We start from the raw sequence: 72089 nt of genomic DNA, 5'->3' as shown, positions 1-72089 counted from the left end.
TAGGTTCTGTCTACCATGTTCCGCACATTGTTTAAACAATGAAAATAAGCTGTCAATGGAAATAAGTTGTCAACTATTTTGAAATGAACAATATAAATTAGTTAATAACTATGTTTGAGAAACTCACATAGTGGTAGAATTGGAAGCGTATCAACAAGGACCCAAATGTCCATATTGTCTTGGTCGATGTTAGGATCATCAAGATCCATAGTGACAAGCATACCCTCATAAAAACCATACATCTTGCAAAGTGATTCCCAAATTTTGCAACCAAAATGGGTTACTCTCTCAGAATTATACAGATTTACTTCAAAATCCACATCATGATGGGTCCTTAGGTGAACTTTCTTTGTTTCGAAATTTTCATGGTCTTCAAAACCCATCCTCTCCAAGACATAGCGTCTTGCATGGCATGGGATAAGCTACTCAAATTGTAAAAGATGAAAATTACACGTTGAAATAGTTGAAGTCATGCTTAATTATGAAAAAACACTTTTCGTCGTTGTGTACCATTTCAACATCAAAGGTCTCCTGGAGCTTAATGCTGAAGCGCCGATCTTCGTCCAGGTGAGGCCTGTCGCACAGACCTCGGTCGTCGTTGCACCAGCTGCACTCCCCCGGGAGACTTTCATCGCCCGATGACGACATTTCCTACGTTCATAATTCAAAGATTAAACTTGTACAATTCAATATATGTACTATAAAAAATAAATTAGATCATTATTATTCATCACGGGTTGACTATCGGTTTGCCGAGTCTATATGGTGGAGACTCTCCCTCACTGATTCCTCCCTGACATTTGCGACCGTCGGTGATGGTCGTTACTCCTCATTTCCCTAGTGCATAACAAAGGTCTAGCACAAGGAAAAGAAGGAGAAACGACCCCCACGACAACAGTAGGGCTTCTTCGTCCTCTCTCATATATGGTGGATATACTCCCTCACTGATTTTTCGACCTTCGGTGATGGAGCCTCGACAGACTTAAAGTCAACCCGAAATGTCGTTTAATTATTTTTCGAGAAAATCCAGGCCACTTGATATTTCCTACATATTCTAGCACAAGTCATGCCAGAATTCACGGAAAAATCCGGCATGACCTTTGAAAAAGGACATATCGAGCGCCTCAAATTTGCCGGAACGGAAATTAATCAACACTCTGGCAAAACATAGGCCACTATAGGAGGTGTAACCTGCAAACATGGCCGGCCACTTGGGCAAGCACATACTATTTTAGCAACACAAGATATACATGTTTATATCTACATCATATGAGCATTCAATAAGCATTCAAGATATACACCTAAATTCTATTAACTATACCTAATTAAAAACCTACATTTTAAACATGCTTCGATCATAACTAGGGTTCATACTATGTTATTCTAAGATTAAACACCTAAAATACCTAAATTAAATTAACAACATGGGGTTTCTGGTCTCACCTCGATCGAGGTGGGAGGGGGTCGGTGACGGGGACGGCGGCGGGGATGATGCAGGGGCTCCTTGATCTCTGCAAAAACAAAATATAAACAAAAACATTATTATCGTCATCTTAGGACTTAGTGAAACTCCATAAGCTACATTGAATTATTCTATTCAAATTTACTTATAATTTCCTATTCTTTTCAAATTTTCTTATTCAAATTTACTTATAATTTCCTATTCTTTTCAAATTTACATATTCAAATTTTCTAAAAATTCCCTAGTCTATTCAAAAGATCTACATTTACCTATTTTTTTCAATTTCATATTTTATTCTATTCAAAATTACTTATTCAAATTTCTAAAAATTTCCTATTCTATTCCAAAGACCTACATTTACTAAAAAAAAATAATTTCATATTTTATTATATTCAAATTACTTATTCAGATTTTCTAAAACAGAATATACTAAAACCCTACATTTACTTAAAAAATCTAAAAATTCTAAAAACTTCCTATTCTATTTACAGAAAGGGGGAGGTGGAGGTGGGAGAAGGTGGAGGAGGAAGGAGGAGGAGGGAGGAGGTGGAGGAGGAGAGAGCAGGAGGGGAAGGAGGAGGAGGGGCCTGCCGAAGAGGGAGGAGGGGGCCGCCGGAGAGGGAGGAGGAGGAGGGGGCCGCCGGGGAAGAGGGAGGAGGAGGAGGGGGCCGCCGAGGGAGAGGGAGGAGGAGGGAGGCACCTTGGGGTGGAGGAGGATGACGACGACGGAGGAGGAGGGATGATGGCGACGGCGACGGAGCGACGTACGATGTGAGTGTGAGGGGGGAGTGAGGGGACGCGCGCGCGGGCGGTTTTGGATAAGGGCTTTAGTGGTAGCGCTTGTTTCTAACAAGCGCTACTGCTACGATCAATAGCAGTAGTGCTTTTTCTTAACCAGCGCTACAACTAAGGCTATGATCGTTAAGGCATCAAATTAAAAAATGCATTGGTCATCATCGATCTTTTTGTGTAGAATCTGAATTGTCAATAGGAATCCTCGCCAGTTTAAGAACCGGCGAAGATTCCTATTGCAGCCACAGATCCAACACATAGAGTTTGATAAAGACCAAGTGGTTGTGATGGTTTGAGAAGCACCATATTTAAGGTGGTAAAAATTCTGTTCACGGAGCGAGGTAGGACTAAACTTTGGTCTAGGAGGGGGCTAAATTTAGCAGTAGCGTTGGTCAGAGGAAAGCGCTACTGCTACGTACAATAGCAGTAGCGCTTTTTGCACACCAGCGCTACTAGTATACCTAGCCTGCTGGCAAACGGTTTGGCAATTATAGTAGTAGCGTGTTTTGTAACTACAGCGCTACCGGTAAACGCATAGTAGCAGCGCTTTCTGCGGCCAAGCGCTACTAATAATTAGTAGCAGCGTTACCTTTCAAAAATCGCTACTAATAAGCCCCTGTCTATAAGGTTTTCCCTAGTAGTGAAGGGGCAAATCCTTCTAGTGTTTGTCGCTCCCTTCCCTAATTGGCTCAGGGCCCAAACAACTCACTCTCTTATACATCCTTCAGCTGAATCCATTTCGACTTCGGTCCTTCAAGTGTGTCACCTTGTAGGTTCATGCTACTTTGTACATAACCCGAGTACTACGACTCCATCACTAGTTGGTAGTGGACTCTAGCAAGACATGCCAACTACAAGACGTGAGTAAAGATCATATCGGATGACCCTACACAATGTTGCATACATGATATTCTTCCCTTTGTCTCATGATATTGGTCAAGCTCATGCTCGACCGCTCTTTCTCAATTAAGTGACTCGGAATTCTTTACTAGGTTAACTATTTAACCTTAAGTAGCACGGTCATGCATTTGTAGATCTGCTGACTTGAGTACCCAAGAGATATCTCTCGTTTTAGAGAGGGGCAAATCCCATCTCGATTGATCATGTCGTGTAGCATGCTTCATCAGAAATAAGTAACCAGCCTTTATAACTATCCAGGTACGAAGTAGCATTTGGCAACCCCTAAGTAAGTCACTACAAATCTCAAGTACATACAATAATCTCAGGTCTAAGAACATAACATACACATTATAAGAGACAATCAAAAGCAACCCTGCTATGTGTCAAGTTTAGCGTGTCCAACCCCATGTACCTAACATGCATAGGCCACGTTACTCGTTCGACGTCTCCATGTCCATGCTCCGTGAAACATGGTCATCGACCAATACATGTGCTAGTCTAATATTAATATGCATATGTGTCCTCACATGAATTCCGACTATGGGCTACTTTCGAATAATCATTCAAACATACTTCCTTCGTTTTAAAATAGATGACTCAACTTTGTACTAATTTTAACAAACAAGCACTAGTGCAGGATGCTGCTAAGGCGACACATGAATCAAAGACCCTTCAACGAAACTATGTGCGATGCATGAATCGCAAACGGAGTCGTAATAAAACCGTCCCAATAAGACAAACCATGTGCGATGGCGGAGCCATAAAATACGATCCAGAAAAGAGTCGCATGTGTGATATGTGGCATACAGTTGATACATACGTGTTGTTTGCGATGAGACAAAACAACAGAAACTGTTAGATAGATCAAGGTATGTGCGATAGACGGCATACGGGTCACTCGGATGAATTGTTTGCGATGAACGAAAAAGAACACAAACGATTGCCCAGGACAAGATGTGTGTGATATACGGCATACAGGTCACCCGGATGAATTGTTTGCGAGAAGCGAAAACAACACAAATGATTACCCAGGACAAGATGTGTGCGATAGATGGCATACAGGTCACTCGGACGAACTAATTGCGATGATCCAGAAGAACACAAACGATTCAGCTTAACAAGATGTGTGTGATACCCAGCAAACATGTGAGTAATAAGAATTGTGTGGGAAGACCGATAATAACAAAGACAATTCCTCCTAATAAGTTGTGTGTGTTGTGGGTAGACGTTTGCTGGTAAAGAATTGTCAGTGATTGAAGAAATCATCACCAACAGTCAAAGACCTTTGACCGGACGAAAACGACGCGTAGGGGTATTTTCATAAGGGCACCAGACGAAAGAGGGGCAAATTTACTATTTTTTAGGGGTAAAAATGAGAGTTGACACAAATTAGGGGGGAAATTTGTCCCATAAGATTAATACTTCCTCCACTACTGGTTGGGAATGATAACTAATTGGATACTTCCACGGATTTTGCTAAACGATCATATATCTCTTGCAGGCCATTAGTAACGTTCACACTTGGGACTAAAATCTATTTTAACACTTAGAACTCATTTTTTAGGTAACTTAGAACTCATATTAGTTCCTTAGTTGCTTGTCATTCTATATCAAAATCCACTTAGGGTTTTAGAGCATCTTCAACACCGATCCTCAAAATGGAAAAATATATGTCTGTGTAATGTTTGGACTCGTCTTTGGATCTGGATACAGGAGTAGGTCATCCCTATATTTTTAAAGTCCGCAACACTTAAAAAATTAACATATCAAATCTTAGGTGACTAAAATTTTGAAATGCGAAGATAGTTCAAATATAAATATTACAATTATGATTAACAGATTTTTTCCCGAGACCCGATTTCATTTCAGTAATTGAGAATGTCTTGGAGCTCAACGTCATCATCCCAACTTCACAAGTCCTAGGCACCAGCCTCCAGTTCGAGGTATGCAACATAAGGAAAATTAACTAAATTACGATTACAACATATTCAGCTAGCTTAAAACCTTATGCCTAGATTATTTTTTTGGAAATAGAGGCGTATCCTCGGCCTCTGCATCATAATGATGCATGCAGCCATCTTATTAAAAAAGCCATGAAGTATCATAAAGTCATAAAAGTATTACAGCTCGCAAGCGGAGCGAAGCGAAATAATAAAAGGAAAATACATGCTGACAATCACAACCGGTACGGCAATATGAAGGATAAACTTCCTAGACTCCTATCATGTTATGCGACCGTCATACGAACCAGTTGAATATAGCCCGTGATACCATCTCCCACTGGTTGCACCCAGTAACCAAAGGCTCCCTGGAGTCCATAGGAGTGAGTAAGGACCACGTACGGATCCATGCGGTAGCTCTGAAGATGACCTGCAAGAAGTTAAAGTGTATTGTCTGTTAAAAATCAAATCATTCCTACAGTTCCATATAGCCCACAGAAGCGCACATATTCCAATCCGAATACGAGCCGCAGTAGTATGTTCAACCCCAGCTAACCACGTTCCAAACAACGACTCAATGTCAACTGGAGGATTGATGTTGAAGTCTATATGAATCGTTCTCCAAAGCAATTTGGCGAGTGGGCTGATACGTCTCCAACGTATCTATAATTTTTGATTGCTCCATGCTATAGTATCTACTGTTTTGGGCAATATTGGGCTTTATTATCCACTTTTATATTATTTTTGGTACTAACCTATTAACCGGAGGCCCAGCCCAGATTTGCTGTTTTATGCCTATTTCAGTGTTTTGAAAAAAAAGGAATATCAGATGGAGTCGAAACGGAACGAAATCAACTGGAGAAGTTATTTTTGGAAGGAAACACACCTGATGGACTTCGACCCCACGTCAGAAGATACGGGAGCTTCCCACGAGGGTGGGGGCGCGCCCACCCCCCTAGGGCGCGCCCCCTGCCTCGTGGGGCCCCCGTGGCTCCCCTGACGTGCTTCTTCTGCCTATATAACTCCATATACCCTAAAACTTCCAGAACAGAGATTAGATCGGGAGTTCCGCCGCCAGAAGCCTCCGTAGCCACCGAAAACCAATCTAGACTCGTTCTGGCACCCTGCCGGAGGGGGCAATCCTTCTTCGGTGGCCATCTTCATCATCCCTGTGCTCTCCATGATGAGGAGGGAGTAGTTCTCCCTAGGGGCTGAGGGTATGTTCCAGTAGCTATGTGTTTGATCTCTCTCTCTCTCTCTCGTGTTCTTGATTTGGCACGATCTTGATATATCGCGAGCTTTGCTATTATAGTTGGATCTTATGTTTCTCCTCCCCCTCTACTCTCTTGTAATGAATTGAGTTTCCCCTTGAAGTTATCTTATCGGATTGAGTCTTTAAAGATTTGAGAACACTTAATGTATGTCTTGCCGTGTATATCTGTGGTGACAATGGGATACCACATGCCACTTGATGTATGTTAAGGTGATCAACTTGCGGGTTTCGTGACATTGGGAACCTATGCATAGGGGTTGGCACATGTTTTCGTCGTGATTCTCCGGTAGAAACTTTGGGGTACTCTTTGAGGTCCTTTGTGTTGGTTGAATAGATGAATCTGAGATTGTGTGATGCATATCGTATAATCATACCCATGGATACTTGAGGTGACATTGGAGTATCTAGGTGACATTAGGGTTTTGATTGATTTTTGTCTTAAGGTGTTATTCTAGTACGAACTCTAGGGCTGTTTGTGACACTTATAGGAATAGCCCAACGGATTGATTGGAAAGAATAACTTTGAGGTGGTTTCATACCCTACCATAATCTCTTCGTTCGTTCTCCGCTATTAGTGACTTTGGAGTGACTCTTTGTTGCATGTTGAGGGATAGTTATGTGATCCAATTATGTTAGTATTGTTGAGGGAATTTACACTAGCGAAAGTATGAACCCTCGGACTTGTTTCCACGCATTGCAATACCGTTTACGCTCACTTTTATCACTTGCTACCTTGCTGTTTTATAATTTCAGATTACAGATACCTTTATCTACTATCCATATACCACTTGTTTCACCATCTCTTCGCCGAACTAGTGCACCTATACAATTTACCATTGTATTGGGTGTGTTGGGGACACAAGAGACTCTTTGTCATTTGGTTGCAGGGTTGCTTGACAGAGACCATCTTCATCCTACGCCTCCTACGGATTGATAAACCTTAGGTCATCCACTTGAGGGAAATTTGCTACTGTCCTACAAACCTCTGCACTTGGAGGCCCAACAACGTCTACAAGAAGAAGGTTGTGTAGTAGACATCAAGCTCTTTTCTGGCGTCGTTGCCGGGGAGGTGAGTGCTTGAAGGTATATCTTTAGATCTTGCAATCGAGTCTTTTAGTTTCTTGTTTTAGCACTAGTTTAGTTCATAAAAGAAAACTACAAAAAATGGAATTGAGTTTGTCTCATACGCTTCATCTTTTTAATATCTTTCGTGAGTATGATGGAAAGGATAATTGTGCTCAAGTGCTAGAAGAAGAAATCTATAAAATGTTTGGCACTAAATATTTGAATGATGAGCATGATTGCAATGTTGTTAGTATGAATTCCTTGAATATCCATGATGCCAATGATATGCAAAGCCACAAGTTTGGGGAAGCTATGTTTGATGAAGATGATATTTTTTGTCCCCCAAGTTTTGATGAGCAAATTTACTATGATGAAAGCATGCCTCCTATCTATGATGATTATTGTGATGACACGTATACTTTAAAGAATAATAATAACTATGAAACTTGTCATCTTGATCTTAATTCTCAATCACATGATAGTTATTTTGTTGAGTTTTCTCCCACTATTATTCATGAAAAGAATGCTTTAGATGCTGGTTATATTGTTGAATTCATTCCTGATGCTACTGAAAATTATTATGAGGGAGGAACATATGCTTGTATGGATTACAATAATATCAAGTTTTCTCTCTATGTGCTTAAAATCTTGAAGTTATGCTTGTTTTGCCTTCCTATGCTAGTTGATTATTGCCCTCATAAGTTGTTTGCTCACAAAATCCCTATGCATAGGAAGTATGTTAAACTTAAATGTGCTAGTCATATTCTTCATGATGCTCTTTTTATGTTACAATTTTTATCTTTTATGTGAGCATCATTGAAATCATCATGCCTAGCTAGGGGCATTAAAAGATAGCGCTTGTTGGGAGGCAACCCAACTTTATTTTTGTTCCTTGCTTTTTGTTCCTGTTTAATAATAAATAATTCATCTAGCCTCTATTTAGATGTGGTTTTATGCTTTTAATTAGTTTTTGTGCCAAGTAGAACCTTTGGGAAGACTTGGGAAGAGTCTTGTTGATCATACTGTAAAAAACAGAAACTTTAGCGCTCACGAGAATTGCTGCAATTTTTATTTAGAGAGTGCTATTTAGTTAATTATTTTTGAAGATGATTAATACATAAATTCCTCAGGTCCAGAAATTTATTTGAGAATTTTATGAGTTTCAGAAGTTTACGTTTGATTCAGATTACTACAGACTGTTCTGTTTTTGACAGATTCTATTTTCCATGTGTTGTTTACTTATTTTGATGAATCTATGGCTAGTAAAATAGTTTATAAACCATAGAGAAGTTGGAATACATTAGGTTTAACACCAATATAAATAAATAATGAGTTCATTACAGTACCTTGAAGTAGTGTTTTGTTTTCTTTCGCTAACGGAGCTTACGAGTTTTCTGTTAAGTTTTGTGTTGTGAAGTTTTCAAGTTTTGGGTAAGGATTCGATGGACTATGAAATAAGGAGTGGAAAGAGCCTAAGCTTGGGGATGCCCAAGGCACCCCAAGGTAATATTCAAGGACAGCCAAGAGCCTAAGCTTGGGGATGCCCCGGAAGGCATCCCCTCTTTCGTCTTCGTTCATCGGTAACTTTACTTGGAGCTATATTCTTATTCGCCACATGATATGTGTTTTGCTTGGAGCGTCAATTTATTTTGTTAGAATTTGCTTGCTGTTATTTATAATAATGTTTTGCATCTTTTATTTCAATAAAAGTGGCATTGATAGCCTTTACTATGCCTATGTTACAAGTATACATGTTGCTGTTTGAAAACAGAAAGTTTACCGTTGTTGCAATAATTCCCTAGAAAAGTCAGAATGTGATAAAATGTTGAAACCTTTTGCATATTAAGCTCTGATAAATTTACTACAGTGGGAATTTTATTTCATAATTTTTGGAGCTAGGGAAGTATGGATGTTGCAGCATTCTTTACAGACTATCCTGTTTAGGCAGATTGCTATTATGTTTGCATTGTTTGCATATGTTTGCTTCTTTAATGATTCTATTTGAGGATAGGACTATTAAATATGCAGAGGCATTTAGTATGCAATGTTGAATAATAATTTTAGTGATTTGCTACAGTAGAGTATGATAAGGTTTTTGCAATGGTTTATACTAACTTATCTCACGAGTCCTTGTTGAGTTTTGTGTGGATAAATCTTTTGAGATTTAGGGAGACCGTGATATCAGAGGAATTAAGGAGACACAAAAGCTCAAGCTTTGGGATGCCCAAGGCACCCCAAGATAATATTTCAAGAAGTCTCAAGCATCTACGCTTGGGGATGCCCCGGTTGGCATCCCACCTTTCTTCTTCAACAACTATCGGTCAGTATCGGTTGATCCTAAGTTATTGCTTCTTCGCATGATGTTTGCTATTCTTAGAATGTCATTTTATTTCGCTTTGCTTGCTGTTTGAATAAAATACCAATATCTGAAATTATTAAATGTTAGAGAGTCTTCACATAGTTGCATAATTATTCAACTACTCATTGATCTTCACTTATATCTTTCGGAGTAGTTTGTCATTTGCTCTAGTGCTTCACTTATACCTTTTAGAGCATGGTGGTGGTTTTATTTTGAGGAAATAGATGAACTCTCATGCTTCACTTATATTATTTTCAGAGTCTTAATAGCATGGTAATTTGCTTAAAATCCTAATATGCTAGGTATTCAAGAATAATAAAATTCTCTTATGAGTGTGTTGGATACTATGAGAAGTTTGATGCTTGATGATTGTTTTGAGATATGGAGATGGTGATATTAGAGTCATGCTAGTTGAGTAGTTGTGAATTTGAGAAATACTTGTGTTGAGGTTTGTGATTCCCGTAGCATGCACGTATGGTGAACCGTTATGTGATGAAGTCGGAGCATGATTTATTTATAGATTGTCTTCCTTATGAGTGGCGGTCGGGGACGAGCGATGGTCTTTTCCTACCAATCTATCCCCCTAGGAGCATGCGCATAGTACTTTGTTTTGATAACTAATAGATTTTTGCAATAAGTATGTGAGTTCTTTATGACTAATGTTGAGTCCATGGATTATACGCACTCTCACCCTTCCACCATTTCTAGCCTCTCTAGTACCGCGCAACTTTCGCCGGTACCATAAACCCACCATATATCTTCCTCAAAACAGCCACCATACCTACCTATTATGGCATTTCCATAGCCATTCCGAGATATATTGCCATGCAACTTTCCACCGTTCCATTATTATGACACACTCCATCATTGTCATATTGCTTGCATGATCATGTAGTTGACATCGTATTTGTGGCAAAGCCACCATTCATAATTCTTCCATACATGTCACTCATGCATCATTGCACATCCCGGTACATCGTCGGAGGCATTCATATAGAATCATATCTTGTTCTAAGTATCGAGTTGTAATTCTTGAGTTGTAAGTAAATAAAAGTGTGATGATCATCATTATTAGAGCATTGTCCCAGTGAGGAAAGAATGATGGAGACTATGATTCCCCCACAAGTCGGGATGAGACTCCGGACGAAAAAAAAGAAAAAGAGAAATGCCATAAAAAAAGAGAAGGCCCAAAAAAAGAGAAAGGCCATAAAAAAGAGAAGGCCCAAAACAAATGAGAGAAAAAGAGAGAAGGGACAATGTTACTATCCATTTACCACACTTGTGCTTCAAAGTAGCACCATGATCTTCATGATAGAGAGTCTCCTATGTTGTCACTTTCATATACTAGTGGGAATCTTTCATTATAGAACTTGGCTTGTATATTCCAATGATGGGCTTCCCCAAATTGCCCTAGGTCTTCATGAGCAAGCAAGTTGGATGCACACTCACTTAGTTTCTTTTTGAGCTTTCATATACTTATAGCTCTAGTGCATCCGTTGCATGGCAATCCCTACTCACTCACATTGATATCTATTGATGGGCATCTCCATAGCCCGTTGATACGCCTAGTTGATGTGAGACTATCTTCTCCCTTTTTGTCTTCTCCACAATCACCATTCTATTCCACCTATAGTGCTATGTCCATGGCTCACGCTCATGTATTGCGTGCAGATTGAAAAAGTTTGAGAACATCAAAAGTATGAAACAAATTGCTTGGCTTGTCATCGGGGTTGTGCATGATTTAAATATTTTGTGTGGTGAAGATAGAGCATAACCAGACTATATGATTTTGTAGGGATAACTTTCTTTGGCCATGTTATTTTGAGAAGACATGATTGCTTTGTTCGTATGCTTGAAGTATTATTATTTTTATGTCAATATGAACTTTTGTCTTGAATCTTTCGGATCTGAATATTCATATCACAAGTAAGAAGAATTACATTGAAATTATGCCAACTAGCATTCCACATCAAAAATTATCTTTTTCATCGTTTACCTACTCGAGGACGAGCAGGAATTAAGCTTGGGGATGCTTGATACGTCTCCAACGTATCTATAATTTTTGATTGCTCCATGCTATATTATCTACTGTTTTGGGCAATATTGGGCTTTATTATCCACTTTTATATTATTTTTGGGACTAACCTATTAACCGGAGGCCCAGCCCAGATTTGCTGTTTTATGCCTATTTCAGTGTTTTGAAGAAAAGGAATATCAGACGGAGTCGAAACGGAACGAAATCAACTGGAGAAGTTATTTTTGGAAGGAAACACACCTAATGGACTTGGACCCCACGTCAGAAGATACGGGAGCTGCCCACGAGGGTGGGGGGCGCGCCCACCCCCCTAGGGCGCGCCCCCCTACCTCGTGGGGCCTCCGTGGCTCCCCTGACGTGCTTCTTCTGCCTATATAACTCCATATACCCTAAAACTTCCAGAACAGAGATTAGATCGGGAGTTCCGCCGCCAGAAGCCTCCGTAGCCACCGAAAACCAATCTAGACCCGTTCTGGCACCCTGCCGGAGGGGGCAATCCTTCTCCGGTGGCCATCTTCATCATCTCGGTGCTCTCCATAACGAGGAGGGAGTAGTTTTCCCTCGGGGCTGAGGGTATGTACCAGTAGCTATGTGTTTGATCTCTCTCTCTCTCTCGTGTTCTTGATTTGGCATGATCTTGATGTATCGTGAGCTTTGCTATTATAGTTGGATCTTATGTTTCTCCTCCCCCTCTACTCTCTTGTAATGAATTGAGTTTCCCCTTTGAAGTTATCTTATCGGATTGAGTCTTTAAAGATTTGAGAACACTTGATGTATGTCTTGTCGTGGATATCTGTGGTGATAATGGGATATCACGTGCCACTTGATGTATATTAAGGTGATCAACTTGCGGGTTTCGTGACATTGGGAACCTATGCATAGGGGTTGGCACACGTTTTCGTCGTGATTCTCCGGTAGAAACTTTGGGGCACTCTTTGAGGTCCTTTGTGTTGGTTGAATAGATGAATCTGAGATTGTGTGATGCATATCGTATAATCATACCCACGGATACTTGAGGTGACATTGGAGTATCTAGGTGACATTAGGGTTTTGATTGATTTGTGTCTTAAGGTGTTACGAACTCTAGGGCTGTTTGTGACACTTATAGGAATAGCCCAACGGATTGATTGGAAAGAATAACTTTGAGGTGGTTTCGTACCCTACCATAAGCTCTTCGTTCGTTCTCCGCTATTAGTGACTTTGGAGTGACTCTTTGTTGCATGTTGAGGGATAGTTATGTGATCAAATTATGTTAGTATTGTTGAGGGAACTTACACTACCGAAAGTATGAACCCTAGGCCTTGTTTCCACGCATTGCAATACTGTTTACGCTCACTTTTATCACTTGCTACCTTGCTGTTTTTATAATTTCAGATTACAGATACCTTTATCTACTATCCATATACCACTTGTTTCACCATCTCTTCGCCAAACTAGTGCACCTATACAATTTACCATTGTATTGGGTGTGTTGGGGACACAAGAGACTCTTTGTTATTTGGTTGCAGGGTTTCTTGAGAGAGACCATCTTCATCCTACGCCTCCTACGGATTGAAAAACCTTAGGTCATCCACTTGAGGGAAAATTTCTACTGTCCTACAAACCTCTGCACTTGGAGGCCCAACAACGTCTACAAGAAGAAGGTTGTGTAGTAGACATCATGTGCATTTAAGAAATAAATGTTGTATTGTTTCATCATGATCACAAAAACAAAACCGTGAACTACCTACCCATCGCCTCTTGATTAAGTTGTCCTTAGTGAGTATTACTTGTTTGTGGACAAACCACATAAAAAAATTAATACGCAAAGGAACCATAATTTTCCAAATATGCAACGATCTTGAGACTGGGCCAGAATTAATCAAATCCATATAAAGATTTCACCGTAAAAACCCATTTTTAGCTAATTTCAATTGCATCAAATCCTGCTGGTCAGAGAGTTGAACATATATCAATCTCCGAACCAAGTGCATCCAGGCAGTCCATCTCTCACCAACTAACGCGCGTCTGAATTGAATATTCAACGGAATCGTTTGGAAAACTGTGCCTACGTAATCCTCCTTTGCATAATGTTATAAAGGGTTGGATATGTACAGCCAGGGGCGTCTCTCCTAACCATGCATCCTCCCAAAATCTTGTTGACATCCCATTGCCAACCAAGAATTTGACCCTATGAAAGAACAAGTCCTTCGTTCTCATAAGCCCTTTCCAGAATGGCGAGTCAGTTGGTCTCATGGTAATCTGGGCAAGCGTTTTCGACTGCAAATATTTATTGCGCAAAATCTATACCACATGCCCTCCGGCTCTGTCTCTAACTTGTAGAGCCATTTGCTCATAAGGCACTTATTCTTGATTTCTAAGTTCTCAATACCGAGACCCCCCTGGTCTTTTGTTTAGCAAAGGATATCCCATCACGCGAGTCGGTATTTCCTCTTGGACTCATCTGACTACTAGAAGAACCGAGATATGAAGAAATCAAGTCGCTTTCGTACCCCTTTCGGAATTTCAAAGAACGATAATAGGAACATCGGCATACTAGTCAGTACCGAATTAATCAGCACTAGCCGAGCTCCATAAGACATAAGCTTGCCCTTCCAACAGCTCAGCTTTTTCTCAATTCGATCTTCTATACAGTTCCATTCTTTATTAGATAACTTACAGTGATGAATCGGTATGCCCAAATAACTAAATGGTAAAGAACCTAATTCACACCCGAACAATTGTCTATATGTGTCTTTCTCGTCTTTGGCCTTCCCAAAGCAGAACAACTCACACTTGTCAAATTTTATCTTTAAACCAGACAGTTGTTCGAAGAGACATAATATAAGTTTCATATTTCGCGCTTTTGCAATGTCATGTTCCATGAATAAGATAGTGTCGTCAGCGTACTGTAAGATGGATACTCCTCCATCAACCAGATGAGAAACTAATCCCTCCACTTGACCATGCTGCTTGGCTCTGCCAATAAGAATGGCCAACATATCGGTCACTATATTAAACAAGAGAGGAGACATGGAATCTCCTTGTCTCAAACCCTTGTGTGTGTCTGAAAGTAATGACCGATGTCATCGTTAACCTTGATTCCGACACTACCCTTTTGGACTTGAGAACCCACTTGGTTCCGCCAAGTCTCACTAAATCCTTTCATGCGCATGGCCTGCTGAAGGAAAGGCCACTTAACTTTATCATATGCCTTCTCAAAATCCACTTTGAAGATAACCCCATCTAGCTTCTTCGAATGGATTTCATGTAGCATTTCATGCAAGACGACCACCCCTTCAAGTATGTGTCGCCCTGGCATGAACGCTGTCTGCCTCGGTTGTACCACTGAATGAGCAATATGTGTCAATCTATTGGTACCCACCTTTGTGAAAATTTTGAAACTCACATTAAGAAGACATATGGGCCTGAATTGTTCGATCCGAACTACTTCTTCTTTCTTTGGCAATAGCGTAATCATGCCAAAGTTAAGATGAAATAGCTCTAGATGACTGTTAAAGAAATCATGAAACATAGGCATAAGATCATCTTTAATAAAACAGCTACGCTAAATACCAGTCGACTAATTTTTTACGAAGTCTCAGTCGATAACAATCCGTGTGTACGTGTACGTTGGCTCAAACCAACTCTTTTCTTTCTCTCTACACGGGCCGGTGGAGATGAGAGAGCCTTTCTTTTATTTTTCTTCTGGGTTTTGTTCCCTTTGTTGTGCAGCCCAAGTTTCCCGAGTGTGTTTTTTTAGTTATTTTTGTCAGCCTACAAGAAAAGTACTTTGTTTTGTTTCTTTTTCTCGCCCTACACAAGTGAGTTTTGCCTGTAGGAGAGGAAGTCACGATGGCTTCTCTTTTTCCCAAAAGAAATTTTCTTTTTTCTTTTTTTCTTTACCTTTTTCTTCTTTTTATTGTTTTACTTTTCATTTAATTTATATAAGTCTTTAACTTTCCTTTTATTTATTTTTACTTATTATTTGCTTATCCATTTTCATTTTTTTCGTTTTTATTTAATTTAATTTTTCCTTTTGTCCTTGCTTTTTGATGTTGTGTTTTATTCTATTTGATTTTGGCATATTTTCTAAATTTCTAGCAGCCCTATTTTAGCAACGAAATTTCCTACCAATTTTTTGTTAATCATTTTCAGTTGCACATCCATCAGATGCTTTGTAAGTAAATGTTGGTTGCGATAGTTGAAATTTTATTACCTGGATTGCTAAAATTTAGTTGATTGAGTTTAACTGAAGTCCCGATACACATATATGGCTGTTAGATCACTGTTTCCGTAAGATTCACGCAACACTGCTTGTCTAGTGTTACCCCGATCCCGCAACTGCATGTCCCCCAACATGGTTGCAACTCGACTTTTGTTTTGCCGGATGGGGTGCCGGGAGAGGGGGCGGGCCAGTTGCAAGCCCGACAACAGCACCGCAACTGCAAGTGCCGCACCCGAGCGCAACTACATGTCCCCCAACATGGTTGCAACTCTACTTTTGTTTTGTCAGAGGGGGCACCGGGAAAGGGGCGGGCCAGTTGCAAGCTTGACAACAGCCCCGCAACTGCATGTCCCCCAACATGGTTGCAACTCGATTTTTGTTTTGTCAGAGGGGGCGCCGGGAGAGGGGCCGGCCACTTGCACGCCCGACAACAGCCCCGCAACTGCAAGTGTTGCACCCGACCGGAACTGCATGTCCCCCAACATGGTTGCAACTCGACTTTTGCTTTGTCGGAGGGGGCGCCGGGAGATGGGGTGGGCCAGTTGCAAGCCCGACAACAGCCCCACAACTGTAAGTGCCGCATTCGACCGCAACTGCATGTCTTTTAACCCGACCGCAATTGGACTTTTTTGTTCTATTAGAGGGGATGCCGGGAGAGGGGGCATGTTAGTTGCAAGCTTGACAAGAACCCCGCAGCTGCAAGCGCCGCACCCGACCGCAACTGCATGTCCCTGAAAGGATCGAGAAGAGGTGTCTAGAGGGGGGTGATTAGACACTAAGTGCCAAAAGTTGCAGTTTTTAATATTCTTAAGTTTAAGTGGAGTTTAAGCATAAGTTTAACAAACACAATACATATCAAGCAAGCATGCAATGAGTATATGAGCAGCGGAAAGTAAAGCATGCAACTTGCAAGAATGTAAAGAGAAGGGTTTGGAGTATTCAAACGCAATTGGAGACACGGATGTTTTTGTCGTGGTTCCGATAGGTGGTGCTATCGTACATCCACGTTGATGGAGACTTCAACCCACGGAGGGTAACGGTTGCGCGAGTCCACGGAGGGCTCCACCCATGAAGGGTCCACGAAGAAGCAACCTTGTCTATTCCATCACGGCCGTCGCCCACGAAGGACTTGCCTCACTAGCGGTAGATCTTCACGAAGTAGGCGATCTCCTTGCCCTTACAAACTCCTTGGTTCAACTCCACAATCTTGTTGGAGGCTCCCAAGTGACACCTAGCCAATCTAGGAGACACCACTCTCCAAGAAGTAACAAATGGTGTGTTGATGATGAACTCCTTGCTCTTGTGCTTCAAATGATAGTCTCCCCAACACTCAACTCTCTCTCACAGGATTTGGATTTGGTGGAAAGAAGATTTGAGTGGAAATCAACTTGGGAAAGGCTAGAGATCAAGATTCATATGGTTGGAATGGAATATCTTGACCTCAACACAAGTGTAGGTGGTTCTCTCTCAGAAAATGTGTATCGGAAGTGTAGGTATGTTCTGATGGCTCTCTCCACGAATGAAGAGTGTGTGGAGGGGTATATATAGCCTCCACACAAAATCTAACCGTTACACACAATTTGCCAAACTCGGTGGGGCCGAATGGTTAAACTCGGTCGGACCGATTCAGCAAACCTAGTGACCGTTAGGATTTTCGGTGGGACTGAGATGCAACTCGGTAGGACCGATATGGTTAGGGTTAGGGCATAACGTAATCTCGGTGTGACCGATTACACAAACTCGGTGGGACCGATTTTGGTAATAAGCTAACCAGAGAGTTGGTCAGGTAAACTCGGTGAGACCGATTACACAAACTTGGTGGGACCGATTTTGGTAATAAGCTAACCAGAGGGTTTGCATTGTAATCTCGGTAGTACCGATTGCTCAAACTCGGTGAGACCGATTTTGGTAATGGACATACACAGAGAGATTACAATCCCATCTCGTTGAGACCGAGATCCCTATCGGTGAAACCGATTTGCTAGGGTTTGTGGCAGTGGCTATGACATCTGAAACTCGGTGGCGCCGGATAGATAGAATCGGTGGGGCCGAGTTTGACTTTTGGTTTAGGTCATATGTGGATGTGGGAAGGTAGTTGAGGGTTTTGGAGCATATCACTAAGCACTTTGAGCAAGCAAGCCATTAAGCAACACCTCATCCCCTCTTGAGAGTATTGGCTTTTCCTATAGACTCAATGTGATCTTGGATCATTAAAATAGAAAATGTAGAGTCTTGATCTTGAAGCTTGAGCCAATCCTTTGTCCTTAGCATCTTGAATGGGTTCCACATCCTCTAGTCCATGTCACTCCATTGTTGAACTTATCTGAAACATACTAGGTAAAAGTGTTAGTCCAACAAGAGATATGTTGACATTAATTACCAAAACCACCCAAGGAGCACTTGTGCTTTCAGTTCCCCAACATGGTTGCAACTGGACCTTTGTTTTGTAAGAGGGTCGGCGGGAGAGGGAGTGGGCCAGTTGTATGTCTGACACTAGGATGCCTGCTGATTAAGACTTATTTAAATCCCAATCGACTGGACCGTATCCACACCCCATTATTTACTTTGTTTTTCTTATTTAATATTTTTTTAATTTTTTTGTTTCTCTAAAAAGAGGTGTTTTTATTTTTTTTAAACGTGACACACCAATCCAGTTGCACCTCTGCAGCGCATGTGTAACTGAATATGATTGGCTCTCTTATTTTGTTAGTATTACCATTGTCAATTTGTGGATGATAGCAAAATTACAAATAGATGAGACCCAATCTAAGAAAAAATGCAAGGTAAAACCATCATTAAATAATGCTAAACATTTTTCTAATTTCATGATGAATATTTTTAAACAATATTGTACATTATCTAATGGCACTCTAATTTTTTTAAATACATGATTAATATTTGTAAAAAATGAACATATTTCTTAAATAAATATCACAACTAATGCTTACATTTTCTAGAAACAAAAATAGTATAAATAAGAATGGAAGGAGAAAAATGAAAAGTAAAACCGGACAAAATTGATACTTACCGCATGTTAATTTTTTTCACGAACAACAAACTAATACATTCGGCCGGTGCACCACACGTAGTCAATGGAGCAGCAGAACGGAACAAAAATACTGCCCAATCTCTGGCCCAACTCAGCTGAAAAACACACAAAGCAAAGACAAATGGGGCAGCCCAAAAAGCAACCAGAGATGACATAGTATGGGCTGGACAATAAAGCAAAAAGGCCAAAAAAAAGGTGACGTCAGCCGACTAAGACTTCGTGAAGTCTCGGTCGACTGAGACCTAAACAAACCCTGAATAATATGCCAACATTTCTTATAGAATTTAGCTAGAAACCCATCTGGTCCCGGTGCTTTATTCGGTTTCATTTGTGAGATTGCATCCAAGACCTTCTTCTCCGTAAACGGTGCAGCTAGAATATCATTCTCCTCTACCTGAAGCTGAGGGATATCTCCACAAACAGATTCATCTAGGACCACCGTGCTTGTTGGGGAACGCAGTAATTTCAAAAAAATTCCTACGCACACGCAAGATCATGGTGATGCATAGCAACGAGAGGGGAGAGTGTGATCTACGTACCCTTGTAGACCGACAGCGGAAGCGTTAGCACAACGCGGTTGATGTAGTCGTACGTCTTCACGGCCCGGCCGATCAAGCATCGAAACTACGGCACCTCCGAGTTCTAGCACACGTTCAGCTCGATGACGATCCCCGGACTCCGATCCAGCAAAGTGTCAGGGAAGAGTTCCGTCAGCACGACGGCGTGGTGACGATCTTGATGTACTACCGTCGCAGGGCTTTGCCTAAGCACCGCTACAATATTATCGAGGATTATGGTGGAAGGGGGCACCGCACACGGCTAAGAATATGATCACGTGGATCAACTTGTGTGTGTAGGGGTGCCCCCTGCCCCCGTATATAAAGGATCAAGGGGGGGTGCGGCCGGCCAGGAGGAGGGCGCGCCAGGAGGAGTCCTACTCCCACCGGGAGTAGGATTCCTCCCCTTTCCTAGTTGGAATAGGATTCGGGAGGGGGAAAGAGGAGAGAGAGAAGGAAGGGGGGGCGCCGCCCCCCTCTCCTTGTCCTATTCGGACTAGGGGGGAGGGGTGCGCGGCCCAGCCCTGGCCACCTCTCCTCTCTTCCACTAAAGCCCACTAAGGCCCATATACCTCCCGGGGGGTTCCGGTAACCTCCCGGTACTCCGGTAAAATCCCGATTTCACCCGGAACACTTCCGATATCCAAATATAGGCTTCCAATATATCAATCTTTATGTCTCGACCATTTCGAAACTCTTCGTCATGTCCGTGATCACATCCGGGACTCTGAACAAGCTTCGGTACATCAAAATGCATAAACTCATAATATAACTGTCATTGAAACCTTAAGCGTGCGGACCCTACGGGTTCGAGAACAATGTAGACATGACCGGGACACGTCTCCGGTCAATAACCAATAGCGGAACCTGGATGCTCATATTGGCTCCTACATATTTACGAAGATCTTTATCGGTCAGACCGCATAACAACATACGTTGTTCCCTTTGTCATCGGTATGTTACTTGCCCGAGATTCAATCGTCGGTATCTCAATACCTAGTTCAATCTCATTACCGGCAAGTCTCTTTACTCGTTTCATAATACATCATCTCGCAACTAACTCATTAGTTGCAATGCTTGCAAGGCTTATGTGATGTGCATTACCGAGAGGGCCCAGAGATACCTCTCCGACAATCGGAGTGACAAATCCTAATCTCGAAATACGCCAACCCAACATGTACCTTTGGAGACACCTGTATAGCTCCTTTATAATCACCCAGTTACGTTGTGACATTTGGCAGCACACAAAGTGTTCCTCCGGCAAACGGGAGTTGCATAATCTCATAGTCATAGGAACATGTATAAGTCATGAAGAAAGCAATAGCAACATACTAAACGATCGGGTGCTAAGCTAATGTAATGGGTCATGTCAATCACATCATTCTTCTAATGATGTGATCCTGTTAATCAAATAACAACTCTTTTGTTCATGGTTAGGAAACATAACCATCTTTGATTAACGAGCTAGTCAAGTAGAGGCATACTAGTGACACTCTGTTTGTCTATGTATTCACACATGTATTATGTTTCCGGTTAATACAATACTAACATGAATAATAAACATTTATCATGATATAAGGAAATAAATAATAACTTTATTATTGCCTCTAGGGCATATTTCCTTCAGTCTCCCACTTGCACTAGAGTCAATAATCTAGTTCACATCGCCATGTGATCTAACATCAATAGTTCACATCTTTATGTGGTTAACACCCATAGTTCACATCGATATGTGACCAACACCCAAAGGGTTTACTAGAGTCAGTAATCTAGTTCACATTGCTATGTGATTAACACCCAAAGAGTACTAAGGTGTGATCATGTTTTGCCTGTGAGAGAAGTTTAGTCAACGGGTCTGCCATATTCATATCCGTAAGTATTTTGCAATTTTCTATGTCTACAATGCTCTGCACGGAGCTACTTTAGCTAATTGCTCCCACTTTCAATATGTATCCAGATGAAGACTAAGAGTCATCCGGATCAGTGCCAAAACTTGTATCGACGTAACCCTTTTACGACGAACCTTTTGTCACCTCCATAATCGAGAAACATATCCTTATTCCACTAAGGATAATTTTGACCGCTGTCCAGTGATCTACTCCTAGATCACTATTGTACTCCCTTGCCAAAATTAGTGTAGGGTATACAATAGGTCTAGTACACAGCATGGCATACTTTATAGAACCTATGGCCAAGGCATAGGGAATGACTTTCATTCTCATTCTATTTTCTGCCATGGTCGGGCTTTGAGTCTTACTCAATTTCACACCTTGTAACACAGGCAAGAATTCTTTCTTTGACTGTTCCATTTTGAACTACTTCAAAATCTTGTCAAGGTATGTACTCATTGAAAAAAAACTTATCAAGCGTATTGATCTATCTCTATAGATCTTGATGCTCAATATGTAAGCAGCTTCACCGAGGTTTTCTTTGAAAAAATCCTTTAAACACTCCTTTATGCTTTGCAGAATAATTCTACATTATTTCCGATTAACAATATGTCATACACATATACTTATCAGAAATGCTATAGTGCTCCCACTCACTTTCTTGTAAATACAGGCTTCACCGCAAGTCTGTATAAAACTATATGCTTTGATCAACTTATCAAAGCGTATATTCCAACTCCGAGATGCTTGCACCGGTCCATAGATGGATCGCTGGAGCTTGCATATTTGTTAGCACCTTTAGGATTGACAAAACCTTCTGGTTGCATCATATACAACTCTTCTTTAAATCCATTAAAGAATGTAGCTTTATTTATCCATTTGCCAGATTTCATAAAAATGCGGCAATTGCTAACATGATTTGGACAGACTTAAGCATCGCTACGAGTGAGAAAATTTCATCGTAGTCAACACCTTGAACTTTGTCAAAAACCTTTTTCAACAAGTCTAGCTTTGTAGATAGTAACACTACTATCAGCGTCCGTCTTCCTCTTGAAGATCCATTTATTTTCTATGGCTTGCCGATCATCGGGCAAATCCATCAAAGTCCATACTTTGTTCTCATACATGGATCATATCTCAGATTTCATGGCCTCAAACCATCGCGGAATCTGGGCTCATCATCGCTTCCTCATAGTTCGCAAGTTCGTCATGGTCTAGTAACATGACTTCCAGAACAGGATTACTGTACCACTCTGGTGCGGATCTCACTCTAGTTTACCTACGAGATTCGGTAGTAACTTGATCTGAAGTTACATGATCATCATCATTAGCTTTCTCACTAATTGGTGTAGTAGTCACAAGAATAGATTTCTGTGATGAACTACTTTCCAATAAGGGAGAAGGTACAATTACCTTATCAAGTTTTCTACTTTCCTCCCACTCACTTCTTTCGAGAGAAACTCCTTCTCTAGAAAGGATCCATTCTTAGCAACGAATGTCTTGCCTTCGGATCTGTGATAGAAGGTGTACCCAACAGTCTCCTTTGGGTATCCTATGAAGACATATATCTCCGATTTGGGTTTGAGCTTATCAGAATGAAACTTTTTCACATAAGCATCACAACCCAAAACTTTAAGAAACGACAACTTTGGTTTCTTGCCAAACCATAATTCAGATTGTGTCGTCTCAACGGATTTAGATGGTGCCATTTTTAACGTGAATGCAGCTGTCTCTAATGCATAACCCCAAAACGATAGTGGTAGATCGGTAAGAGACATCATAGATTGCACTATATCCAATAAAGTACGGTTATGACGATCGGACACATCATTATGCTGTGGTGTTCCAGGTGGCATGAGTTTGTGAAACTATTCCACAATGTTTTAATTGAAGACCAAACTCGTAACTCAAATATTTGTCTCCGAGATCAGATCGTAGAAACCTTATTTTCTTGTCACGATGATTTTCCACTTCACCCTGAAATTATTTGAACTTTTCAAATGTTTCAGACTTATGTTTCATCAAGTAGATATACTCATATCTGCTCAAATCATCTATGAAGGTCAGAAAATAACGATACCCGCCGCGAGCCTCAACACTTATTGGACTGCATACATCAGTATGTATTATTTCCAATCAAGTTTGTTGTTCGCTCCATTGTTCCAGAGAACGGAGTCTTAGTCATCTTGCCCATGAGGCATGGTTCGCAAGTACCAAGTGATTCATAATCAAGTGGTTCCAAAAGTCCATCAGTATGGAGTTTCTTCATGCGCTTTACACTGATATGACCTAAACGGCAGTGCCACAAATAAGTTGCACTATCATTATTAACTTTGCATCTTTTGGCTTCAATATTATCAATATGTGTAACACTACGATCGAGATCCAATGAACTATTTTCATTGGGTGTATGACCATCAAAGGTTTTATTCATGTAAACAGAACAACAATTATTCTCTGACTTTAATGAATAACCGTATTGCAATAAACATGATCAAATCATATTCATGCTCAACGCAAACACCAAATAACACTTATTTAGTTTCAACACTAATCCCGAAAGTATAGGGAGTGTGCGATGATGATCATATCAATCTTGGAACTACTTCCAACACACATCGTCACCTCACCCTTTACTAGTTTCTGTTTATTTTGCAACTCCCGTTTTGAGTTACTACTCTTAGCAACTGAACCAGTATCGAATGCCGAGGGGTTGCTATAAACACTAGTAAAGTACACATCAATAACACGTATATCCAATATACCTTTGTTTACCTTGCCATCCTTCTTATTCGCCAAATGCTTGGGGCAGTTCCACTTCCAGTGACCAGTCCCTTTGTAGTAGAAGCACTTAGTCTCAGTCTTAGGATCAGACTTGGGCTTCTTCACTTGAGCAGCAACTTGCTTTCCGTTCTTCTTGAAGTTCCCCTTCTTCCCTTTGCCCTTTTCTTGAAACTAGTGGTCTTGTCAACCATCAACACTTGATATTTTTTCTTGATTTCTACCTTCGTTGATTTCAGCATCACGAAGAGCTTTGGGAGTTGTTTCCGTTATCCCTTGCATATTATAGTTCATCACGAAGTTCTACTAACTTGGTGATGGTGACTAGAGAATTCTGTCAATCACTATCTTATCTGGAAGATTAACTCCCACTTGATTCAAGCGATTGTAGTACCCAGACAATCTGAGCACATGCTCACTAGTTGAGCGATTCTCCTCCATCTTTTAGCTATAGAACTTGTTGGAGACTTCATATCTCTCAATTCGGGTATTTGCTTGAAATATTAACTTCAACTCCTGGAACATCTCATATGGTCCATGACGTTCAAAATGTCTTTGAAGTCCCGATTCTAAGCCATTAAGCATGGTGCACTAAACTATCAAGTAGTCATGATATTGAGCTAGCCAAACGTTCATAACGTCTGCTTCTGCTCCTGCAATAGGTCTGTCACCTAGCGGTGCATCAAGGACATAATTCTTCTGTGCAGCAATGAGGATAAACCTCAGATCACAGATCCAATCCGCATCATTGCTACTAACATCTTTCAACACAATTTGCAAAATACTACCAGGACTAAGTTCATGATAAATTTAAGTTCAATTAATCATATTACTTAAGAACTCCCACTTAGATAGACATCCCTCTAATCCTCTAAGTGATCATGTGATCCAAATCAACTAAACCATGTCCGATCATCACGTGAGATGGAGCAGTTTCATTGGTGAACATCACTATGTTGATCATATCTACTATATGATTCATGCTCAACCTTTTGGTCTCTGTGTTCCGAGGCCATATCTGTATATGCTTGGCTCGTCAAGTATAACCTGAGTATTCCGCGTGTGCAACTGTTTTGCACCCGTTGTATTTGAACGTAGAGCCTATCACACCCGATCATCACGTGGTGTCTCAGCACGAAGAACTTTCGCAACGGTGCATACTCAGGGAGAACACTTCTTGATAATTAGTGAGAGATCATCTTAAAATGCTACCGTCAATCAAAGCAAGATAAGATGCATAAAAGATAAACATCACATGCAATCAATATAAGTGATATGATATGGCCATCATCATCTTGTGCTTGTGATCTCCATCTTCGAAGCACCGTCGTGATCACCATCGTCACCGGCGCGACACCTTGATCACCATCGTAGCATCGTTGTCGTCTCGCCAATCTTATGCTTCCACAACTATCGCTACCGCTTAGTGATAAAGTAAAGCATTACAGCGCAATTGCATTGCATACAATAAAGCGACAACCATATGGCTCCTACCAGTTGCCGATAACTCGGTTACAAAACATGATCATCTCATACAATAAAATTTAGCATCATGTCTTGACCATATCACATCACAACATGCCCTGCATAAACAAGTTAGACGTCCTCTACTTTGTTGTTGCAAGTTTTACGTGGCTGCTACGGGCTTAAGCAAGAACCAATCTTACCTACGCATCAAAACCACAATGATTATTTGTCAAGTTGGTGCTGTTTTAACCTTCGCAAGGACCGGGCGTATCCACACTTGGTTCAACTAAAGTTGGAGAAACTGTCACCCGCTAGCCACCTTTGTGCAAAGCACGTCGGGAGAACCGGTCTCGCGTAAGCGTACGCGTAATGTCGGTCCGGGCCGCTTCGTCCAACAATACCGCCGAACCAAAGTATGACATGCTGGTAAGCAGTATGACTTATATCGCCCACAACTCACTTGTGTTCTACTCGTGCATATAACATCAACACATAAGACCTAGGCTCGGATGCCACTGTTGGGGAACGTAGTAATTTCAAAAAAAATCCTACGCACACGCAAGATCATGGTGATGCATAGCAACGAGAGGGGAGAGTGTGATCTACGTACCCTTGTAGACCGACAACGGAAGCGTTAGCACAACGCGGTTGATGTAGTCGTACGTCTTCACGGCCCGACCGATCAAGCACCGAAACTACGGCACCTCCGAGTTCTAGCACACGTTCAGCTCGATGACGATCCCCGGACTCCGATCCAGCAAAGTGTCGGGGAAGAGTTCCGTCAGCACGACGGCGTGGTGACGATCTTGATGTACTACCGTCGCAGGGCTTCGCCTAAGCACCGCTACAATATTATCGAGGATTATGGTGGAAGGGGGCACCGCACACGGCTAAGAATATGATCATGTGGATCAACTTGCGTGTAGGGGTGCCCCCTGCCCCCGTATATAAAGGATCAAGGGGGGGTGCGGCCGGCCAGGAGGAGGGCGCGCCAGGAGGAGTCCTACTCCCACTGGGAGTAGGATTCCCCCCTTTCCTAGTTGGAATAGGATTCGGGAGGGGGAAAGAGGAGAGAGAGAAGGAAGGGGGGGCGCCGCCCCCCTCTCCTTGCCCTATTCGGACTAGGGGGGAGGGGCGCGTGGCCCAGCCCTGGCCACCTCTCCTCTCTTCCACTAAAGCCCACTAAGGCCCATATACCTCCCAGGGGGTTCCGGTAACCTCCCGGTACTCCGGTAAAATCCCGATTTCACCTGGAACACTTCCGATATCCAAATATAGGCTTCCAAAATATCAATCTTTATGTCTCGACCATTTCGAAACTCTTCTTCATGTCCGGGATCACATCCGGGACTCTGAACAAACTTCGGTACATCAAAATGCATAAACTCATAATATAACTGTCATCGAAACCTTAAGCGTGCGGACCCTACGGGTTCGAGAACAATGTAGACATGACCGAGACACGTCTCCGGTCAATAACCAATAGCGGAACCTGGATGCTCATATTGGCTCCTACATATTTACGAAGATCTTTATCGGTCAGACCGCATAACAACATACGTTGTTCCCTTTGTCATCGATATGTTACTTGCCCGAGATTCGATCGTCGGTATCTCAATACCTAGTTCAATCTCGTTGCCGGCAAGTCTCTTTACTCGTTTCGTAATACATCATCTCGCAACTAACTCATTAGTTGCAATGCTTGCAAGGCTTATGTGATATGCATTACCGAGAGGGCCCAGAGATACCTCTCCGACAATCGGAGTGACAAATCCTAATCTCGAAATACGCCAACTCAACATGTACCTTTGGAGACACCTATAGAGCTCCTTTATAATCACCCAGTTACGTGGTGACGTTTGGTAGCACACAAAGTGTTCCTCCGGCAAACGGGAGTTGCATAATCTCATAGTCATAGGAACATGTATAAGTCATGAAGAAAGCAATAGCAACATACTAAACGATCGGGTGCTAAGCTAATGGAATGGGTCATGTCAATCACATCATTCTTCTAATGATGTGATCCCGTTAATCAAATAACAACTCTTTTGTTCATGGTTAGGAAACATAACCATCTTCGATTAACGAGCTAGTCAAGTAGAGGCATACTAGTGGCACTCTGTTTGTCTATGTATTCACACATGTATTATGTTTCCGGTTAATACAATTCTAGCATGAATAATAAACATTTATCATGATATAAGGAAATAAATAATAACTTTATTATTGCCTCTAGGGCATATTTCCTTCAGTGCTTGCTTCCGGATGCCCAAAAAGTTGTTTGTAGTAATTAGAAATATAAGCTTTCAAATTCTCATGCCCCACAATTGTCCCCTTGTCCTGTTCAAGTTGTATGATTTTCTTTTTCCTATGTTTATCATTCGCAATCATATGGAAGAATTGTGTATTGTCATCCCCTTGAACAACCTTAAGCACTTTAGCACGCAGTGCCCACTTGAGCTCATCTTCTCTAACAAGAGCTCGTAAGCCTTGCTTAGCTTCGGATTTGGAGTTTTTCTCATTAACTGTAAGGAGATTCCTTTCAGCTTTTAAATCTAGTGCTTCAATTAATTGAGTAAGCCGTTCTTTTTCTTTTTATAAATCCCACTCTTGTTTCTGGCCCAACCTCGCAAAAACTGTCTTAGATGTCTGATCTTATTTTGCCATCTCTCAATACTAGTTCTTCCACTAACAGGCTTTGCCCATTCGCGTGCAATGACCTCCAAAAAGTTTTCTTTCTTGAACCAACCTAGCTCGAAAGAGAAAGCATTCTTGTTTGCAATGTGTGTAGCCTCTCCCGAGTCTACAAGAAGTGGTGTGTGGTCTGAGATCGCTCTCTACATCGCATGAACCGACACCAATGGGTACTTTTGTTCTCATTCCACACTAGCGAGTACCCTATCCAACTTCTCATAAATCGGAGTGGGTAACAAATTGGCACACGTAAATTGTCTACCGGTGAGCTCAATTTCTCTCAAATTAAGACTCTCGATAATCATGTTAAACATCATAGACCAACGTGCATCAAAATTGTCATTGTTCTTTTCATCTCTCCTCCGAATTATATTAAAGTCCCCACCGACTAGGATTGGCAAAGTTTCATCTCGACATATCCGCACTAGGTCGGCTAAAAAATCTGGTTTAAGTTCAAGTTGTGCTGCCCCATATACAGCCACAAGAGACCATCGGAAACCATACAATTTTGATCTCACCCGAAACTTGACCGCAAAATCACCCTGAACCACGTTAAGCACCTCAAGTGTTTCACACCGAACCCCTAGTAATATCCCACCAGATCTTCCTCTAGGAGGTAAGACGTGCCAATCAAAATCAATTCCTCTGGATAGAGTTCCAAGGAACTGTGAGGTAAATTTATCTCGTCGTGTTTCCAAAAGTGCAATAAAATCTAAATGTTGCTTTATCGTTGTCTCCGCCAAGAACCTACGTTTAGCCAAGTCAGCTAGACCTCTGCTATTTCAAAAGATTCCTTTCATAAGTCATCATGAATTTTTTTTTCTTAAGCTTAACCCTAGCACTTCTACGAACCGCCGAAGTAGGATAAATTTTCCATTTTCAGGATCGCTTGGGCTTCTCCCCATCACCCTTCGGGAACGTAGGATCGGCAGAACATGAGACAGTGCCCTCCATCATTAGAGGCTCTACAGTGTCCGTAGTCTCCGTCCCCTCCTCATCTTCGTCCTCCTCACTAGGCAAGAGATTATTGCAAATGTTTTCAAGGGCTACAATTCCTAAATTGTTCATGTCATCGTCATTCATAGGTTTAACTGATGCGAGGTTCCGAATTATTTTAGAAGCCCGCTCTGCTTCTAAATCTAAAAGATCATTAACAGATTTCGGATGAACGCAAGGGTCTCATCCTTAGGGATTGTAAAAGTGAACTGCTGTTGAACTCATGTATATCAGTGCTGAGCACACAAAATTGACCTAAGGGTTCAAATTCAAACCGTTATTTAGCAACCTTATACGTCAAACTTTCTCTTTCTACCATTAGCAGACATCACCAAAGAACAAACTTAAATGAAGATCAGCAAAACCACTCCTGATGGAGCGACATGCTGAATTTCAGTTCCAAAAACACGACAAATTCGACAACATCAGTGGCATGGTACACCATGCTCTGACAAGCAGTTAGCCACCTCTATTAAAGAACTACTTAAGCTCATATGATCATCTTGTTGAAGATTCCATCAGCTTAGTTTAATAGGACTTACGAGCGCATTGAGCAGCACATGCCATGATCCTTGACCCCGGAGATCTCTGACGCCTCAACTACTAAATTGGTCTTGAGTTAATGCCTTTCTTGGGTTGGTGTGCGTGTTTGTCCTTTGCTGTTGTTGTCCTCCTTGCAGCCACTGACTAGCTCTCTCTATATGGGCTTTGTAAAGATCCACAGACATAACCAGATGGAAAATGAGTGAAGAATATCTGTGGTTTAGGAGGATGCAAGCTGAACCAAAAAAAGAGAGGATGCAAGCAGTGGCGGAGCATAAACGGAAAATGAGAAGAGACAAGAACAAAAGCTGAATTTAGCTTAATATATGTAAAATGTATCAAAAACTATGTGAAACTAGGCTAAATTGATGTAACTTCAGACTTACAAAGATAATTACCGAGACCATTATGCGCTGTATGTGTCTGAATAGTAATCAAGAAAAAAAATTGGGACCCAGGACCTCATAACCAGTCTAGAAAGCCGTGCAAAATAAGAAGTTCAGGCATTTGCCGCTCGACGGAATAATGATTTGATATTTGGCATTCACGTCTCACTGACAGGTGGCCCGTGTGATCATAGAACCCACATGTCAGTGGGGCATCCAGCAAAAGACCTGAGAACATCTTAAGCAAGAGCATATTTAACTCGCTGAGAACGTCAAAAGTTCTATGATCATAATCATCGCAAGGGAAGAGGCAAAAACAATAACCAACTTTGGAAAAGCCGTGGTGGCATATGAATCGCCTAATTTCGAGTACTCATTTTGCCTGCCACTTTGGACAGGGTTGAATTAGTCTCATCATGCCATCGCCATTGACAGTTGAATCCCATGCATAAGCAAGGAAAATCACCCTAGCCATGATGGCCCATTCTATACATGCGATGAGCCCATGAGGTATTGCAAGAGCAGGAAAGTATGCACTGCTTCAATGAATTATTGCACGGTACAGCTTTTGCCTCAACGAATGCAGAGATTGCACTGTGGACTATTGATAAGGAGGTAATAGCACCAGTGAGTCCTTGAACTTGTCTAGAATGTGATGATTTGGTCTTCAAACTTGTAAAAGGCAACTGGCGCTATTACCTCATTGATAAGACATGAGTGATAAGTTTTAGGACCAAATAGTTGACTTTTATAAGTTTGAGGACCAAATCATCACATCCTAGACAAGTTCAAGGACATGTGATGCTATTACCTCATTGATAAGAGCATCTCCAACACGGAGAATTAAACCTTTCGCAACCTTTCAGACCGAGAAATCCATCCACCGCGGTTCTGTATCGGTCCGTAGAACGGTCCGGACGCGATTTCTCCCGCGCGTATCCGGTCAACGCCGCTCTAGAGCGTCAGCGACCGCATTCATGCCCGGCCAGAGCGGACGCGACAGCTCACTAGCGTCGGCATTGAAGCGGCACGCCGGCCGAGAGAGCACCGCCCGCGCCGCTTACCGGTGCAGGCGACTGCCGCACGTTCAAACGACACAACGGCCACTCGTCCGTCCGCCTGCCTCCCACATTGATGGCACACGGTTGCCGAGGCGTCTCCTCTGGCGCCACCGGTCCATCCCTTGCCGCCTGCCATTGCTAGATAAACCGTTGCCCCAGGCCATAGCCATAGTCATCCGCCTCCGATCCCTCTCCACACCACTCCCATCATGGATTGTTCCCCCGCCAAATCTCTCTAGGACGGGCTGACGCCGGAACAGAAGAAGGAGATGGCCGCCATTGTTGCCGGCTGGCTGGCCGACCGGCAACCGGAGGATGACAACGTCCCAATGGAGGATGCGGCCGCCGCCGACGAGTCGGCGCACCATCCTCCTCCTCCGTGCGGCCCTCCTCCTCCTCCGTGCCACCCTCGCCAGTGCACTGCACCTTGACCATCGGTGGGGCCCGTGCCCATTAACTGGACATGCTACGGGAGGAGCGGGAGGAGTAATTCTGGGAGGCGCAGGCCGACGCCGCCTACAACCACCACCTCCTCCAGGAGCATCTGCAGGCGGAGGAGCAGCTCGCCAGTAGGGCGGTCACGCCAGACGTTGACATGGCGGAGCAGGAGGCGAAACCTAACTGCGGACACCCTGGGCAAGCAGTTCCTCTCCGGCTTCAAGGTTCGCACCATACTCTGTTGGACGATCTACCCATAGTAGGAACCGTCAATGGAAAATTTTGTGCTAGGGTTTGATCGTCATCCTCCCTGGATGATTTCCAGTCGTTGGTGCTATCAGATTAGCAAAACGCCTTGTCTACAGCACCACATAAATGGTTGCAAGAATCGTGGGCATAGCACGAAACATGAGATGAACCTCAAGTATATAGGTTGCTATATCTAAGATTCAGATTGTACGATTCTTTGCCTAGCGACAGGTATATAGGTTGGAACATCTTTTGACATCAAGCTGTTTTTTCCTTTGGGAACCTCAAGTAACTTTATTATTATTAGGTAATACTCCATGTTATACGTCCATTTTAACAAATTCAAGGGAGATATGCAGATGTTTCAAACTTAACGAATGCTTCAAATAAGATAGGTACACATGTTTCGGGGAGGTATCAGGCAAAGTTCAGGTTTTAGAGATCTTTACATCAACTACTAAAAGATTAGTCTTTCTCTTTGACATAAAATAATTATTGTGCTTAAAATGGATGGTGAGACCCCATGCTCCTTCCGTTACATAAATTTCACTTCTACGATTTGAACATGTATACTTGTTGGCATTCAAAGTATGAGGACTTTCTTGCATTTCTAATTTAATTCGTGTGTACCTCCATGGGCACCACCAAGATGCTCCTTGAATGGTAGTACCTATTCAAGTATTGATCTCTGGCGGATTTCTTCTCATCAAGTGCACACAAAACCAAAATCATATATATAGTTATAATAATAGCCCAGTTTGCAAGCTTCCAACTTTGGATCCTTTCACCTCTGTTTATATCAGTCTTGGATCATACGGGCTGGGCCTCCTTGGCTACTGCGGTTGGACAACCTTACTAATCAACAATACTTGGGCAGTTATTATTGTTACTGCCCAACAATACTTGGATCATACTCATTTTGCTCCGTATGTAGTCCATATTGGAATTTGTAAAAAGTCTTATATTTACGAATGGAAGGAGTAGGATTTAATCTATGGTATTATTGATGTTGTTCTTTCATTGGTGACATGCAACACAACTGTGGATGTATTACTTCCTAGGTTGATCACGTATTTTTATACTTTGTTTTATTGCTATGAAATTGTACCTTTTGCTTTTATATATGTTCTATAATATTCATGTAGTGAATGTGGTTCATGCTGCAGGGACGCGACTTTTATTCCATTTTGGATAAGCTGCATTCTTCTGAGATTTTTTATCCTGTCGGTCCTATTCCGATGCTGTTCGCTTTCACTTTTTTTATGGGAACAATGATACCCTACACAATTTATAGCGTCAAAAGGGCAAAAGAGAGCGCCAAGGAGTTGGAGGACTGGAAGGCTGAATGGAGGGCTTACGAGGCTGATCGTCAGAAGAGTCATTGATGAAGATAACATATGGCAATATTGCTGTATTTGTTAAATGAAGTGTGATGCCTTTCAAGCTTGATCTATATATCCTGTTAAACTTAAGTAGTGTGAGACAGTATACCGCCGCCATTCCGGCTCGGCCCCAGCGTCGCGTAACCTAGGCGACACGGGCGGCAGCCCCCCATCGCGCCGCCAGGCATCGGCTAGGAGATGGCGATGGCAATTGTGTGTTCGGTGTTGGCACGGGTAGCCGCCGTCTCCCAGACGGTTCTTCGAGCAGAAGGAAACCCAACTGCAGACACCCTGGGCAAGCGGCTTCTCTCCAGCTTCACGGTTCGCACAATACTCTCTCGGTCGATCTACTCAAAGGATGCGTCAATGAAGGATTTTGTGCCGGGGTTTCATCGTCATCCTCCCTGGATGATTTCGTTGGTGCTATCAGATTAGCAAATTGTCCTTGTCTAGGCACAGCATCGAAGGTTGTAAGAATCTTGGACATAACAGGAAGCATGAGCTGAGCCATAACCGTATGATAGAGGATTCTATGCTAGAGTGTCTGACGCTTCCGCGTCAGCCTCCCTTAATGTCTAAGTCTCAGATTAAGATTGTATGTTCTAGGCCTAGCAACAACAGATATAGGTTGGTATATTTTCTGACCTTCAGCTAGTAAAAAAATTTGTAGGTAGTCATAACATGTTCCACGTCCATTTTGACGAATTCACTAGTATTCCAGGGAGTTATGCAGATGTTCCACGTCCATTTTGACAAATTCACTAGTATTCTGCCAAAACTCTAGGATTCATATTACTTAACGAACGCTTTAAATAAGATAGGTATACATGTTTCGGAAAGGTATTAGGCAAATTTCAGGTTTTAGACTTCTTCTTGTGTACCCCATGTAGCAACTACTAATAGATACGTTACAAATTATTGATGTTGTTCTTTTATTGGTGCCATGCAAATGCAATGCAAGTGTGCAACTGCGGATGTTATTACTTCCCAGGTTGATCACGTGTTTTTATGATTTGTTTTGTTGCTGCAAAACTGTACTTTATGGTCCATGTAGTGACCGTGGTTCATGCTGCAGGGACACCGCTGTTATTCCATTTGGAATAAGCTGCCAACTGTTGACTTCGAACCTATCGGCCATGTCTATATGACGGTGGCTTTCGTTTTTGGAATGGGAACAGTGGTACCCTACGCAATTTCTAGCGGCAAAAAGTCAAAAGAGGGCCAGAAGAGGTTGGAGGACTTGAAAGCTGAGGTTGAGAAGAGTCGTCGCCGATTAAATCAAGTGTAATGACTTCCAAGTTTGATGTGTGTATCCTGTTAAAACTTTAGGGTGGAAAATCATGTGTCTTTAGATCGTTTTCCGGGTTTGGTTTTTCCTTCTGTGCGCTCCAGTTTCGACTGACGGCGAAGGTTGCCTAGCCTCTGGCCTAGTCGAGGAACGTGTGAATTTTTTGTACCTCGGGTGTTCTACAGGCCTTCTTCAACGAGTTCTTTTTCAGGGTGGTGATATGCTACATCGACAATTTTTCTCTAGAAGCTCTTGGGTTTCAATAAGGTTGCAAGCTTAGAGACGGCAACGAGCTTTGCACATGCAACAAGACTATGAGAGCTATGATACTCAAGTCTTTACATGTCTTTAGGGGTTGGCATTTGGCAATTGGCAAGATGGGATGAGATACCTGATACCTCCCGTGATTTCTAGGGTCAGGGCGACAATGAGAATGCACTGCGACCAAAGACAAAAAAACGGTTGCCTGGTGACTTATTACGGTGAGCAAAAAAAATAATTTCTTTGTCAGCCCTGGATAATGAGGGCGAACATTTCGATGGAGTAGAGCACGTGATAATGCATGGGACAGGGAATGCCATGGTCTTGGGGCTGATACAGTACGGGACAAGGAATCACAGCCAGCTGCTTGTTTCACCCAAAGCCATTGTCCTCTTGTGACCGCCACTCGCGGAGACAAGCATAATAGGGCCATGAACCCCTGACAAAGAAGTTGTTATTTTCCAGACAACTTCTTCGCATGCAGCTGTAAACTGTCTTCTTCCTATGACACACAAAAATATGTCTGCTTGAAGAGAGCGACAAGCCTTCCTGGCATTTTCAACCGCACGAGTGACTGGCAATCACAAACAAGAAACTCCGTCCAACAAAGGGTCGTCAACAAAGCTAGAAGGAAACTCAGCCATTTTAGACAGATCAGGCTATCATATCATGTAACAAAAGGTCATATGATTCCAGAAGGGTCTTCCATCTTGTTATCATGCACGTGGAACAAAAAAACGGCAGCACCTCCAGCGTGGCTGATAAGAGTAGCCATACAACCGAACCGATCATCAAAACTATGACACCCTAGCTACAAAAAATACGATTAACTGCACTACGAGTGCGTTTACATCTCATATTTACTACCATGCCAGGAACATATTCTTTGCTTCTACCCTTTCCCTACTCCTATTTGTACAATTCGCACCTTTGTGCCTTGGTTGCACTCTCCTAAAGCTACGGCTGTACTTGGCCACCGATGTTAGAAAGAACAAGTAACATAGCACGGGTAAGAAAAAAAGAATGAAGTTAGCTTCACAGTTAGCTCTTTACAGCAGCCAGATGTTGGCACTGAACACCTGCTGGCCGAAGGGAAAAAATAGTCGACCATTTGCCAGTGAGACCTGCTGGCAAGAAAAAATTAGTTAGACCAGCACAGTTCAGTATATTGTTTCAAACTAAAGTTCTGTGTGCCATACCGTGGTGGGAGTACTGTTGTACTGTACAATTGCTTCGATGCATTCTACTTCCACTGGTCATTGCGTCCATTCACACGCCTTTTCTCGCCTTCAAAGACGCGGTGCGAATCCATGGTCCTTCGCATGCATCCGACAGGGCATGCATTTGCCCCGCAGGCAGATCAAAATCACAACACTGGAGTTGGTCTCTCAGATCACCCACCATCTTTTCCTCGCCTACTTGTAGATCTTGTTTTCTCTAACGTTTGTTTCGCTTGTCGGCTTGGATTCGATGCTTTCGAGTCCTATGAGCACATCAAAAAACATAAATAAACGAACGCTTGAGGTTGAGTAAACTGCAAAACATATAAAATAAAAGGATCAATACATTTTTACTGGCCAACTGAGCATTCTTAGACTTCTCTGCTTCTGCCTCTTTTTGAGCTTTTTTCTTCTCAAGCTCGGCTTGCTTGATATTCTCCTCGTGTGCTTTCCGGAACATTGTTACAAATGTCAACAGGGTAGACATAACTGCAAGAGGATGGTCACGATAGAGTAAATGTGAGGCATGTTAGCAAGCAAACACACAGAACATCATGGCTAAAATTGCACAGATCAGATATGCTTCAACCCATTGCATCCTCAGAAAATAATTCATATCCTAGAAAGTGTGTTTGAGCATGCCCAAGTACCATATGCAATTGAGTAGAAATTCCATGAGAAATAAACCTTTAGAGGTATTACAAAAATATATAACAAGCACACACTCATTAAGATGAATCAATAAAACTGGTATCATACCTTGCTCAAATGGGCAACGGACAGGGTCCTCACCAAAATATTTGATCAATTGATCAGCCTTTTTTCCCTGCCAAAACAATGAAACGAGAAAATCAAATACAAGAAGAATGTATGGCAAGTAATCTTCATAGAACCGAACAACGAAACATACCACTTCAGAGAACAATGAAGACAATGACTGCACATCTGCTCCAGCATTGTCAGTGAACTCTTTCAGTTTCTACAGAATCAAGTAATACCAGTTTAGACCAAATGACATTCATATGCACTCCACAACTTCACACAATCAGGAACTCAGCATATAAGATTTATTAAGTGAAGGAAATGCATGCGCACGCAGTTTGTGATTATAATTACTATTCAGGGAACCTTCAGGATACTGAACATAAACAGCCTGTTAAGGCATGGGGTTCGCATTTACGATCAGGTAATTTATCTACAAAATACGATGCAGAAATACTTGCGGAGTCAAAACATCAGGTAACTAACAAAGGAACCTGCACTATTATATATCACATCCTCTAAATTTGGCTTCAGATTTATCCTGTTAAAGCTAATGCATATCTGACTGTTTGAGCACTCGAGCTACAGGGATGTATTCACTTCTAAGGTCAGAGTACCAGCTAACTATATGTAAACAACTTTAAAACCTGAAATTCAAATGAGACAGTGTTTGACCTCACGGAAAATTTCTGACACTGGACCATCACTTTCTGAAGCTTTAAACTCGTGCTCAACTTTTTCCAGCCCTTTACTGACTGCTTGCATTTCTTCTGCTAACATTTTCAGTTGTATCTGTTCAAATACATCAATAAGACGAAAGCATGTGCATCTTAAATGAACAGAAAAATACATATGCTACATAGTTAACTGATAGATTTTTCAATTTTTTGCGAGTGAACTGATAGAATATGACGAGAAAAACGCAAACCTTTGATGTAGCTTCTAAACTAACAAGATCCACATGGAAGTTCAAAAGCTGTGGTGATTTTGCAGCAAGCACCTGATATTAAGATGTTCTTTCTGTTAGCATGCATATAGGAGACAGAGACCAATGTGGTAATGTGTAAATCATTTGACTTAACTATAGTTTATTAGACCGAGGACTACAAGTGACCGTGCTCAGATGCTTAGATTGTAGATTGCTTTACGATACAGAACTGGCACATTGCATAAACTAAATGGAGTATGTATTTTACTGTCATGCAAAGTCAATTAAAATCAATAACAAACACATTCAGAAACCTGAAGGTCAAAGTTGTTCGTATTATAACCTGGTTACTGGTTTAGTATTTCAATGCAGACTGAACACTGACGTGCTCAAAGTTGTTCGATTTCTGCCACTGCTTTAACTATTAGATGAACCCATACTGATTGACAAACTTACATGAAGTTGCATAATACAATCTCGATAAAAGACTAGGGCTTATTGAGTTACTGTTAGGTTTCATGTAGCTTTGCTTATATCTAGGATTCTGAAGACCCCGAAACCTTAATTTATCCGATCTCCATATCCACTTTGCAGCGGAGAGTCACAGAAATCCAGAAATATGCTAGTTACTAGCCCAGGCCATAGCCATCTGCCATTCTGTTGATTAAACACACCATGCCAACCAAAGTTCCACCATGAAATCGAATTAAAACTTCATGCCCTAAACGAATCTCCTGGCGCTGAACGAATAAATAATTTGATGCAGACCATGGATCATAGTTTACAACTACAAGTTACCCATTGGTGCAAGGATGTTAACGTACACATGAGAACTGACACTTCATTGCTCTGAGCGAATTTCATGACACTTAACAAATAAATAAATGCGGGCCATGGATTAGAGTTTGCAATACAAGTTACCTATTGGTGAAAGGGTACTAACACACACATGAGAACTCAACAGCACAGACCAGGTAAAAGGCATACCTTGCAGAGGTAGTGCATTAATGTCATCTTATTGTTTGTTGCCCGGGTATCTGTAAGTTTTAGCAGACTATCCAACCGGAAGCCAACTGCAGCACCTGTAAGAAAATATATAGATATGAACCTGGCAGCGAATGATACTTTTCCTCCACATGCATTTCTATCTCCAATTAATGACTTCAGTTGTCAATGCCTTAATGTTACAAGATCACTGCTATTCATTTCACAGGTCCCGTACAGAAGTTTCTGTGTAATCCTTCTCTAAATCTCTAATCCGAATTGCCCATTTTGGAGGAACGTACGGAGTTCTTGAATCTTATGGTTGCGAGATCTTATGGGTTTCACCTCTAGCCTACCGCAACTTGTTTGGGACTGAAGGCTTTGTTGTTGTTGTATGGAGTTCCCGCAAACTTAATGTAATGTAAGACAAAATATGAACTTTATGATTTGGCATGACACTGACTAGCTCGAGACAGTATGCACACATAATATTCAAGTGGTGCAACTCCCTTCACATCATCTTTGCAATGCATCATACACCAAAATATGTTAATCCTACTCTTAAAGGATGCTGTATAAAAAATAGAACCTTAATATGATAGAATACTGTCAAACAAGCTATAAAAAAGGCTTACAAAATTCATATATTCATTCATGGGAAGGGCAGTTCTTATTACCTCTAGCAGTTCCCTGGTTCAACGTATTTCCAAGGAGCAGTATTTTCTTCATTATTTCCTTCAACTTGAGAGAACTTCGTATCTGATACAATTGAATTTGACTTAATAGACAGCAGGTGAAGATTAATTGCAAATCAATATGCCTAACTCTCAACATACCTCATTACATGAAGAGTCTATGGTTTTCAAACTTTTCCCAAGATCTGCGACTTGTGAACCAAACTGGATCTTGAAGGAGAATACTCTCAGTTTTGACTCCATTCGTGGGACTTTCATCAGTTCTAGGAAGAACTGCAACAAAATGCAATAGTTTGTTGGATACTGATATACTCAAATAGGTAAGCATAACTGTTGTGCTTAACTCCTAAGAACATTTCATGCAAAATTAGGTTTAACACTCGTATCTAACAGGCTCACATGTGTACGTTAGATCCAACCTGGCTATTTTAAATGCCCAGGATAATGTTGATCAAACAAAGGAATGGATGTAAATGATCTTTGAGTCTTGGACTTTTGAGTCAAAAGAAGGCTCACAAACATAAATGTCTTTGACTAATGTTGCTATGTTTTGATGTAAAATTAAAATAATGATCGATTAAGCCAAACCAAATATGAGATGTTGTGTTTTTCATGTTTCAAGAAGTCTGGGGCGATCAAATTCAGAAAGAACAACATCAGTAAACATTCTGATACTGGTATTAAGTACCACAAAAAGAATAAAAACGTCATAGATCATAGATAATCATTACCAGTTCACATTTCCCAAGAAGTTGCTTGTCTCCGGTGTAGTTCTGACAGGAAAAATGGAAGGTGACGCTGTGTTAAAATGGGATCACAAAGGAGGCAAGGCAACATTGCACTATACTCACCTTAAGAAGCTCCATTTCCTCTTTCGTAGGACAGAACTTTATGAGATTCTCCACTTGATCAACATCCAAGGTAGACTGATCAAGTGCCAGTGCCGCACTCTGTTGAAAATTTAGTGACTAAATAAATAATCTTATCATGTCATACTTAATATTATCTTTGTTTTCATTGCTCAAATTCTTACCACCAAGTCTGGCAGCGGCATCTTCACTTTTGTAAGCATGATCTCCGTGTTGTTTGCCCTCCTCAACTCAATCTATTTACATATACTACCAGATTAGATGAAACATGGCTTACAATGGGATATCAGATGGGGAGACTAGTTCTTTCTCAAAACTATACACTGTAATATCTAATTATGCTATATAGGGTTAAGTAACAATGTACCTAAGCAAATGGTAGCAATCATATCATCAAGAAAATAAAAAGCGAAGAAATCTCGCACTACAATATCTAGTACTCTCACCGCCAAAAAGGGAAAGAATATCTAGTTACTCTAAAGAGTTGAAATTACAAGGCAGAAATCACAGTCTATTGCTGAATGCTGAAATTGTTCATGCTATAATGAGTTAAATTTTATACTGCGAATTTCATTACTCCCTCCGAGCCATATTACCTGTCTTATATTTGTCAAGATACGGATGTATCTAACACTAAAACGTGTCTTGACAAATCTAAGACAAGTAATATGGATCAGAGGGAGTACCAAATGTTAGCATTTTACTTACCAGCTGAACTTTCTCTGGCTTTGATCCAAGAGATTTTCTTCTGTCGGTTTTGGAGGTGTTATCCGTTTTTGGTACGGCTGCTGGAAAAAGGCTCTCGAGCTCTGACAAATCAAACTCCGATACACTGCAGAAAACAGTTTCCCACATTATTAAGATAAAAAATATCAAAAGACGTTGATGATATTAAGGTGATGTGATCATCATGGCATAGTGCTTTACAAGATATTGAACAATGGCTTGGTCTAAAATTGATCCTACAATCATGTACTGTACAGCATTAAAACTAAGAAGTCTGAATTCAACCTTATAACAAGTAGCAACCACTGCCTCCGTTCCCAAATATAAGTCTTTTCAGAGATTCCAACAAGTGTACATACGGAGCAAAATGAGTGAATTACACTCTAAAATATGTCTACATACATCTGTATGTAGTCCATTTGAAATGTCTAAAAAGACTTATATTTAGGAACGGAGGGAGTATATCATTGGAAATGTTGCATGTATAATAAGCATACTTGAGATGAAAGTATATGTTTAAATGTTTAATCAAGAGGACAGAAAATTACCTATGTGGGTCATCATTTCGCTGCAATTCCTCCCAGAGACTGCCTTGCATAGCTCTTGTCACTTTGACCCAATGCAGCGGCTTTAATGTTGATTTGCGTGCGGCTGCAGCCCCAAAACCTGACCCTGGAGGACGTACAGCACCACGCCCTCTACCTAAAGAGTTTGTAGGATTGCCTCCTGGTGGTGGTGGAGCGCCTGGTGCTCTAGGAGGAGCTGGTGCACGGCCACCTGGAGGAGGAGGTGGAGGAGGCCCACCAAGCCTTCCTCCAGGTGCAGGTGGTGGTGGAGGTGCTCTCCCTCCAGCTCCAGGTGGAGGTGGGGGAGGTGGAGCACCTGGTCGGCCTGGAGGAGGTGGGGGAGGTGGAGCTCCTGGTCTGCCTGGAGGAGGTGGGGGAGGTGGAGCTCCTGGTCGTCCTGGAGGAGGTGGGGGTGGTGGAGCTCCTGGTCGGCCTGGAGGAGGTGGGGGAGGTGGAGCTGCTGGTCGGCCTGGAGGAGGCGGGGGAGGTGGAGGGCCAGGACGTGCACCTGGAGGGGGTGGGGGGGGTGGAGGTCCAGGGCGTGCACCAGGAGGAGGGGGCGGGGGAGGTGGTGCTCCTGAACGGGTCATCGGAGGTGGTGGTGGCGGCGGAGGAGCAGTAGAATATGATGCGGGAGGTGGTGGTGGTGGTGGAGGTGGAGCACCAGAACGTGTCGCTGGAAGCGGGGGAGGTGGTGGTGGAGGTGGAGCACTAGAACGTGTCACTGGAGGCGGGGGAGGTGGTGGTGGAGCTGGAGCACCAGAACGTGTCACCGGAAGCGGGGGAGGTGGTGGTGGAGGAGGAGCACCTGGACGTGTTGTGAAGGATTGAACTGGAGGCGGCGGTGGGGGCGGGGGCGGGGGCGGGGGCGGAGCACTTGAACTTGGTTTCGGTGGTGGAGGTGGAGGCGCAGGTGGAGCAATAGCACTGCCATTTAACCTTGGCGGAGGTGGAGGTGGTGGTGGAATGCTTCCACGGACCCCTAACCCTGGGGGCGGAGGTGGGGGAGGAGGGGGAGGTGCAAAGTGCCGTGTTTGTGCTCCAAAAGACATAGGAGGAGGAGGAGGAGGAGGAGGAGGTATGTTTGACAAGCATACTGAAGCCGGTGGTGGTGGTGGTGGCGGTGGTGGTGGTGGAGGTGGTGCTAGGTGTGTAGCTGAACTTGAAGAAGCATAAAATGGAGGTGGTGGTGGTGGGGGTGGAGCAGGAGCTGTAGCTTGGATTCTTGGCGTAGCTTGTGCACCTGACAACAAGGGTCGTCGTGCAGGGAATCGAGGAGACAACATTGCATCTTGTGTTAAGTGATTGCCGTACAGCGTTCCAGGTAGTACTAGAGATGGTCCTTTCACAAAATTGCCTTTGTTATCTGTCGACACGGAACGGATAGCTAGTGCAGCTGGAGAACTGTCATATCTGGATGGAGGGTGCGATGGCCTACGCACAGAGGCAGTTTCAGATTCCTTCTTGGGTGAGATCCATCTACGTATTGTTTTTGGTTTGGCCGGCTTTGATTGTTCTTCCAGTTGTTCGTTATGCCCAAGCATTGCCTCCAGTAACACTGACCCAGGTGCATTACCTACTGGTATCTTCTTTGATACTGAGGACAAGGATTTATCATCCCTAGCTTCTGTTTTTCTTTGAGGAAGAGGCATGCCAAAATCCTGTCTGCCACCAAACTCTTCTCGCTTGGCTTTCATTTCTATTGATATTTCATTAGCTGGTAATACAACAATACTATCCTGTAGACTGCTTTTCTTCGCATGTATGGTATCTCCAAGACCAGATTTCGATTTACTATGATTCAGTCTTCTGTCAGCTGTATCAGCAACCTTAACCAGTTCTACATTGTAACTGTTATTATCTTCTGAGACAATATTCTCAGTAGCAGTTCTGTCTATCTTTGAAATAACACTCTCTTCCTTGACAACAGTTTTTACCTCCTGCACAAAGTTTCCATTATCAACTACTGCTTTCTCCTCATAGATCAGTAGCTCACTGTCCAAAGTTACTGTGTTTTCGGTAATAATCTTGATGTCACCATTCTGGTGTCCTTCATTTGGCAATGTCCTTAAGTGGATATCCTCGTCCACACTTGATAATATTCTAGGAGAACTGAAAGCAGTGTAGTCCAGATCAGTGTATGTCGATATTTTCATGGATTCACCTGTGTGACACTGAACTTCATCACTGCAACTTGGATCTGTTGCAGTAACTAAAGTTTGTGCAATTACACCTTTCGTATCCTCCTGACAGTTTGATCCAAACTTGCGCCCTTCTGAATCTATAGAAGCAGCAACCACCTGTATGTCCTGCACAGCATTGTCCTCTTGGTCACTTATGTTGCTTAGTTTAGACTTCTCGAGAACCTTGCATGCCTGCTGTAAACCTCCTGGATTTTCCAAAGTTGGAGCAGGTGCTGGCCCATTGTCATTCATGCTACCTGAATTTTCGGAGATAATAATCTTCACATCCTCATCAATCACATGCTTCCCTAGGCTGCCGTTTTCCTCAACTGCCACCCCACCATCCGATTCTGTGTTGCCAACTTCTAATGAAATTTTTCCGTCAGTTGACTGAGTATCTGGATCTCTCCTAGCATCATGCCAATCCTCCTCTGCCTCATAAAACTCATCTCCTGTATCTACGGAAGCAACGTCAGTCTCATCTCCGTCGTCGCCTACCTCTTCTAATGCAGCAGCGGGCTTGAAGGAATGAGGGTCTGAAAAGAGTACCTGGTTCAGAAGCTCTATTCTTAGATTTCATAATGCACAGGAGACAAACAGAAATGAAAATTGAAGAAAGGCATAGAAGCAGGTGAATTTAGCACCTCAGCTCGGAAGTCCCTTGGGAACTGATTATTCACATTCCACGCAGCATCAATATCATCACGATTCAATCCAAGGACATTTGATTGAATGAATGCAGTGTTGAACATGACGCGGAACATTGTTTCCTCGCGATCTAGTTTTTCGCCAATGTGGATGCATTCAAGAACCACGTCTCCCTGAACACGGCAAGAAGCACTAATTTTCACCGAAACTTCAGCCTGCATTGCAACCATCTGTCAGAGTAGAACTTGGGTAGTGATAAATATCTCCACAGCTTAGGAGTAATCATTACCTGCCCATGCCGCTGGAGATGTTTCTTGGTCTTGGGCGTCTCAAAAAGAACCTTTGCACTCTTGTTACCAGGACTCGAGTCTTGCCCGTGAATACGCAAATACGGCCTACAGCCCCCTTCGGAATCAAATCTAGGAACTGTGTGGAGAACTACAGAATCCAATATGAGAGGCCGGCTAATTGGAGGCCATTCTGAACCACTTCCATGTCTTGTTACATAGTGCAAATACCTCAGATGAGAAGACTGGGGATTCAACTTTAGGAATTGCTGTATGAAGTCCCTGCGAGCCTGCTTGTAGACCATCTCTAGAGTCTTGTGCTCACCAGTGTACGTTTTCCGATATAGAAGTAGTCCAGCCAACATGAATGCAAGCACTGGCCATCCCCCTCTTTCACAGTGCATTAGAAGCATGTTCTGCTGCCCTTCCACTGACAACCAATTTTCACATGATTTCAAGAAATGGTGGATCATCTCGAGCTGAAGGAGTGGGCAACCTTCGTATTGCTGTGGGTAGTCCATGACTGTCATGTCGTACTCAGACAATATATCTGAAATCCGACTCCTCTTGTCCCCAGACCAGAAATTGGAGACCATGAATGACGCATCGGGAAAGTAGTCCTGCAACTGCGCAACAATGCCACTCAAGTAATCCCTGTACTCATCCTCACCCATGGCCTCCGCGGCGAAGCAACAGTCGAACACTGAAACCAACATACCGATTGAAATTAGCACGGTCTCATGCTCAAATTTGCATCGTTCAACTAAGACTACAAAAATGGAGAACAGATCAAGTGCTGGCATGCTACCAGGAACCTCATCTTCATACTGCATATGTACTAAGCTCATGTTTCTAGACACAGCAAAGTATTTTATCCGCATGGTTTCATCAAGAGATAAGCACGCCATTATAACTAATAACTAGGTTAAAGGGAGTGAGCACCAACTGAAAATGTGGACATAATAATGCAGGCACTACTAGATGATTGTTGCATGTTTATAAGAAAAAAAATGCAATTAAATCCAAAGCTTCCCTAAGGGCCAGCATCCGACAAGGGCAAGACAAAATTCGAATATGGAAAGAAATAAAGCCGATTTAGGTCAAATGCAGCTAAATCTGAGTCTTGTGCGCGCACACTGACGACCCAGAACTGGAGCGAATTCAACTTAACATCAAAATTTACTAAATCTAGCTCGCAGTGCTTCCGAACGCACTGAATTCCAGCTCAAATAATAGCGATAAATCCCCTGAAAGCAACAGTTCCCCGGAGCCCGAACCCCAAGCCGCGGCAAAAGCCCAAAATCCCCCTCGGAACAAGCAAATCCCCGCACTCCGGCGGCACGGCTCGACCCAGGGACGCGGGCATTATACCATAGACGCGCTCGGAGATCTCGAGCAGCCGATCCGGCGTCTTCTTGAGGAAGAACTTGCGGAACAGCGCCATCCTCCTCCTCCTCTTCCCCTCCCTCCCCTCTCGCCGCCGCCTCCGCCTCCCCGGCGGCCGGCGAGCTCCTCTGACGCCTCGAGCGGCCACCGATCGGCTCCGATCGGGGCGCCAAAGGCATGGGGGCGGCCCCGCCCCCGCCGCCGGCGAGCTGGGGGCAGTGGGCGACGCCCGCCGCGCCCCCTGGCGAGATCTCGCGCGGGCGGCCGACGCTCGCTCGCCGCGGCGGCCCTAGGGTTCCGCGGTGGCGGTAGGGGTGGTGGTGGTGGTGGTGGTGGGGAGGCAGCAGGCGGTCGAGGCGCCGTGCGATTGGGACTCCTCTTCCTCTACTACTGCTGCCGCTGCCTCTTTCTCCTCTCGCTGTTTAAACTCTACTTTAATTTTTCCCTTTCTCCTCCTCCCCCTTTCTTCCTCCCTCTCGCTGCTAATCTTTCCCCTCTCGCCGCAGCTGCTTCCTTCCTTGCCGAGGTTTTACTGCTGCGGCCCGTGCGCTTTTTCCGTTTTGTTTTCGGCGCCTTCTGCGGTGAATGTTTCCGTGACAGCGGTGGAGGCTGCGTGCTCTGCTCTGCTCGGCGACGCTGGTCGTTGGGGCCAGCTGCGGCGGGGACGGAGTGTCAGTGACCTGACGTGGACTGGTTAGGCCTGGGTTGGCGTGCGGGCGCGGAGAGGATTGGGCCTCGGGGGCTCTGCCGGTACGGACGTCTCCGGATTTTCCTTCTCTTTCCTTCCATTGCAGGCGAGGCGACGGACGGACGACTCGGATCTGGCCGAGTTTAGGCTCCTTTGATTCATAGGATAGGAATATTGTAGAAATAGAAAAATCATAAGAAGTGAGATGACATGCATCTTAATTTCTATAGAGAAGGAGATGTCATTTGATGCATAGGATAGAAATTTTTTCATTGAATCTTAGCTAATGTTTTTTCCCTCCAAAATGTGAACGATTGATTCCTATTCTATATAAAAATAGAAATCCATTCTTACAAATCAAAAGGCTTCAAAGGAAATTTTCTTTTGCAAATCCTATCCTATAAAAATCCTATGAAATTCCTATAAACTAAAGGAGGCCTTAGCCCGACGATTCTTCACTGTGGCTCCCCTAAGTTCCCGGGGATTAATGAGTGGGGAGGTTGGTGTGAGAAGAAGATCGTTGACATGAACGTGCATGGACTTGCTATTTTCTGGGAGGATCATGTGGTGCTGGTCAAATTGTTCTACTGCCAATTCTGAGCAAATTATATTACTGCCATTTGTACCGAAGGTATTTGAGCTCAGGTGGTGCATCAGTTCTTTCTAAAAAGGAAGTACAATACAGATTAGAAGATGAGATGATTTTTTTGTATGACTGTAACGGGCGAACGGTTATAAATACTTTGATGGGAAGAGATAGTAGTAGTGCCAGCTGCCTCCAGGGTCAGTTCGGCTGCTTCTATTCTTAATTAATTAATAAACTATAATACTAGAGTACTAAAGTAGTAGAGTAGTGTGCATTTTATGTAGTAGTACTATACTAGCTCTCCAACGGGAGCAGCATTTTGTTTGTAATGCGATTATCAATGCATCCTCACGGATCATGGAATAACTTTTTCCTCTGAACATGAAATAATTTATGTTTTCAGATGAGGCATAGCGGGGTGCACTTCTTAAATAAATCGGGAAAAGGAAAAAAGGATCCGTGGTGCTTGAAAAGCGTATTGCTGCATAACAATTGTACAATAGTGGTAGTACTAGTAGTTGTATTAAAATGTGACCACCAACAACCAACAATATTAGGACAAGAAACGGAGACCCCAGCAGCATCTTATCTGCTAGGTCCGGCAAGCAACGCATTATTGTCGCCTCTCCTTGATGTGGAACTCAACTCATGTTATCAGCCCACTGTTAGAGAACAGCGGAAACTGACGCTCGCTGTGATGTTACCTAATCTGCTCCCTCGGAAAACAGTCCAGCATGCGTGCTAATTGAAGCAATTCAAACAATTCAAAAAGAAGAAGTGGCCTGTAACAAGCTGCCGGAGTGTCTCGGACGATAGGCAGTAAATTTGGTAACGCTCAAGCTGCAGTGAAGCAGTAAATTTGGTAACGCTCAAAGCGTAGCGCCACATTGAACCCACGAAATTCCACATTATTCTAGCGGTGGCATTATTTACCGTATCTATCTGCTTTACAAAATACGCCAAATAAATAAGTGACCAAGGTATCCGTTCTGAAACTAAATCGCCAACAACCGTTGAAAAGACGTCTCCAGAAAAACTTCACCCGCAAGCAAAGACCCACCTCGGCAAATCCAACGGCTAGATCGCTCAGCACCCGACAAACGGACGGCTCCCCGCGCCCCACGCCCAGGATCCCATGCGGAGGAGCGAGAAGGGAACAAGTGGTGGTGGATGGCCGGGAGGAGACACGTGCAGACATGGAGAAAGGGGCCGCGCGCCAAACGTGGGGAGAAAAAACTGTAACGTGGTCAATTGTCAAAACGGAAAAGGTTACCGCACGGCGTGGGTCACTTCACTCACCGGCCGCCGTCGACAGGAAGGGGTGTGCAGGGCAGCGACGGCGACGGCGAGGCTGGACGGAAGCTTGGGAGATACGGCGAAGGCGGGCGATCTGAAAGAGTACGTACCGGATGTGTACGGGATGGCGACGCCTGCGTTTGTCGATAGCGTTTTGGGGCTTCCGGTACGGAGATGCGGATGGCGCTGAGCGGTACGGGGACGTGGGATGTTTCCTTTCTCTTTTTTCTTCTTTCCGTTTTGCCTTCCGAGATACTGGGGCGACGCGCGGAATAGTGGAGGTGTGTGGAGAGTGGAGACGGGGCGTGGGTAGATCTCCACGTCGCGGGGGAGCTCCGCCGTGTGGCGGCCCGGCGGCATGCGGGACGTCGTCACGTCATGGGTGGCTGACCGGTACGATGTCGCGGCCCGGCGAATCTCGGTGGCATAGCATAGCAGGGGCATGGAAACATCTGCACCTGCACGCGCCGGGCCACCGGGTGGGTGTGGGTAGCATAGCATAGCATGCATGCATCCTCTCGTTCCGTAATAAAAGCGGCGGCACACGCGTCACGGGGGCGTGCAATGAATCCAGACCACCGGCGCTCCCTGCTCCGATCCTAGAAATAAATAATCAACCGCGAATTAATCACAACTCACACTCTCGCAAGATGATGGGACCGAGACAGTATGTGGGATGCATGATTTTACCCTGTTCCAATTTTATTTTAATAAAAGAAATTAGTAGTACGTATCATCATCTTGCTTATCAGTACTCATGCGCCCGCTGCGTGTTGCTGCTGTGGCAACGTTGTTTCAACAGTGCGGCTAATTGTGATTATTTGCTCATCAGCATCCAGGGCATTACGCGTGCAATAATCACGCCGTTTATCCGGCGTCATTACTGCCACTTATTAATTGCTCGTGCGTGCGTGAGAGGATCCACTCCACTCCGATCGAGCGGCAGCCCCCGTCCCCGTGAGCCACGAGCCTACGCACGTACTCCTACGTAGCCACCCTGGGTATAGTCCTCACCATTTCCATAGCTGTATAGCAGGCGTACGTGTACACATACTGCAGCAATGGCGCGCTTACGTACGTACATCTCGTCCCCGCGTAGCACGCACGGACGCTTGGTGTACAAACGACCGCGACAGGCCACCTACGAAAAAGATGGCAGGAGCGTCTGACAGGGTGAGGCCCGCTCTGCATCCCTTCGCACTTTTTCTCTAACGCCGTCAGGGGCAGCGATGATTGCCGTCGTCCGTCCATCGGCCCTACCCGCTAGTCACGAAGCCTAGTCCTACGTGACGTGACTACGTCCTTCTAAACTGAATTAGCGATACGATCGCCCAATATTCATACCGGGGAGAAGAGCACGCCAGCTCGCTCGCGTCCAAGCGGAACCCGGCCGGCCGGGCGACCGAGTGGAGTGTGATCAGCTGGCTGATGGGATCTTGGCTCGGAAATTAGCCCGCGTCGTGGCACATATAATACGGCGATCGATTTGGCGGTGCATGCGTGGGTGCAATGATAGAGGGGGGGCGTCAGCGTCCAGCTTTTCGGAGGCGCCACTGCTCGGTAGGTGTCGCTGGTCGCGCCCGCAGAGGGGCAGCTCGCTAGCTAGCTAGCTAGGGTGGCCTCACGCACGCACGCAGGGAGGCGCCCGCTGGGCGTGGGCTGCACGCGGCGGGGCCGGAGCCGGGCACATGCCGCTGCTCCTCCGCTTTTCAGCGGCAACCGGAATATTGGCCAGCCAGCCAGCCCACCGCACCGTACAGCATATGGACAGTATAGAATTACCCGAGAAACACTTGCAGTGTGTGCGTGTGTGTACTCGCCCAGGGCCATGATCACCACCACTGTTTTCAATATGCCCGCGGGCTCCAAGGTTTTAACTTTACGATGGTACTGTACTCTGATCCTCATGATCCTTTAATACGTTTCTGGGGAGTACTGCACCGGTGTGGGTGTGAATCAGGTGATGCCGAATCGGCCTGTTTCGCTTTTCTGAAAGTCTGGAATGGAAATCAGGATATTTTACCGATGGTCCTTTAATAGATGGGATCGAGCATTTGGGTTTTATAGTCGTAAAGCAAAGTTGTTAGGGTGTCTGAGGTCTGATCCTGACGGGGGAGTTCGTTTCATCTGTGTCTGTCTGGTGCGATGCGATGCGACGGCAGCAGCGGGTTCACGAATAGAATAGCTCCCCACCTAAAAGCGGCCTCCAAATACACATCGCTTTCCGCTTATCCACGGCGGCCGGCACCCGGTCGTCGGTAGGCACGCACCCATCGTCCGTCCGTTCCTCCATTCGTACTCCACACCGCGACGCGCGCGGCCGCGGTGCACGGCCGGCGCGCTTCACTCGCGGTCGCACCCGAGTGCGGCCGAGGCCTGGCGCCGTGGCCTGCCAGCCGAGCCACGTCTATTGCGTCGGCCCGCGGCGATGCCAACTTCACTACTTCTCTGGGCCGGAGCAACACAGGCCATTGGCCCATGACTATTCTTAAGTTTTGAAGGCTACACAAGAAAATACTGTGATTCAGGTCGAGAAAATACTAGTGTACTAAATACCCCTAAATTGTCTAAAAAAACAACCCTAAAAGAACTAGTCTCTACTTTTCTACTACTAACTAGTATAATGTCCGTGCGTTGCCACGGGCTTTTGAAATATTTTGCTGGAATTACGTAAACATAATGCATGTTAAATTTCATATATAAACAAAGATAGCATGGGCACAATCGAGTAATGATTTAAATCCACTTCACTTGCAATGTAAATCGATAACAAAAAGTCAATTTGACCATGCATACATATAAAACGATGATCTACCTAAAAATCGGTTACAAATTAAGATCTATTTAATGCACTTAAGAAATTCTCGCACAATATCAGAAATGTTGTATTTATCTTCATTGACACAATATTTGAGCAAGTATAATAAAAACGTCTTCCTCAACTCGTACCCATCATGCACAAGCAATATATGCAATTAGCATGAATCCTTCAGGTTGAAGGTCTTAATATGTGTAACAGGGAATACTCACTGTACAAATCAGAAACTAATTCTTTACCATTCCACCAGATCATAACAAAAAAATAGCCAAAAAAAATTCTGCAATTTGCTAAATTAATATTATCTTGAATATATAGTGATAATGCAAATAAAATGTATTAGTATGGTCATGATGCATGTTAGTTCCAAGGGAGTGCCTTTGCGATTAACTAACAAGAAATTTATGTTTTAGTTGAACTCGCTTGTTGCTGGTCTTCCTCCAATTTTTTGTGTTCTCTCTTCACTCGTCGATCCAACCACTTCCACCACACCCCACTTGAGAGCATCGACATCCTGACACCCCAAACCGTCCCTATACGCACGGTCGAATGGACCGGTCACTAACAGCTATGATGTCTGAACCTCCGCCTAGTTGTTAGTGCAATGTGCGTATGCTTCGGAGATAGCAATTTCGAAGGCAACATGCATGTGCTTTCACCTCTGAAAGAGCTATAGAATATGCTGACTTACCTATGTGCACTTCCTAAATCAGGCAAAAAAATTTATTTCTATCGGCAATATAAAAAACTTAATATTAGGTCAAATTGAATAATACAACAAAATTGCCATTTCAAACTTTTCATCCATCACTGAATACAAAATGAAGGGACAATGTCCACTAACCATGCAAATATGTTGACCATGGGATATTTAGGCTGGCATATATGGGAAACCAAAGCTACAAAATGACTCAGTATGTTAGGGATAGATAAAAAATACTGTAAAAGGGATAAAAACAAATCCGCAGCAACTCACGACCCTATGAACTCGTATTCTCAGGGAGCAAGCGAGTGAAGCCGCCACGGCTGGCTAGCACCGAGGGACAAGGGTGACAACTGCCTCCCCATCCAGTGCCTAGTGATTCTGCCGGCGCCACTTTCATCATGAGCCCACCAATACCACTCGTGTGTTGTAAAGAAACTATGAATTGAAATTATCATCGAAAGTAAGAAAATGAAAATGTTCCTCTCCTCTCCCCTCCCTCATGTGAAATACCCAATTCATGGTTGCCTCACTACATTCAACGTAGCTCGGATGTGCAATGTTCTCCTCCAACGCTTAACAAATTCATCATAGCTCACAACTGGACGGGCCTTGCGGGTTGAAGAAAAAAAATCCAAACCTAAACAAAAACAACAAATTGAGGACAACTTACAAGGTAAAAGCGAGGAAGCACACACCTACATGCTCAAACAGAATAGAAGATGCAACTACACTATATAATTTGGGAAATGCTTACCATCACCCAGCGGATCGCAGTGGCCGCGTCCGCCACCTTCCCTGTGTGACACGTGTCCAATTGAGGGCGAGCATACCATCCTTCATCGAACACGCTTCTGCAACAAGTGCTATGTTTCTGAAACAGACGCGGTGTTGCAATGGACTATGACGGTTTATGTTTTGCAACAAAATCTCTGTTGCAGAAATTTTTCTGCAACAAGACCTTACTTGCAAAAATTGCAAAACTCAGGTAAAAAAGAAAAAATTGCGATAAAACAGCTGCTGCAACAAGACTCGTGTTGCGAAAATAAAATAATTTTGCAACAAAGTCTGTGTTGCAATGGTGAAGACGCATTCAGCCGCTCCATGCAACACATCATTTTGGCTAGCGACCCGGCTGATCTGTTAAAAAGATCAGCCGGCGGACGCGTAGCACGCTCCATATAATTCACTCATTAAAGGAGGCATCACTCACTGTTCAAGTCTTAGATGTAATTTAGATCGGACAATAATAATGCAACTTGCACATTGAATTTATGGAAATTGAGACAAACAATATGCACTAAGAAGTTTTGAAAATTCAATATGGGTCATACTACTATATAATCATATTATCTGCATCATCGGTCCTCATAGGGATTTGCCATCAAAGGGTATAATGAGCCGTATTGATATAGGGTGGGCGCTTTATGTACAGTGTTTCTGACATGGAACAGTCATCATTTATTGATGGACCCATCATGCTGGTACTCTATGGTCTCGCTGTTTACCACTTTTCATAGACCGGCTTACACATGTTCTTGGTCCGGCTCCCAGGCATACCATGGAAGCCAGGGCAGGCGGGACTGGGATCCAGTGACTGCATTCACAGCAACATGCGCCCAGTTCAGCCATCCAAACATTGGCGCAAGTGAAAACAACCCCCATTTTTCTTTTTGACATGAAAACTGCCCAACACTTGACGCTCAGGCATTCAGCGCAACAGAACATAAAGGAGAGACTCGGCCATTAGACATACAAACAACAATTTGTGTTCGAGTCATTAAAGAGTACAAACAACATTTATATATTCAGTACTACCGAATTTGATACATTAAAATTCAGACTTAGCAGTCCTTAACACATCAAAAAATAACAATCCTGTATGTTGTACCAAATCATCAATATTTAGGCCCCGTTTGGCAATGCGCCGGCTCATTGAAATCCATGGATCTGTGGAGCATCGTTTCGCCCGCTCCAAGACTTTTCACTGCAGCTCCGTCCGCTCCCGGAGCGGAGCAGTGGAGCGGATGGACACCGAACGGGGCCTTACACTCAGAAAACCCATTCATCACAAGAAATTTCAGAAGCACTTAGTTAGAATTCAGTACCACTTGTCATTGACATATCAGAAGCACTTAATTAAAATTCAGTATCACTTGTCATTGAAATTCAGAAGCACTAAAAATTCATATTCTGGCCAAGTGCTACTATTGATCTCGTTGCTAAACAATACAAAGATAAGTACGGATGTGAAAAAAGGAAAGCATTGGAACCTCTCTAACTTGGAATGCATGAATGCATGCTGCCATCAGTACATATACATGATTGGGCTTTATGTGGAAACATGAGCAGAGAAGATACTTCAGTTATTTGAAATCGATGCGAGTCAAGGATATTTTTTAAAGTAGGATATGCCAAATAAATGAAAGGATGATGCAGATATGCACTTTTATTAAGACTAAGACAAGCTGTCAGGCAGTACATTTAGAGCGTCGACCTTGCCCTGCCCGCCGGCATGGTTCGCCATCGCAGGCATCACTTTCTCGTCCAGCTCGCACTCACCGGCTGCCTCTCCCGCGACCCGCTACACAACTACGGGGCTCCTGCTTCCATGAAAACGCAATATAATTTATATTCACCAAGAAGCAACAGAAGTAAGATCACTACATTAAATCCTAGTATGATGAACCATTTATGCCGAGATATATACGGAGCAACACATAGGTTAAAGTTAAATCTAGCAATATAGTACACTTGGCACCGGGTAAACCACAGATTAAACAATGTGGTAGATAGTTGTTTACCTGAATGCTGACAGAAGTATACCAAGTAACAAAGCTAGTTACTGGCAAAGCTCAATGCCTCCAAACCAAAGTTTAACTCCTAATACGAAATGTCTCCGAATCAAGCTAGTTGTGGCCAAACTTTGGAACCTGAAAAAATGGAGTAGAAAACAAAATTAGGAAATGCAAGAGAAAGAAAGTAACATAGGATAAAATTACCTCATTGCTCCAAACATATATAGTACTGCTAAGAAATCTCCTTATTAGTTCTTTTTATAGAATTAGCCCATTGATGAGATAAAGATACTAAATATAGTTATTTCTTACAACAATCTCTGGAAGATTAGTATTACACCAAATGTTGCCAAGAAACATATACACCAGGAGAAATGATTTTGTTTTAGAGAACTAACCGAACAAAGAGACTTCAACTAATAAAGTAGCACATAATCCGTGATGTAATCCGTAGCCACACACTTATGCCACCTTGGCTCTACCCTATTAGTGAAATAAAAGATGACATAACTTTTAACTTAATTATTATCACATCAACAAAGAAAAAAACAAAAGTAATTTACTACTCCCTCCTTCCCAAAATAAGAGTCGCTGAAACTCATCATGCAACGGAGGGAGTACTATAGTTTAGCACGTTTCTCTTTCACAAGTATAGCAGTTGAATAATGCGCAGCAATCTGAAATCCTTCACTTACAAAGAAAGAGGGAAGACATAATACAGGCTTGTTAGCTCACCCATACACAGATGAGTCAGTGATGAAGTGGATTGCCAAAAAGAACATACGGGGAATAATCATATCCATGTGTGGCATACTCAGCTCCACCCTTTCTCATCACTATCTTTGATCACTATATTTGCTAGCACCACCCCAAAAGTATGAAATTCCTCACGTTGAATACCTATAAATAAAAGGAGAAATAGGAGGTTATGTCAGCGACCAATCGAAATCATCAAAACTTCAGCACATCAGTACAATGTGTTGTAGATATTTGATTAATGGATGCAATCAACTTACGCATATTTCTTCATCTTCGGATTCAGGGGTGCAGGTCCTGGATGGATTCTGTGGTGCGCCTCTATGGTCAATGCAAGCTGCGGGGAAAGAAAAGTTGAGATGTGATATCTTCAGACCAAGAACTACAGTTACAGGTTCAGATTTGCTTCAAATCATTTAGGCGCAACCAAGAATACCGAGATTAAACGTTCGCTTGTAGCCCTTGATGAATCTCAGGATCTTCTCGTTGAAATCGAAGCCGGGGTTCCAGATCAGGGACCCATACCCGAAGACCCGCACCACCATCTTGTTGTTTGTTTTCCCTGCAGACAACAACAAACTGAGCGCACAAGAAGCCATTCCCCTTCCTCGAACAATAATGTCAACATCACCCCCAAACCAAAAGCCCCAAAACAGTTCAACAAAATCCCCCCAAAAAGGTACGAGTAGGGGTAGGTGGATTCGGTTACCTAGCACACCAGAAAGAATGCCGCTGGTGGGTCGGCGGCGCGCGGGGAGGAGCATGATGGGGATTTGGCTCCTCTTACCTCACCCGCGTCTCCTCTCCTCCGCCTGCAGTCTTCTCTCGTCGGATGGATAGATAGGGGTTTCTGGTCGGAGAGGGGGGAGAAGAAGACAGTGGCCTTCTCTCATCTCCTCCGCCATGGTCTCCTCTCCCCGGTTCACGCCCATGCCCATCGGCTCCCTTGCGGCGCTCGTCCTTGCTGCCCGCGCCGCAGCCGCGGCCACGCCCTGCCAAGATGATACAACAATAAGAAGCCAGGGGGTGAATCATTATCCTTTAGCATGGACACCATGATGTTTCAGCGTCTTGTCATTGCATTGAACAGGAAAGAACCTTCTTAGCAAAGGTGCATCACTATTACCTTCGGCGGAGCGAATATTGCCACTGAACAACACTCATGGTGCAAGATAGAAATATTATTAAACGGTAAGCTAGTTCAAGTGATCATGAATAGCAAGGGAAACGGCGTGTTTTATCACTGATATTATATAGTTGAAATCTCAGTGCACATCACATATATATTTTCTAGCAATACCAAGCTTGATCTCAAATAGAACATATCCACATTACCCTCAGGATAACTGAACAACAATACCTGACTGTGGGTCACCCAGTTGAATCCATCCATCTTGGCACCAAAATTGAAAGTTCCAGGTAGCTCCAGCTTGCCAAATAAAAACTGAATGATTATGATTTATGCACCTAGGTGATATCCCTCTGCAGGTCATGATCGTTATACTGTACCTGTTGCCAACTTTGCTAGCCACATCATAGAAATTAACACCTAAAGGGTTGAAGCACAAAATATTCAGTACTTACTATGAGTAAAGGAAAATCATAAGAAATTATATCTATGGACTTGCAAAGACAATCAAGAGCAACGGCTGATGTGAAAGCTTACACTGGGTGTATATACGACTCATCTTTTTCCACCAAATTGTCAGTGATAGCACAAACATTTGTAATTTGGAACTAACTGGACAGAAAAATAGGATGCAAATTTATGTCCTCTTGCATGAAACATATTGTTACAGTTGCAAAAATCATGTCATGGAATAGAAGCTACCATTAATCATATTAGTGCAAGAGGCCACAAACATGCTACCTAGATACACCCTTTGGATCACCCTGGTAGCAGCCAAGCCCTCTGCCGTTCCGCCAGAAGGAGATGAGATTCTTATATCTTTTATGTTTCTGAAAAAAAAACATAAAAGACCGACAGATCAAACCATCATATATATGACTATTTCAGTTTCAATAATTTATTGATTCTCTTAAAATTAAATGATGTCTCGTCATCTTGTGTTTGCTTAAATATATAATTAATAGCCAGGGATTAGAGGCCGGATGTATAAAAAAATTAAAGCTTGGCTCTTGCACAGTCATTACCAGTTGCATGGACAGAAAGCTAGATAAGCAGGATGCCGCTTTGCAAGCTTACTCGTGCATCAATGAACCGTTGAAGAAGTGAAATCTATCCACATACCCAGGTCGCAAGCTTACTCGTGCATCAATGAACCGTTAAGAAGTGAAATCTATCCACATACCTAGGTCGCAAGCTTACTCCTGCATTAATGAACCGTTGAAGAAGTGAAAACTATCCACATACCCAGGTCGCTTTGCAAGCTTACTCGTGCATCAATAAACCGTTGAAGAAATGAAATATATACACATACCAAGGTCTATGACAGGAGCCTAGAGAGGCCATCTAGTACTGTCACCAAGGGAAGATCACTTCTTGTCGAGATCGATTGAGCCTCTTCTCGAGCTCCCGGGTCCCGATGTGTCCTGTCTTCCTCAATCTCACTGCACCATTCCTCTCCCCTTGCGGCATCCTCTCTGCTGCATAAATCATATATTGCATTTGCAGCAATATAAATGCCATTCTCAGTACTCCACAGCTTACAGTAGTAAAATATCTAGCTGATTCTCTACGGTTCATTTACTTGAGAACTGCTGACAGAATTGAATACTGGAGAGTAGCTAAAATCGAAAGAAGAGAAGGAACAAGGATGTACACGCCTGCTGGAAAGTACCTAAAACTGAAAGAAGAAAAGGAGCAAGGATGTACGCACATGTTAGGCTCCCTCTTCCCCAAGCTCGCACCTGCACCTTCTTCTCTCTACCTCTGTAACGCCCGGATAATTAAGCTACAGTGAACCTCTGCTAATGATGCCACGTCACCTCGATTACTGTTCCTAGTCTCGTGCTAGTTCGAAACTGATTCAAATTCAAATTCAAAATCAACCAAAGAATAAAAACTTTTCAAAATTTAAGACAAAATGTTCGAGGTGTGCAAATAAATGCCTAGGAATTTATGGTGTGGGATCCATGCCTTTATAAAAGACCTAAATACTTAAAATGAATTAAAACAGAAAAGAAAATAAATAAAAGAAAAAAAACTAAACTAACAAAAAAAAGGAGAAAGCCCCCCCCCCCCCGCTGGGCCAAGTGGCCCAGCTGGCCTCAGCCGACCGAACGGGCCGCCCCCCCCCCTCGGCCCGGCCAGTGGCCTGCCAGGCCGGCCCACTCCCTCCCCTGGCCTATAACCCCGTGGGGGAACCGAACCCTAGCACGATCCCCATTCCCCCCCTCGCACTCCTCTCTCTCCCTCCTCTGCCCGATATGGATCGGGGCGAACCCCCCCGATCCCATCGGCTCGACGCCGCCGTCGATCCCCGTCGCCCCGCCGCCGTTCACCATCGCCACCGCCACCGCGCTCCCCGTCCTCCTCTGGACGCCGCCGTGCCGCTGCCACCGCCCCGCGTGCCTCGGCCTCCTCCTCGCCCCGTGCCGAGGCCGCCGTTCCAGCGCCGCGCCCCCGACCTCGTCGCCCGCCGCCCTCGTCGCCGGACCGCCCCGTCGCCGCCGAACGCCTCCTCGTCCTCCTCCTCGCCGGTCTTCCCCGACCGCCCCCGAGCCCACTGCCCCATTGCCCTACTCCCCCCCCCCGTGAGCTACCCCCTTCGCCCTCCTCTCCCCCTAGGTCGCCTCGGCCGTCGCCGCTCGACGCGCTCCGGCGCCACCGTCGCCCGCACCGGGCCGTCCCGCCCCCGGCCCCTCCCCGCTTCCCCGTGAGGCTCCCCTGCCGCGGCCGCCGCGCTCGGCCTTGCTCCGTTGCTCTGCTCCTCCGCCGCCCGCGCCATCGCCCCGCCTCGCCTCGCCGCTGCCGCTGTCGTCCCAGGCGGCCGGGCTTGCCGTGCCCGTGGCCGGCCCCCCTGCCCATCTGGGCATTTGCCAATCGGGCTGGGTGCCTGCGCCTGTAACCCGCGCACCCGAATCGATGTGGCCCTTTGGGCCACTGACATGTGGGGCCCGGCCCCAGAACGATAAAAAACAGACCAAAAAAAAGGGAATTAAAAAAAATTAATTAATAATTAATTAATTAATTAATTAATTAGTGAATTAATTAAATTTATTAATCTTGTTTAGTTAACTTAATTAAGTATTGTGAGTTAATTAAACTGTGATTAGATTAGTTAGATCCTAATTAGAGTAAACAGTGTATGACATGCGGGACCCACACGTCAGATTGACCCAGTCAACTCCCTGTTGACTGCTGACGTCATGCTGACGTCATGATGACGTCAGCAGACACTATTCTGGATAATGTTGGTTAAATTAATTAAATAAATCCTAAAATTGATTTAAATCTTTTAAAATTAATATAAAATAAACCGTAGCTCGGATCGAAAAACTTTGTACATGAAAGTTGCTCAGAACGGCGAGACGATTCCGGATACGCACCCGTTCGTCCGCCACGCCTTCCTAACCTATCGAACTCGCAACTTTCCCCCTCCGGCTCCTCTGCCCGAAAACACGAAACGCCGGGGATACTTTCCCGGATGTTTCCCCCCCTTCACCGGTATCACCTCATACCGCGATAGGGCACCCCTAGCACCGATACTTGTCATGTCATGCATCGTCATGCATTTGTTTGCATTATATTTATTGTTTCTTCCCCCTCTTCTCTCGCTAGACACCGAGACCGACGCCGCTGCTACCCAGTACGACTACGGAGTTGACGACCCCTCTCTCCTGCCAGAACAACCAGGCAAGCCCCCCCTTTTGATCACCAGATATCGCCTACTCTTCTCTATACTGCTTGCATTAGAGTAGTGTAGCATGTTACTGCTTCCCATTAATCCTATACTGATGCATAGCCTGTCCTTGCTACTACTGTTGTTACCTTACCTGCAATCCTAATGCTTAATATAGGATGCTAGTTTTTTATCAGTGGCCCTACATCCTTGTCCGTCTGCCATGCTATACTATCGGGCCGTGATCACTCGGGAGTTGATCACGGGTATATACTATATACTTTATACATGATACATGTGGTGACTAAAGACGGGTCGGCTTGAGGCGCACCCGCGAGTGGATCTTTGAGGCGGAGCGACAGGGCAGGTTCAGACCACCTAGGAGAGAGGTGGGCCTGGCCCTGGTCGACGTTCGCGGATACTTAACACGCTTAACGAGATCTGGGTATTTGATCTGAGTTTGGCCATTTGGTCTATACGCACTAACCATCTACGCGGGAGTAGTTATGGGTATCCCGGCGTCGTGGTATCAGCCGAAGCCTTCGTGACGTCAGCGACTGAGTGGCGCGCGCCGGATTGGAACGTAAGCCTGCTCTTGTATTAAGGGGGCTAGTTCTGCTTCCGGCCGCGTACGCAACGTGCAGGTGTGCTAAGAGCGATGGGCCCAGACTCCTGTGCGCTTAGGTTTAGACCGGCGTGCTGACCTCTCTGTTGGTCTAGGTGGGGCTGCGACGTGTTGATCTTCCGAGGCCGGGCATGACCCAGGAAAGTGTGTCCGGCCAAATGGGATCGAGCGTGTTGGGGTATGTGGTGCACCCCTGCAGGGAAGTTAATCTATTCGAATAGCCGTGATCTTCGGTAACAGGACGATTTGGAGTTGTACCTTGACCTTATGACAACTAGAACTGGATACTTAATAAAACACACCCTTCCAAGTGCCAGATACAACCGGTGGTCGCTCTCTCTCAGGGATACGAGGAGGGGATCGCCGGGTAGGATTATTGCTATGCGATGATACTTGGAGGACTTCAGTCTACTCCCTTCTACATGCTGCAAGACGGAGGCTGCCAGAGGCGTAGTCTTCGAAAGGATTAGCTATCCCCCTCTTATTCTGGCTTTCTGCAGTTCAGTCCACCGATATGGCCCTTTACACATTTACCCATGCATATGTAGTGTAGCTTCTTGCTTGCGAGTACTTTGGATGAGTACTCACGGTTGCTTTCTCCTCCTTTCCCTCTATCCCTTCTTCCTGGTTGTCGCAACCAGATGTTGGAGCCCAGGAGCCAGACGCCACCGTCGACGACGACCCCTACTACACCGGAGGTGCCTACTACTACGTGATGCCCGCTGACGACGACCAGGAGTAGTTAGGAGGATCCCAGGCAGGAGGCCTGCGCCTCTTTCGAACTGTATCCCAGTTTGTGCTAGCCTTCTTAAGGCAAACTTGTTTAACTTATGTCTGTACTCAGATATTGTTGCTTCCGCTGACTCGTCTATGATCGAGCTCTTGTATTCGAGCCCTCGAGGCCCCTGGCTTGTAATATGATGCTTGTATGACTTATTTTATTTGTAGAGTTGTGTTGTGATAACTTCCCGTGAGTCCCTGATCTTGATCGTACACGTTTGCGTGTATGATTAGTGTACGATTAAATCGGGGGCGTCACAACCTCTCCTCCTCCCTGAATCTTCCTCTTTCTCTCTTTTCTAACAGGGAAAACTAAAGCCCCGCCATGGTTTGGAGCTCTCCTTGCCAGCCATGGAGACCCGCCTCTACCTGCAAGGAATTCACGCCGCCACACCAGATCACTCCGTCTCACGCGCCCGTCCGCCGTCGCTCAGGTCCGGGGAGCTCCTGTCTAGGTCGCTGGATCCCTCGATCCGGCCTTCATCGTCGTCACCGACGACCCCCGCCTGGATACCTCGCTCGGTGAGCCCCGCCTCGCCGCCCGCCTTCAGATCAACCAGATCCGTGGAGAAGGCCGGGGTGAGCTCCTCCATGGAACCGACAGCATCGGTTGTGGCCACGGCCAGATCCGTGGAGAACGACGACGGGAGGTCGGGGAGGAAGAAGAACGGTGACGGTGGAGGTCTCCCTTTGTCGATCTAGGAGGAGATCGATGGAGGTTGAGGGTTGGCGGCAGCGATGGAGAGGAGGGCGTCGGTGGTGGCCATGGCCGAATCACAGAGGAGGGGCGGCGATGGTGATGTCTTGTGGAGGAGGACGGAGAGGGCAACGGCGTCGTCGTGAGGTGGAGAGCCAGATCGGGGATTAGGGTGCGGCGGCGGGTGTGGCTGGAGGCGGGGAGACGAGGGGTAGCTAGGAGGCTGGATGCGGGGAGGGACGGAGCCACGTTCGTGCGGGCAAGCGCATCGAGCGCATCGAGGGCACGAGGGATCGATCCCAGGGACGAAAAAAAAACGGAGGTGGGAGGATGACGAAAATAAACCAGCGAAAATAAACCGTCTCGGCTGAGCGGGAGGTGGGAGGAAGTACCAAAGAAGTACCAAAAAAGACCGGATGAGGTGGGACGAAAATAAAACCCGGAACGCGACCTACCAACTGAGACATTAGGAGTAGAGATAAACAATCAAACATTATCTTTTCTACGCGCACCCAAGCAAATGTCTATGGACACATTACCACCACAGGATTAAGCCCAGATGACTCAATCTAACAGGCATCATTAATCTAATCGCGATCTGATGTACGCTTAACAATTTACCTAGGCTGGCCGTACTCCACCAGGCTGAAAACCACTGCGTCCGCAACCCTGCCATATATCGCGCGACCAGAAAATAAAGGAATAAATTGATTCACGTGATTTGTGGCCTACATGCAGCGGCGTTATCATGGATTGGTTCGGTCTGCTTAAGTATTAATGACGAATTAAAAGGGATGATTACGTACCACGCAAAAAAAGAGAGGAAAGATTGGATGGAGAGAAGATATAATGAATGCATGGGGCACATACTAGGAAAGAGCGAGGCGGATGCATGTGATTAAGGGCTGATTAATTACGCGGACGGTTTGTATTCCCGGATTATCTCAGGATCACGAACAGACTAATAAACCTGACTGGAGAGTGCTAAAATTACGGGCCTGCTATTTACGTTACGTTGTGCAAAAATCACGGATCTACTGTTCACGTCACTGTTCGAGGAAAATGACTCCTCTAAGCGCACGAGCGATAGGGTTTCACCGCCGCCGCTGTCCCTTGTGCTGCTCCGCCCGCTGCATCTCCTACCCGCGCGACTCTCTGGCCCGAGCAATCCTACAGCTACGGGCATTTTTGCACGGAAGAAGACCTACAGGCAGAGCTGGCCTCACCTAATTTGGGGGAAGGAGGCCCCACCCTGCAAATCAGGGGGGGAGGGGTGAATTAGGAGGCAGCACGTCCGTCCGTAGGACTCTGGGCATAGATTGAGTCCGTAAGTGGAGCATTTTCGCTCTGGCCCTCCAGGCCTTCAAGTCTACCTTTCTCTGCCCTTGCTCGCTGTCTCCTATCCTAGGTCACGGTTCTCCTCCGATGTATCGATGTCGTTGGCTGTCGATTCTGCTGTTCCGTTCCTGCTGTTTGTGGGTAGGTGCTCCTTCCCTCGCTGGCGGGCGGCCTCCGTCGTCAATCGTCTGTTAGTGCTGGTGATCAGCTGCATGCATCCAACGGAGAAGGGACGGGGCAACCATTCATGTTCTGGAACACGCGTAGCAATAATCCACCCCAAAACCAGTCGAATACGAATGCAACCTCTAGGTACATTTTTTCTGTCTCTCTCTAATATTTTTCTCTCTCACACAGTGACATATTTGCACCATCGGTCCTTTCTTGCTGCTAATCTTCTTTCCGAGGCGAGCGGCCACGCAGTACGAGACTCAGTTGAACGATGACCATTGTCCAGAAGCGTTTGATTTTTTTTTGTACATTTGGTGACTGGATACAAATTTGATATTATTATCAAACTCATTTCATTGTTTGCTTGCAGTTTACATATTGGATTTGCCATGCAAAACATTCTATCTAGGCAACATTTTTTTTTGCGGGAATAGGCAACATCTTTTTGTTCAATATGTACGTGAGTGTTTTCTACCGTTTTCCACTTCCCTATATGAAATATGTTGCATACATCGTCCCTAGCAGGCTTAGGCAGAGAGCAACGTACATCTCTACTGTGATTTTTGTATTACCTTGTTCTTTTGGGCACCATCAATAAAGAGTACAGCAGCCCAAGAATATTAGCGTTTTTTAAAACGCAGGTATCAGCTCATTGACCGCATCTTAATGTAATTTTTTTGCGGGGAGCATCTTAATTTATTTTGTACCTCCTCTTTCACTGCTATCGAATATTTAGATTGTCATTAATTAATGCCCATACCATCTTAAGCTATGAGCAGACTCACCCAGGTGATTATTTCCTATCTGCTCTTGCCAACATTATCTATACTTTTGAAAAATCTAAGTTATATTTTCTCTCATGCAGTAAGTTTTGACTTGTTGAAGATAGAAGGTATAGCAGCTCTAAGCCTGATGTAGTATTGGCGTCTAATGAGGCATTAACAAGCTGTGTGTAAAAACTAATTTGCTTTATTGCTGTCGGCTCTGAGAGGGAGGAGCATCAGGTTGTGAACATTTTTATCTTCAAAACTTTTTTTTTGTTAGTCAGCTGTTTCCATAAAGAATTAGTCAACGTTGTTTCTCATGCATCAACTTATTTTAGTGGAGCTGAGCATTATGAAGATTTGTAAAGGCTTTGGGGTTGCTAATCTGAACAATCATTATGATAAATGGAAGTATGTTCATTCATGTTTTTTTTAGGAAACATGTCATCATATAAAAGATCTACAATAAGCATCACTGCCCAGCGTCTGGATATAACTATGTTACATCTGCTTGGGTTTGTCCATACTAATTAATTAGACTAGCCCCTTTAGTCCATGTATTTGTATCATTCAGTGCAGCCAAGTTTATTTAGCAAATGAGTGCGACTGGGTTAATGAAGGCGGCCGAAGAAGCACATCCACCTTACACCTCGGCTCTGGCTGTCTTGGCCATCTTGTGAATTATGGGTTTGTATCCTTGTAAGACTTCTTTCTATGTTGCTTTTTTTGGTTTGATTTTTGTGGTGTCCATCCTGCATGGTATCAGATGCAGCTAGGAAAAATAAATGTCGCTCCATGCTTGAAAACGCTGGCGTCAAGAAGCTCAATTAGGATATAAAAAAACATGCAAATCAGTCGTGCGTTGCACGTGCATGCTTACTAGTGTAGTTAAATGTTGTAGATTTTATTCATGAGTAGAGCCTCTAAAGTGTAGAGGCACGTAATCTTGCTACATATATCCTGTAGATTGGCTGTCGTGTGGGATGCGGAGTTTCTCAGCCCGAGCTCAAATGAGCTCTCGTGAACAGTAAAAAGAAAAAACAATTCAAAAAATCTGATTTTTTTGTGTGACAAAAACTGACAAAAGTTATAAGAACTTGCAGAGATTTGTCATGAAATCACATTTGTGAAAGTCATGGCAAAAAAACAAAATCAATAGTCTGAAAATGCTATTTTCGAAAGCATTTCGAAACATTGATTATTTTTTTGCCACAACTTCCACAAATGTGGTTTCATGATGAAATTTTGCAAGATCTTAGAACTTTTGTCAATGGGTTGAGAAGGTTACTTTCCTGTGTGGCTTTTTTCACCCATTGTTGTTGGCATTCCAGTCGCCTTGACTATTAAATAAAGGGCATTGATTCTAAAAAAAGCATGTATTTACATTTTACGATTAGCATCATTTATATTCCCAAAAAAAGATTAGCACCATTTCTTACATGCCCACTTCTATTCTTCTTGTGCACCAACCATCACTACCATCATTTGATTATGATGCGCTCACCAGAATATCACTGCAACTCTTTATTTTTCTCTCCTTTTGCACTCTTCTCACACGCCTTGTGCTCACCGCCCACCCCTCTCGTCTGTTCTCTTTGACGAGCTCATGGAACGTTACAATTCCAGTCGTGAAAAAGGTATCCAGAGCATCATACCGCGTCGTATAAGGGGCCACTGCCTTCAACATACACATAATCCCACACCATCAACAACAACAAAGGCAATGGTAAACCAACCCGTGGTTGGATGGCTAGGAGGACTGTGGTATCCCCATCCCATCAGGGTTCAAGTTCTAGACTTGATGTTGGTGTTCGCATTTTTTTGGATTTATTGCAGGCCTTTCAGTGATGTGCGTTCAATGGAAGGAGACGCTCCCGTCGAAACGAAGGCGTATGTGGCGACTTCATCAATCTCAAGATGACAGTCTGATGGAGAGGTGCTCATAGGGGTAGGATGTGCATGATTGCGTTCATTGGGATGAGTATATGCGTGTATGCATGAGCGTCTGCATCTGTACCGTGTTAAAAAAAGGCAACAGAGGCAGCCCAAATATATTTTTTCATGGTAAAACCAAAGTTGGAAGTTGTTACCGTTGGGGTTGGAAGCTGATTTCTTCCATTTGAAATTTAATTTGTCAAATATTGTTACGACTTTGGTCAAAAGTTAGTGTTGATCTAGTAGAAAGCATCTAAATCTTTTGGTTGAAAGTTTGGCATATTCAAAGCTTCAACTAATCTGTGAACTTCGATTTCCATTTGTTTGGTTGCATGTGGAAAGGGTAGAAGAAGAAAAGGAGGGAAAGAGGGGAGCGAGGCTTGTTCCAACGAGAGCAAAAGGGAAGAGAGCCGGCGATGGTGATTAGGGGCGCCCTCCTTCCACGGCACCACCTTGGTTGCTGCACCAGCACCAGAGTTCCAAGTTTCTCTTCAGATACCAACACCATAGTCCAGGCTTGCAGTACCCAGGAAAGTGCTAAACCAGATCAGAATTATCCATCATCGCAAGTGAGTGAGAGAGGTGCTTCAATTTTTAGTTACCCTTTGCAAAGGCTACCTAGTAGCTATACAAGAATCATCATTGCGCCATCGCGTGGTGGTTATTGATTCAGCTACACAAATGGCTGACTGGTTCAACTCAACGCAAACCCCGAATTTCACCGCATTCGTCAGCTGTTATTCCTAAGCACAAAAACAGTGGAAAAGAAGAAGAAAATTGAAATGGCATAGCCGTTTTCAGTCTTCTAAGTACATGCCGGAGTTATCCTCCGGTGGATGCAGTTATGCTTGATTTTGCCGTGAGCCCGGGAATCATAATGTTCCCAGCAGTGGTGGTCTTCGAGTCAACGATGTCGTGTTATGGACAAACGCAGCCAAGATGAAACATGTCATGCAAGTTCCTGATTCAGACGACAAGCCCCTTCGCTATGTACCCGTGCCTTGCGTGCAGCTTCTGTGATGGAAAAAATGGTCATGCTTTTCCCCTCACTTTATTCCTGTTGCCAATGTAATAACACCAGGCAGTCATCAGATGCAAAGTCATAGTACAATATTTGACTCAAAGTCATAGTACAATATTATCAGATCAAGAAGCAGATGCAATGGAAAATAGAAACCATAACAGTTGAAGGGTACCGCACTCCTCCCTACCCAATTTATTCGCTTATTACAGCGCTGTGAGTTTGCACAATACAACTACAGGTAGTGGTCGTATGAACATAAAAAAAATCATTTCAAAACCTTCGGATTAGCATGCATTTCCTATACTGACTAGATTCCTGAAAATATTTCCCAATTAAAATATAGCCAAATATTCTATCCACACCAGCTAGTGATTGGTTTGCCAGCAACACATGTTATGAGGTATCAGGTTCAGCAAAACACTTAAGTGTCTGTTATAGCAGCATGCTGGGTATCAGGTTCAGCAGAATACTCAAGTGTTTCTTTCAGGTTAGTAAAGCGACAAGAAGAACTAAAACAGTTAGATAAACGAATTAGTACTTGAAATCCGAATACAAAAAACTACTTGAAGTGTATAGATTGTGGTATAATTTTATTGACGCTTCGGTAAATGTCTAACCCACAATTACGAGATCTCCATACAGAGAAAGAACAAAAACAGAGTATTTGAGTAGGTTAGACAAAATTAGGTAACAAGTATCCATTGATTTATGAAACCACATACCTCTCCTGAACCACGATTTTCGGACCACTTGCCGAATGTGACGCTCATGTTTCTCTAATAGTTCATCAACCTTGTGGGACTGGGACAATAAAGGGCCTGAATATTCAACCCTTTCTCCTCCTTGATAGTGGTCATCCTGAAGTTTCAAATAGCACACATTACTTGCATCTTCCTTAATATGAAAGAAACAGAAACTATCAAATAAATCAATGCCTCACCTTCATGCTATTTTTCGATGAGAGAGCATCCCCAAGATATATTGCATTCGAAAAATTCTGAGAGTGGTAAGTGTCGCGAGAATCAAATGAATCTGGACGCTCTAACTGTGACCACTTCTTCAGAACTGCACGCTTTGCGACCTCCTGAGGCTCTTGGACCTTGGAGTTGACACGTGCTACATGCACGTCTCTGCTATGTTGTTCCTCCAATCCAATGTTCTCTTTAGCTTGTGGCTTGTTGTCCCAATCTACGTCAGTGAATTCGCCTCTTGAACTAGATCTGTTCCGTGATCTGGTAAAAGAACGACCCTCCGGTTTTTTGGCCCATGCAAAGCCACTGGATGACGAAACAATCAAGGGCCCGGAGAAAGGGATTTCCTCCCATGAATCATTCTTAGCATGACGAGCCCTTTCTTTAACTTGGGCCCCGGGAACCAGTTGTGTGTCTGTGAATAGCCTAGCATCACCATTAACCTTCGTATGAACCTGCATTGCACCATCCTTGGTTACCTTTGGTTTGGTTTTGGACTCCTGAAGATAGAAAGGACATAAGAGCTTTAACGAGTGGTGTCATCATCAAAAGAATAGAGCAACTGCTGATATTAGTGAATGCATCCTGTCATGTATAAAAAAAGAATACCTCTTTGTTTTCGGTTTGCCTGTTGACTGCACTTTGTTCTCTTGCTGCTCTGTTTAGCCTTGATGACTTCTTTGATGCTTCTGGCCCATGCCCTCTGCTACTGGCCTTTCTTCTGAAAAGTAACAAAAAGGAAATAGGATTGTTAGTTGTTATAGATTCTGGCAGTGTTCGAATTTTTTTGTTCGACTTCCGGAAAGAAAAATGTTGTAGTGCTGGATGGTCCTTTGATACTTATGAAGCATACCCTTTAGAAGCAATAATAGAGTACTTGACTTAAGAGATAAATAAGTTTTAACTTATTTTCTGGAACAAATGATTCCAAATTTAAACAAAGCCCACCTGTGTAACTCTTCTCGTAACTTCGCATCCATCTCCTTGTTGGGTGCATACTGAGGCAAGCTTATAGGTTCGCATGCATAAGGTTTTGTCTTGAAAAACTGTTCCAGCAAAAGAAAACACAAGATATTAAATTAATAATAAGGTGTTCTTTTACTAGTTTGATTCGACAAGCCAGTCTAACAATTTTACAACAGATATAAATAAGATTAATTCGCAACAAGGATACTAGAAATCAAAGTACTACAGTACACAAGTTATATGCAAAAGATTAATGCATTGTAAACAAAGTGGCAGTATAACTGCATGGGAAGGAAGTCAATTTCGGACATGATGCCACTGGACAAACATGCAATCATCATCCCGTTCCAGCATTGGGTATCTGCTGTCAGGAAACTGTGGATGCATGGACACCAGCACTATTAAGTGATGAAAAAGAATACTTTCCTCAGACTACACCTAAGCATTTCATAGCCATGATAACACCATTCTACATATATGGAAGATGCAAGCTATAGTCACACCAAAAATAATAGTAAACATTGTTGCATGAACAATCAGTGAAAAATCAACATATGCGATCACAATTAGATATTCACAATGATCCAGAAATAATGTTAGAACTGCTGCTTCTTAACTGTATGAGCAAAAAAAAAATATCCCATATTGACGCATACAGAGAAGGAAAACATAGGTTAGAATTAGTGGTGAACTCGATGTAGCACAAACTGGCAGGTGCAATTAAAAAATTCAATACATACTATGGTTTCCAATCGTTCATCATTATACATACAAATATGTGATATCGCATGATGGGATCTTACCTCGGATGTAAGGGCGCATGATGCAGTACCACGCTTGTATGGCTCCACCGACAGAAGAGTTTCTAGTAAACTGAATGCATGTTCCGGCACCTCTTTAAAAACATCTCGAAGGGTACTTAGATAAGGACAGTGAGGTTTAAATATTGTTGCATGAGGCAACCTTGACTTCTTCCAATAGTCATCAGCGGGGGAGCCACATAACTTAAAGATCTTATGCAATTGTTCTACCTGAAACATGAAAGAGATTTTACGCCATTGACACATAGAACACAATACCTTGAGAGTCAGCAAGCTATAATGGGGACAGGTTGGAACATGTAATGTCTGGGATAACTATGTTATAGAGGGCATAACTAAAGCAGAAAACTAGATGTGGTAACAGTGAAAGCTCATTGACATCACAACCACAATTATTCATATTATAGCATTTAATAACATCAGCAGTACGACAATGTACATATCAATTTCCCACCATATTACTGATGTAAATTAGTCAAAAAGCCTACATTTACTTTTTTTTTATCTTAGTACTTAATTACTCAATACTCAGCATGACCATGTTGATGTAAATTAGTCAAAAAGCCTACATTTACTTTTTTATCTTAGTACTTAATTACTCAATACTCAGCATGACCATGTTGCTCGAATAAGGCTTTGACAGATCCCCAAAGAGCCCACACCTGGTAAACTAGACAATTCATACATACAAGTATAGGAGAACAAGGAACCTCAGATATCAACCTATCCTTAGGACTAAGGAGGATATAAACAATGAGCTGTACTGGTTAGTGCAAGCAAACTAAATTACCTCAGTTCTTCCCTGTAAGATAGGTCTTCCACGAAACAACTCGGCAAATACGCACCCAACACTCCACAAATCAACAGCTGAATCATAGTGAGTTGACCCTAGCAATAGTTCAGGTGGTCGGTACCACAATGTAACAACCCGGCTGGTCAGAGGATGGTTTTTACTTGTGTCAAAGTAATTAGCAAGACCAAAATCAGCTATTTTTAGAACTCCTTCGTTATTCACAAGGAGATTGGCACCCTTGATGTCACGGTGAACAATGCGGCGTGAATGACAATGCTCAAGTCCTGACAGTAACTGGTTCATGTAGCACTTAACCTGCAATAAGAATCAAGGAAAAAATGCCAGGTCAACACAGTGTAATGTCAAAGTTGTACCGAAGGAGCGATACAAATACACTTCTTCAAAATGGACAAACCTGTGCTTCAG

General features: G+C 43.7%; 2 protein-coding genes and 3 long non-coding RNA genes across 6 annotated transcripts in view; all 5 read right to left on the bottom strand.

Moving 5' to 3' along the window:
• Window positions 1–35699: 35699 nt before the first annotated feature.
• Window positions 35700–46859, bottom strand: LOC125536390 (formin-like protein 5). Of its 2 annotated transcripts, none has more exons than XM_048699602.1 (18): window positions 46314–46859; window positions 44945–45645; window positions 44652–44870; window positions 41807–44556; window positions 41241–41364; window positions 40697–40768; window positions 40515–40613; window positions 40395–40436; window positions 39805–39936; window positions 39646–39727; window positions 38972–39066; window positions 37985–38056; window positions 37732–37848; window positions 37205–37273; window positions 37054–37120; window positions 36641–36783; window positions 36274–36557; window positions 35700–36201 (listed from the first exon to the last, which is right to left on the bottom strand). In XM_048699602.1, the coding sequence occupies exons 1-17, from the start codon at window positions 46384–46386 to the stop codon at window positions 36468–36470; spliced, it is 4947 nt and encodes a 1648-aa protein (XP_048555559.1). In that variant the 5' UTR covers window positions 46387–46859; the 3' UTR covers window positions 35700–36201; window positions 36274–36467. The 2 variants fall into 2 exon arrangements, with proteins under 2 accessions (XP_048555559.1, XP_048555558.1); XM_048699601.1 differs by having other exon boundaries at window positions 35700–36198.
• An 8085-nt stretch (window positions 46860–54944) lies between these two features.
• On the bottom strand, window positions 54945–56056 carry LOC125541282. The gene is made up of 3 exons (XR_007297482.1): window positions 55953–56056; window positions 55224–55352; window positions 54945–55022 (listed from the first exon to the last, which is right to left on the bottom strand). It is a non-coding gene; the product is annotated as an uncharacterized LOC125541282 (long non-coding RNA).
• A 623-nt stretch (window positions 56057–56679) lies between these two features.
• LOC125541281 lies at window positions 56680–57762 on the bottom strand. Its single transcript, XR_007297481.1, has 3 exons — window positions 57483–57762; window positions 57334–57402; window positions 56680–56965 (listed from the first exon to the last, which is right to left on the bottom strand). It is a non-coding gene; the product is annotated as an uncharacterized LOC125541281 (long non-coding RNA).
• A 710-nt stretch (window positions 57763–58472) lies between these two features.
• On the bottom strand, window positions 58473–62474 carry LOC125536388. Its single transcript, XR_007295032.1, has 3 exons — window positions 62446–62474; window positions 58814–58864; window positions 58473–58580 (listed from the first exon to the last, which is right to left on the bottom strand). It is a non-coding gene; the product is annotated as an uncharacterized LOC125536388 (long non-coding RNA).
• Window positions 62475–67671: 5197 nt separating this feature from the next.
• The window catches only part of LOC125536387 (protein IMPAIRED IN BABA-INDUCED STERILITY 1-like), a 6462-nt gene continuing 2044 nt past the window's right edge, over window positions 67672–72089 (bottom strand). Inside the window, exons 2-9 of the mRNA XM_048699600.1 lie at window positions 72079–72089; window positions 71661–71978; window positions 70853–71080; window positions 70032–70129; window positions 69693–69804; window positions 69053–69583; window positions 68835–68970; window positions 67672–68145 (exon numbers count right to left, since the gene is read on the bottom strand). The exon at window positions 72079–72089 is cut by the window's right edge and continues 274 nt beyond it. Coding sequence (XP_048555557.1) covers window positions 68135–68145; window positions 68835–68970; window positions 69053–69583; window positions 69693–69804; window positions 70032–70129; window positions 70853–71080; window positions 71661–71978; window positions 72079–72089 — 1445 coding nt within the window. The 3' untranslated portion in view covers window positions 67672–68134. The remainder of the gene's footprint in view (window positions 68146–68834; window positions 68971–69052; window positions 69584–69692; window positions 69805–70031; window positions 70130–70852; window positions 71081–71660; window positions 71979–72078) is intronic.

The sequence above is a fragment of the Triticum urartu genome, chromosome 2, assembly GCF_003073215.2.
Source record: "Triticum urartu cultivar G1812 chromosome 2, Tu2.1, whole genome shotgun sequence".
Lineage (NCBI taxonomy): Eukaryota > Viridiplantae > Streptophyta > Magnoliopsida > Poales > Poaceae > Triticum > Triticum urartu.
This window is presented reverse-complemented; position numbering and strand designations above follow the sequence as displayed.

What these genes read in the sequence shown, in the direction of transcription:
- LOC125536390 (XM_048699602.1), bottom strand. Translation starts at nt 46,386, where the DNA reads ATGGCGCTGTTCCGCAAGTTCTTCCTCAAGAAGACGCCGGATCGGCTG. An exon ending in ATCTCCAGCGGCATGGGCAG is followed by an intron (nt 44,871 to 44,944) that starts GTAATGATTACT and finishes GTTGCAATGCAG; the next exon opens with GCTGAAGTTTCGGTGAAAAT. An exon ending in CCGTTGCCCATTTGAGCAAG is followed by an intron (nt 36,784 to 37,053) that starts GTATGATACCAG and finishes ATCCTCTTGCAG; the next exon opens with TTATGTCTACCCTGTTGACA.